The sequence below is a fragment of the Mesoplodon mirus genome, assembly GCF_964341445.2.
Source record: "Mesoplodon mirus genome assembly, chromosome: 2".
NCBI lineage: Eukaryota > Metazoa > Chordata > Mammalia > Artiodactyla > Ziphiidae > Mesoplodon > Mesoplodon mirus.
In genome coordinates, this window is record NC_138977.1 from 40,086,596 (window position 1) to 40,154,732 (window position 68,137).

Genomic DNA, 68,137 nt, shown 5'->3' on the forward strand with positions numbered 1-68,137 from the left:
TGTGTATGTGACACATTTGGGTGGTGTGTGGGTGTTGTGACTGTGGGTTGTGTGTACATGGTGTGATTTACTTGGTTATACAGCAGAAACTGACACAACATTGTAATGCAATTATACTCCAATAAAAATGTTAAAAACAAACAAGGAAGGGAGAATAGACAAATCTCCCAGAAATACAGAATTTTAAATAATGTATGTAGGTACACCTCCCCCAAGAAGATAGAGCATAATTCCCCACCCCTTAATTGTGGGTTTGCATAGCAACTTTCTTTCAAAATGTATAGTATGAAAAGGAGGGAAAAAACTAACTTCACAGTGGAAAAACCTAACAAAACTACCTCAGCCAGTTAATATCAACGTTAACATCATCAGTGGTGTCCTGTTGATAGCATGTACCCCTAAAATGATGTGATGAGATTGGCACCTTACCTCTAGGGTTTTCCTCTCAAAACCCCACAACTCCAGTCCAACCATGAGAAAAACATTAGACAAACAAAACTTGAGACCCATTGTACAAAATACAAAAATTGAGGCAGATTCTCCTCAAAACTGTCAAGATGATCAAAAACAAGGAATGTTTGAGAGACTATTGCAGTTTAGAGGAGCCTAAGGAAACATGACGACTAAAGGTAATACACCATCTAGATGGGTTCCTGGAACAGCAAAGGAACATTAGGTAAAAACTGAGGAACCTAAATAAAGTATAGGCTTTGTGCAGTACGCAGGCCTCTCACTGTCATGGCCTCTCCCGTTGCGGAGCACAGGCTCCGGACGCGCAGGCTCAGCGGCCGTGGCTCATGGGCCCAACCGTTCCGCAACATGTGGGATCTTCCCAGACCGGGGCACGGAACCCGTGTCCCCTGCATCAGCAAGCAGACTCGCAACCACTGCGCCACCAGGGAAGCCCAAAGGATAGGCTTTGATTAATAATCTATCAACGTTGGTTCGTGGTCACAAACCTACCACAGTAAGATGTTAACCAATAAGGGAACTGGTGCAAGGTGTGTGGGAACTCTCTGTACTATCTTTGCAACTTTTCTGTAAATCTAAAATGATTCTAAAATTAGGCCTTTATTAAAATTAAAAAAGTAGATTGAGAAAATTTAACCCTATTTTTTGTCTGTCCCTTATAGGTGAAGAGCTCTTTTTTTTCTTTTTTAGGATGTTTATATTTCTTTTTCTGTACTGCTGGATTTGATTCGCTAATATTTTGTTAAGAATTTTTGCATCTATTTTCATGATAGATATTGGACTGCAGTTTTCCTTTCTTGTAATGTCTTTATCTGCTTTTGCTGGAAGGGTGATGCTTGCCTCATAGAATGGATTAAGAAGTGTTCTCTGCTTCTATTTTCTGAAAGAGATTATAGAGAGTTGGTGTGATTTCTTCCTTATATGTTTCATAGAATTCACCAGTAAACCCATCTGGGCCTGGTGCTTTCTGTCATGGAAGGTTATTAATTATTGATTAAAAAATTTTAATAGATATAGGCCTATTTAGATTATTTCTTCTTGTGAGGCTTTTGGTAATTATGTCTCTCAAAGAAATTGGTCCATTTCATCTAGGTTATCAAATCTGTCAGCACAGAGTTGTTCATATTATTCCTTAATTATCCTTCTATTCTTCATAGGATCTGTAGTGATGGCCCCCTTCATTCCTGATATTAGTAATTGCCTTCTCTTTTTATCTTACTCTGGCTAGAGTTACCAATTCTATTGATCTTGTCAAAGAACCAGACTTTGGTTTCATTGATTTTCTTTATCAACTTCCTGTTTTCAAGTTTCACTGATTTACACTCTACTATAATTTTTATTATTTCTTCCCTTCTGCTTATTTTGGATTTAATTTGCTGTTTTTCTAGTTTCCTAATGTGGAAGCTTAAATTATTGATCTTAGATCTTTATGCTTTCCTAAGATATGCACTGCTTTCATTGCAACCCACAAATTTTGATAAGTTGTATTTTCATTTTCATTTAGTTCAAAATATTTTTAAATTTCTCTTGAGATTTTTTTTTTTTTTTTTTTGCGGTATGCGGGTCTCTCACTGATGTGGCCTCTCCCGTTGCGGAGCACAGGCTCCAGACGCACAGGCTCAGCAGCCATGGCTCACGGGCCCAGCCGCTCCGCGGCATGTGGGATCTTCCCGGACCGGGGCACGAACCCAGGTCCCCTGCATCGGCAGGCGGACTCTCAACCACTGCGCCACCAGGGAAGCCCGAGATTTCTTCTTTAATCCATGTGTTATTTAGAAGTATGTTGTTTATTATTTATTTATTTATTTATTGGCTGCCTCAGGTCTTAGTTGCAGCATGTGGGATCTTCGTTGCAGTATGGAGGATCTTTCGTTGCGGCACGAGGGCTCTTCACTGTGGCTCACAGGCATCTCTCAAGTTGTGGCGCACAGGCTCCAGGGTTTGTGGGCTCTGTAGTTTGTGGCATGCAGACTCTCTAGTTGAGGCACATGGGCTTAGCTGCCCCACAGCATGTGAGATCTTAGTTCCCCGACCAGGGATCAAACCCACGTCCCCTGCATTGGAAGGCAGATTCTTTACCACTGGACCACCAGGGAAGTCCCGAAGTATGTTGTTTAATCTCCAAGTTTTGAGGGAATTTCCAGGTATCTTTCTGTTATTGATTTTCAGTTTCATTTCATTGTGGTCTGAAAGCATACATTTTAGGATATCTATTCTTTTTAACTTGTTAAGGTGTGTTTTATGGCCCAGGATGTGGTCTACCTTGGTGAATGTTCTATGTGAGCTTGAGTGTACTCTGCTGTTGTTGGATGAACTGGTTTAGAAATAACAATTAGATCCAATTGATTGATGGTGCTGTTGAGTTCAACTATGTCCTTACTACTTTTCTGCCTGCAGAATCTGTCCATTGCTGATAGAGGGTATTGAAGTCTCCAAATATAGTAGTGGACTTGTCTACTTCTCCTTGCAGTTCTATCAGTTTTTGCCACATGTATTTTGACACTCTATTGTTGACGCTCTGATTTTAACTGAGCAGTTTATGATTACGTTTTCTCCATCCTCTTAGCTATCAACTATATTTTTTAAAATTTTACAGTTCTGAAACTTCAATCTGTCTGCTTACATTACCCATCTGTCCTTGCACGTTGTCTACTTTTTCCATGAGAGCCCTTAGCAAATTAAACATAGCTGTTTTAAATTTCTGTTCTGTTCGGAGAATTTCAACATCCCTGCCATATCTGAGTCTGGTTCTCATGCTTGATTTGTCTCTTCAAATTGTGCTTTTTCTTGCCATTTATCATCCTTTGTAATGTTTTGGTTGGAGGCCAGACATGATGTATCAGGAAACAGGAACTGAGGCAATTAGGCTTTTAGTATAAGGTTTTATGTGAATCTAGATAGGAGCTAGGCAGTACTTAACGTTTTCTGTAGCTCTAAGTGGCAGAGGCTTGTTTCCTCTATTTTCCTTGTTGTTTTGTCTTCTTCCCTGTTGTGTTTTTTCCCTAAGAATTCTTTGTTGAAGAGTCTGTCTTGGAGCTCTAAGTCATACTCCACAGATACTACACTGGAACTCTGTTATCATGGTGGAAGGGTATTTGGGAAGCATTCAATAATCTTATATCTCTGTCTTTTATTTGGCCTGGGTCCCTGGGCTGTGACCTTCAGAAGTATTTCTTAGACATTTTTTTCTCCTCTCCCATGATATAAGAAAGCTAAAGGGGGCTGAAATTGTCTAACTTGCTTATCCCCAGGTGAGATAAGGCTCTGGTAGAGTAATTTCCTTCAGAGGGCAGGCCTTTGTCATGGAAAATGATATGGGTGTATTTCAAAATAGTTACCTTCTCCTCCCCTGAAACACAAGGGGATCCCTGATCTTAATCATGAGAACTTGGTGGGGTTCCTGGGGATAAATCCTATAAAGTGTGGAGGTTCTCCTAAGAGTGGGGTTTTTGTTTTGTTCTGTTTTGTTTTGTGGTTCGCGGGCCTCTCACCATTGCGGCCTCTCCCGTTCCGGAGCACGGACGTGCAGGCTCAGCGGCCATGGCTCACGGGCCTAGCTGCTCTGCGGCATGTGGGATCCTACCAGACCGGGGCATGAACCCGTGTCCTCTGCATCGGCAGGAGGGCTCTCAGCCACTGCGCCACCAGGAAAGCCCAAGAGTGGGGTTTTTAACTGTCAAGCCCGTTAGCATCCAGTAACTTGTCAAAGTTACCATTTCACTGTTCATATCAGTTACTGGCCCAAGCAGGTCTGCTCCTGGTAAGTTGATCTCTAATGTGATTCTATCTGGCTGTTTCTCCAGTTTGGGAGTGGTGGTTTGCCCTATGACCTCAATTCTCCTTCGGATCTAAGAAAAGGCATTGATTTTTCCGCCTGTTCAGCCTTTTTCTTATGATTCAATTTTCTCCATCCTCTCTTAGCATATCAACTATATTTTTTTAAATTTTATAGTTCTGAAATGTCAATCTGTCTGCTTACATTATCCATCTGTCCTTGCATGTTGTGGCATGTGTCTTGCTGTGAGGATGGAGTGATGACTTCAGCGCCTTATATGCTGGAGCTGAAACTGGTAATTGCCTACAAACACTTTTTTATATTTATTTATTTATTTTTTTGCGGTACATGGGCCACTCACTGTTGTGGCCTCTCCCATTGTGGAGCACAGGCTCCGGACGCACAGGCTCAGCGGCCATGGCTCACGGGCCCAGTGGCTCCGCGGCATGTGGGATCCTCCCAGACCGGGGCATGAACCCACATCCCCTGCTTCGGCAGACAGTCTCTCAACCACTGTGCCACCAAGGAAGCCCCCAAACTCTTTTTTAAAAGTTCTTCCCTGTTTTCACTATAAAGCAAGGCTGAAATAATCCTGAGGAGTCTTCCCTGATCTCTCTCTGCTAAATGAAAAGCTCCTGCCTGTGTACTCTAGTACTTGGTACAACTACAAGTATTTCATATATTGACTCTTAGCTCTGTGACTCTGTGAATGCCTGGAGAACAGGCTTTTTGGCTTATCTTTGCATTTCTTGCATATGGTATAAATAATTGTCTGCTGAATTGAAAGGAAAAAGGAACAAAACACTGGTCACTAATTAAAAACAAAGTACTACTTTTATTTGGCTCACTTCTCCATTTATTAGATAACCACATGTGGAGAGGCACCAAGCACTTAAGTTTTACATAACTACAAAGTTATCACAAATCCCAAACTTTTTAGCCACAGATACTTCACCTACTCTGTTTAAAGAAAAAGCTTTCAAAACATCTGAGTTAGCCTGATACAGAGACCCTGAATAAATGGGAACTACGTATTTTTAAATGCTTGTACTTCCTGTTCTAATAATGTCTTCTTTAAATTGAATCCAGCATAAAAGGGATGGAAATATGTAAGGTCATGATGCAAACGCTTTTGAGAGATAGTGAAATTAATCTGTACAACATGGAAAAAGATGTAATGTGCACAGAAGGTCTGCAAGGATTCACTGAGCCATCTGGGCTTCCATGGCTTGTGCTGTCCATTCTGGTGCTGTCTGACTGATTTTCTCCAAAAGGTTATTCACTTGGAAACAAAGCGATTGGATCTGTTTGTCCCATGTTGGCAGGGCTTCTCGTGCTAAAGAAAAAAGGTATAATGTACAAAGTTTAAATTACTCCTTTGCAACCACAGTGAATGTTGAGTTAGAAGATAAATACAGTAACATTGATTTTTAAAAGTTTACTCCAAAAATCTTAATGAAATTAAGCTAATTAAGAAATAGTTAAGAAAAGTACCCCAATCACTGGCACAAAGTATAAACAAAACAAAAAAACACAAAATAAAACCAAACCACCTCAACTGCAGCAGTCAGACAGACAACTTCACTGAGGCCACCTGTTCCCTCACCAATGTCTACTGCTTCGTAAGACACTGCCACCCACTGGAGAAAGTGAAACTTGAAAACACTACATTCAGTGAAAGAAGCTAAAAGGTCACATATTGTATGGTTTCATTCATATCAAATATCCAGAACAGGTAAATCCATAGAGACAGAATAGAAATTGGTTGCCAGGGGTTGGGGAGAGAGGTATGAAGAGTAATTGCTTAAGGGGCATGGGATTTCCTTTTGGGAAGATGAAAATGTTCTGGAACTAGGTAGAGATGGTGGTTGCATAACACTGTAAACATACTAAATGTTACTGAATTTTTCGCTTTTAAATGATTAATTTCATGTTATGTGAATTTCAACTCAATTAAAAAATAGTAGTGGAGGAATAGGTATTGCTTTACTAACAGTAAAATTTACTATAAATTTATTACCTAATATTGTTACAGATCAATGGAACCAAATAGAGTACAGAAATAGATCCGAACATATATGTGGAACCTAATATATGCCAAAGATCAGAAAGGATGTTTTATTGAATAAATGATATTTGCATAATTGGCAATCCATCTTTAAAAAAAAAACAACTAGACCATGCCTTAAAATTATACACAAAAATGAACTGCAGACAGATTGAATTTCTAAATATAAAACAATAAATAAAATATTAGAAGACATTTTAGGAAAATATTAATTTTATCCCAAAATGAGGGAGACTTTCTTTTTTTGTAACATCTTTATTGGAGTATAATTACTTTACAATGGTGTGTTAGTTTCTGCTTTATAACAAAATGAATCAGCTAAACATATACATATATCCCCATATCCCCTCCCTCTTGTGTCTCCCTCCCACCCCTCTAGGTGGGAGGGAGACTTTCTTAATCAATACAGAAAACACAAAAGCCATAAAATTAAAAATGGATATATTTGGCTGCAAAAGAGCTTTTAAATGTGTTTATGGTATGCATTGTGTTACAGAAACACAACCGACAGAAAGAGAAAAATATCTGTAACACACATAGGAAAGGTGTGGAGGGGGAAGGAAGGAAATAGACAAGAAAAACTAACATGAATTCACAGAAAAGGAAATACTAATGGCCAATACATGGAAAGATATTAAACTTCACTAGTGCCAAGGAAATGCACAATAAAACAATAACATAGTATTTTCCCCCCAACAATTGGCAAAAGATAAAAAGAAGAAGAATATCCAACTCTTAAAGATTCATTCTCTCATATTGGTGGAAGTGTAAATGGCTACACCTTTCTGGAAAACAAACTGGCAGTAGCTATTAAGAATCAAAACATGTATATCCTCTGATGCAAAGTAACCAACTTCTGAGACTCTGTTCTATAGAACTAAGTGTCCCAGTATATAAAGATACGCACAAGGAAACCGCCTGAATGTCCATCAACAGGTGAATAGTTGAACTCCATGAAATATTATGCAGCTATTAAAACAAATAAATTAGATTTATATCTAGTGACTCACAAATATATTCACGGTACATTAACTTAAAAAAAAAACAAAACCACTTTGGGACTTCCCTGGTGGTCCAGTGGCTAAGACTCTGAGCTTCCACTGCAGGGGGCATGGGCTAGATCACTGGTCGGGGAAGTTCCACGTGTCAAGCAGTGTGGCCAAAAAAACCCCCAAACAAACAAACAAACAAAAACAAAAAAAAAACACTTCATAGAACACTATGTACATTAAAGTATAATGCCACTTTAAAAAATCCCTACATGGGCTTCCCTGGTGGCGCAGTGGTTGAGAGTCCGCCTGCCGATGCAGGGGACGCGGGTTCACGTCCCGGTCTGGGAAGATCCCACGTGCCGCGGAGCGGCTGGGCCCGTGAGCCGTGGCCGCTGGGCCTGCGCGTCCGGAGCCTGTGCTCCGCAACGGGAGAGGCCACAGCAGTGAGAGGCCCGCGTACCGCAAAAAAAAAAAAAAAAAAAACAAAACAAAACAAAAAAAAATCCCTACATGTTTTTACTTATCTATATAAACATGTAGAAAGGCACACGAGACTTTAGACTGACATTAGTTATGCCAGGCAGCTGGGATCAGAGGAATGCAGGTGAAAGTGGAAAGACATTACGGACTCTTCCTTTATTCATCCTTGTAATGTTTTACTTCTCATTATGAGCAGATTTACCATTGTAGTTTTTAAATCTAAGAAAATTAGAAAGTAAAATATCCCATATTCTATCAAGTTGGTATATGTTAATTTAAACTGTGTTTACTTGGTGAAGCCTCTGCTATACTCTTCATCATACATTGTGTTTGCTCATTCAATAATTATTTATTTCCCACTTACAACGTGCAGGGCACTGGAAAAGATGTTGGATATACCATGGAGAACAAGAGACACTTAATATCTATCACTAGGAAGCTGAGCTTGGTTAACAGAAACAGACATTTAGACAAATTCAGAAATTCAGGGTAACAAGAATGTATAACTTAAAGCCATACCTAACCTGGGAAGTCAGGAAAATCATTATTGATTAACATTGTTCAAACTAAGACATGGGGACAAATAGAAGATGGCTGGAGAGGCTGCTTGTGGAGAGGGATGACTATTTTGGAATGTTTAAAGTGGGAAAGAATTTACAATGCTGGAAAAAACAAAAAGTCCTGTGAGCTGGATTGGAAAGGGAAAACCATAAAGGATCACGTAGGACCTTTTGGACACTTTGTAGAATCTTACTCTACAAGCAATGGGGAAGCCATTCATCAGCATGTCAAGGAAGAGAGTAACATTTAATAATTTGTTTTTTATTTCTTTTTTCTGTTTGTTTGCATTTTTAAAAGATCACAATCCCTCTGGCTCTACTAGGGCAACTGGACTAGAAAGGAGCTATTGTAGATGTGAGAAGAAAAGCTAAAAGGCTATTTCTTAAGCCCAGAAGGGGTTTTGGGGGTTCAGAACAGGCTGGTGACAGTAAGAAATGAAGAAAAGTACATGGATTCCAGATACACTATGAGGTAAAATTCGAAGGATTCTGGGCAGTGAAGAAGAGAAGGGGTCAAGGATAAGGAATGCTGGAGAAAGTGAACAGTGTAGTTTCTGGCTGGCTGGCTGGCTGTTTTGGGAGGCAGGCAGTGGAGGAGACAGTGAATTCAGTTTTGGGTATATTCATTCTGAGAAGTCCACGAAGCAATCAGGTGGGAAACACCTATTAGTCAATTAGAGCCACTGAACCTGGGACTCAGAAGGGAGATTTACACTAGAAGTCTAAGCGCTGTCTGCATAGAGATGGTAACTGAATCAATGGGAATAGGTGAGATTACCTAGGGTAACAGTAGAGTGAGGAGAAAAAGGCCGAGGAGTATGTCCCAAGCAACCCCAATATTTAAAGTTAAAGCACTATAGAATCTACAAAGACAACTGGAAAGAATACCTGGAGAAATAGGAGGGAAAACAGGAGAATAGGGTGAAGGAGATGACAGAAGTCAAGAAGGGGCGGGGGCACTCAAAACGGAGTGAGTGATCAACCCTATTCAATATTCGGAGAAGTCAGGATGAAGCCTGAAAGATAAAAGGATTTTTGTTAAAACGGAAGAGACCTGACCATGTTTAAATATCAATAAAAAGAAGCCAACAGAGAAAAAAAGGATGAAAATAGACAAAATAATTGCTAAGCTCAGGTTCCTAAAAAAGATTTCTTTTTTGGAGCAGGGAGTGGCAGAGTTCAGAGAAGGGATCCAAAGTGCAAGAGGAAGAACTGCAGAGAGAGATGGAAACCATCTCCCATATAACACGAAAGAAGAAAAAGACAGAATTAGATCTATATTGAACAGAGAGTGAAGGAGGAGAAAAGTCAGAGGTTTAGGAAAATGAAATTTGAAATCGTCATTGCAGAGTACGGAAAAAGTGGACTAGAGAAATGTATCAAGAATCCCGGGCAGCATCGAGAATCCAGGACCTTGAATTTTGCAGTGTTATCAATCTGTCTGGTGCTCTGACTCTTCTCCAGCAACGTTAGTTAGTTACTCAAGTACAGGCATGGGAAAGATGGAGAATGGGTTCATTCAAGGTGAAGTTTTGCTGGACAGCAGGAACAGAAAGTTCGCAGGCAAGTGTTCTGGGGCATCTGTAAAAGAAGTAACTGAATCATGAAAATGATTGAAATCCTGATTTCACGATTCACGATGAATCATGAAATCTAAGCTGGATAGGAAGAAGAGTAAAGGTTTAAAAGGGGCTGAGCTGGGCTTCCCTGGTGGTGCAGTGGTTGAGAGTCTGCCTGACGATGCAGGGGATATGGGTTCGTGCCTCGGTCCGGGAAGATCCCACATGCCGCGGAGCGGCTGGGCCCGTGAGCCATGGCCGCTGAGCCTGCGCATCCGGAGCCTGTGCTCCGCAGCGGGAGAGGCCACAACAGTGAGAGGCCCACGTACCACAAAAAAAAAAAAAAAAAAAAAAAAAAGGGCTGAGCTGACTGAAAGAAAGTGAAAGTCAATAGACCAGAGGCTCCAATGCAGTCAAGGAAGAGGTGAGGTTGAAGTACCTGAGAAAGACCACTAGAAAGGCTGGGAAAAGGTCATGGTCAGAGTGGGATACTTCAAATTAAAACTGTACAAGTGGAATGGTTCTGGGTAAGGTCCAGGGCATAAATGAGGTGGGAAGAGGGCTGAGGAGGTATTAGACAATGAGAAAGACAAGAGATCTACTTACCTGTCTGCCTTCATCAGTTTAGTGAGCTGCTGAACAGGATATGCAACTGTCTTTTCTACATGCCCAATACACGGTATGTGGTCAATAAATGTTTGGTGAGTAATTCATGAGTGAACTAATATAACAATTCCAGTTTCAAATTTTTCCACGGCATAGAAAATGCTGCATTAATCAGATTCATGAATATAAGTTCATAAAAATTATTTTAAATTATTTCTTTGGGAAATAAGCTCATTCCATAGGAAGATTCTGGGTCAAAGGAAATTGCTCAACATGTTTTAATCACAAATGTACAACACTTCACTGCCATTTCATTATGATATAAACAAGCAAAACTTCTTACTTTCAAAATGAACTATTCCATCAATCTGATCAATAAATCCATTCATACGTCCTTCTGTTATCATTTGCGATGCTATCTTTTCTGCCTGTTTGAAAAAAAACAATAAATTCTTAAGACACTTTAATTATCATTTCTAATTATTCACATATTCTCACCAAGAGAACTGAAAGCTCTTGGTTTAGCTACCCATCACTAAGCCTTACGTATGTGTTCATCTGCCATTCATTACAAGAGTAAATCTTGTAAATCTGTCTGTTATATCCTCCCAATTCTTTCTGGGTACAATCCATTATTTTAAGTTAATTGGGACCTGTTTTTCTTGTTGTAAGATTTTAAGCAAGAATCTAGCCTTCTAACCAAATTTTCTCTCTGCTCAAAATCAAACTAACAATTTTTCCTCTCACTGGGATCCACATCTCAAAAAAATCCCTAGCTTTTCTTATTTTATTTCATTTCAGTTTTCACAGTATTTATCACCCCCAAAACTCTCTAAGACAGTAATATTTTTGAAGAAAATATTGGAAGGAGGAATAACGTTCAAATTTAAAAGGGAAACGAAAGGATTTAAAAGACCATTAAAGGGGAGCAAAAGGTTCTCTACCTAATTCCTAAAGAAATACTTCATGTTTACTGTCTGTTTTTAGTAACTCTGACCATCTTCACAATCAACCCTAAATCACTCTTGAACAGACTGTGACTAGCATTTATTGTTAAAAATATATTCACTTCCCTAAGTCTCAGCAAGGGATCATACCTCAAAGCCTAAAAAGGAAGCATCTTTTAATGGTAACTGAAGCCTTGGTTCCGAAATTGTTCCACTTCCTTTACTGTGTGTTGAATGTGTATACATAAAGGAATTGTATTAGAAAATACTAAATTACAATTTCACTAACAGATAAAAGGGGATGTGACCATAACTACATGACTCTAAGCTCTACAAGTTTTGTAGTGAGATGGATGGACCTAGAGTCTGTCATACAGAGTGAAGTAACTCAGAAAAAGAAAAACAAATACGATATGCTAACACATATATATGAAATCTTAAAAAAATATTGTTCTGAAGAACCTAGGGGCAGGACAGGAATAATGACGCAGACGTGGAGAATGGACCTGAGGACACAGGGAGGGGGAAGGGTAAGCTGGGATGAAGTGAGAGAGTGGCATTGACATATACACACTACCAAATGTAAAATAGATAGCTAGTGGGAAGCAGCCACATAGCACAGGGAGATCAGCTTAGGTAGATCAGCTCGGTGCTTCGTGACCACTTAGAGGGTAAAATAGGGAGGGGATATGGAGATATATGTATACATATAGCTGATTCACTTTGTTATACAGCAGAATCTAACACAACAATATAAAGCAATTATACTCCAATAAAGATGTTAAAAAAAAAGTTCTACAAGTTAGGTAAAAGTAAGGTTGATTGCTTGCTTTTACTGTTATTTAAAATTAAGAGAATGTTTTATAGATGTTACCTGAAATACTCTCTAAATACGACCAGTACTTTTTTGGAATCTATACATAGCCAACCAAATGCTATCATGACTAAGAATAAAATTAACTCCCTAATAACTCAGTCAACTTCTTAAGTTAAATCAAGCACAGAAGTTACAATAGAATAGCCTAGAGTATTACCATAGTCATTCTCTCAAAGAGATGAACTTTTTAAACTATGAGTCAATCTAGGGCAGAAAAAAGAATTAAGGCATAGATCAAATGTTAGTTAAAAATCAGAAACCACTATGAAGTGGACTTAGATACTAAACAAAGATATTCTTACAAAATGGGTATCATAACCTGGAACCCCTTTAAGATTTCCATTCTAGGTCACTTTACCATAAAATACAACTTAAAAAAAAATCAAAGACAATTCCATTACAGTACTATTTTGACATTCAAATAATTTATTTCCATTTACCTTAGGCTTTTAATGTATATTTTTGTTGCAACTGCCAATATTTATCAATTACAGTCATCTCTCAGTATCCATGGGGGATTGGTTCAAGTAGCCCCCATGAATACCCAAATCCACGGATGCTCAAGACCCTTATATAAAATGTAGTAGTACAATGAATACAGTTGGCCCTCCAAAATATTCCTCCAAAATATCCACAAGTTTTGTATCCGCAGATATGGAGGTCCAACTGTATATATTTTATTTTCTCTTTATGTCAATAATTTAGTCTCTTAACTTCCTTTTATGTATTGGAAATAAGAAAATACCTTAGCTGCAGGAATCTCTAAAAGGGCTCCAAGTTCCTCAAAGGTAATATTATTATATAATTTGCTTGCAGACAATAAATTGTGTTCAATAACAGCTCTGTCCAAGATGCTAGAACCTTAAATATAAATAAGAATGTTATAATTTTGAAACTAGTTTTACACTCTTAAAAGATGCATCTTGTTAAAAATTTTCTAGGCATGTACTAACTCATAATTATTGCCTTTATTGCTATCAAAATTTTAAAAGTAACCAAAATCCCTTGATACATTTTGAATAACATGCAGTTAAATATAACTAACATTTAGAAAATGATTGGCAAGTATTTATTAACTAGCTGGACAGATTTAATCCTCTGGGTTTGGGGTTTTGCTTCCTTGGACTAGCTATCAACTTCACTAACTTTTCTTACTATAAGCACATACTTTTATTAGCAAGCAGCAGCAAAACAATCATGCAAACAATCCTGCTGTTTGTAAGCTTGATAAGTCAAAAAATACTGCTCAATGGAAAGATCTCTATTCCCCCGGGCACTTCACAAGCACTTCACTCTGAGGCAAACATGAGAAATGTTTGGAAGGCAGGATCCCTTCATGAGATATCAGGCATAGGATCCTCCCTTAAGTAAGATAATACAGGGCCTGACAAAGTTATGGACCTCAGGCCCCATCCTGAAGATGTGGCTCACCCACTTCTTTTTTTTTCCTTTCCAGTTTTATTGAGATATAATTGACATATAACATTGTATTCATTTAAGGTGTACAACATAATGAGTTGATATATGTATATATTGTGAAATGATTACCACTAGAAGTTTAGTTAATTAACATCATCACCTCACACAGTTATAGTTTTTTTTCTTGTGACAACTTTTAAGATCTACTTTTTTAGCAACTTTCCAATATAAAGACCTAAATAAACAGGAAAATATGTAAGACTTAATACTGCTAAGATGGCAGTACTCCCCAAATTGATCTACAAATTCAGTGCAATCCCAGCTGGCTTCTTTGCAGAAATTGACAAGCTGATCTTAAAATCTTTATGGAAATTCAAAGGACCCATAGAAGCCAAAACAACTTTGAAAAAGAACAAAGCTGGAAGACTCAAATTTTCTGATTTCAAAACTTACTACAAGGGACTTCTCTGGTGGCACAGTGGTTAAGAATCTGCCTGGCAATGCAGAGGACGTGGGTTCGATCCCTGGGCCAGGAAGATCCCACATGCCACAGAGCAACTAAGTCCGTGTGCCACAGCTACTGAGCCTGCGCTCTACAGCCTGCAAGCCACAACTACTGAGCCCACATGCCGCAACTACTGAAGCCCGCGTGCTGCAACTACTGAAGCCTGTGCACCTAGAGCCCGTGCTCTGCAACGAGAAGCCACCACAATGAGAAGCCCGCATGCCACAATGAAGAGTAGCCCCCGCTCACGGCAACAAGAGAAAGTCCGCGTGCAGCAACGAAGACCCAACACAGCCAAAACTTAAAACTTAAAAAAAAAAAACTTACTACAAAGATAGAGCAACCAAGACAGTGTGGTACTGGCACGAGGACAGGCATACAGAATAATGGAATAGAATTTAGAGTCCAGAAATAAACTCACATTTACAGTCAACTGATTGTCAACAAAGATGCCAAGGCAATTCAGTGGGGAAATAAGAGTCTTTCCAACAAATGGTGCTGGGACAACTGAATATTCACATGCAAAATAATTAAGTTGGACCCCTACTTTACACCATATACAAAGATTAACTCAAAATGAATCAAAGACCTAAATATAAGAGCTACAATTATAAAACTTACAGAAGAAAATAGAACAACTTTTCATAACCTTGGATTAGGCAATGGTTTCTGAGATACAACACTGTAAGCACAAGCCACAAAAGAAAAAACATAAACTGGACTTCATCAAAATTAATAACTTTTGTGTTTCAAAAGATACCATCAACAAAGTGAAGAAACAACACACAGAATGGGAGAAAATATTTGCCAATCATTTATCTGATAATAAGATCTAGAATATATAAAGAATTCTTACAATTCAATAATAAAAGCACAAATAACCCAATTTAAAAGTGGCCAATAAGCATATGAAAAGGTGCTTAACACCATTAGCCCCCAAGGAAATACAAATCAAAACCACAATAAGATACCACACTTCATACCCACTAGGATGACTAAATCAAAGAGACAGATAATATAACAAGTGTGGGAGAAAATATGGAGAAAATGGAACCCTCACACACAGCTGGCAGGAATGTAAAATGGTGCAGCCACTTTGGAAAACAGTCTGGCAGCTCCTCGAAAGACTAAATATAGAGTTACCACATGACCCGGTACTTCCACTCCTAGATATACATCCAAGACAATTAAAAGCTTATGTCCACACAAAAACTTTTACATGAATGTTCACAGCAGTATTATTAATAGCCAAATAGTGAAAATAACCTAAATGTCCACTAACTGATGAAGAAATAAAATGTGGTTAACAGAATGTTATTTGGCAATAAAAGTGAATGAAGTACTGATGCACACTACAACACGGATGAACCTTGAAAACATCACGTTAAGTGAAAGAAGTCAGTCACAAAAGATCATATACTGCATGATTCCATTTATATGAAATGTCCAGAACAGGCAAATCTATAGAGCAGAAAGTAGACTAGTTGTTACATTGTAAAACTCAGAGTATACTGAAACCACTGAATTGTAATAAAAACAACAAAGCTATGTCTCAAGATTGCTAGCCTAGGGTTGTAATGACAATAAACAAAGATGTCCAAGAAAGATAAATAAGGAAGGCAATAAAGTCTAAAATGAAAGAGGAAGAAGACAAAATGCCTGTTCTATATACTGATACATAGTCTCCTATGAGAAATTTGAAAATCATTTGCATTCTCCGAGATCCTAATGAGTAGCCCTCATTTGAGAAAAGAATTATCTGATGTTATCTTTTTTTTTTTTTCATGGCCAGAAAGCTCAAAGTCAAATGTGAAGCTCAACTACATCAATTCTGGAAACTCTTTCATATTTATCTAGCTTTTGTTTGTCAGACATCTTCTTGCAAAAGAATCTATTTAAAGCTGCTCAGAATACACAGAAGACAAGAAAATTTAAAAGTTAAAAAGAAAAAGAATAACAACAGTCAAAACACACACACTACAGGTGGGCTACAAGTTTAATTTTTTAAACTTTCTATCAGCCCATCAAATTAAAAAAGCTGGGACTTCTCTGGTGGCGCAGTGGCTAAGAATCCGCCCGCCAATTCAGGGGACACGAGTTCGAGCCCTGGTCCGGAAAGATCCCACATGCCACGGAGCAACTAAGCCCGTGTGCCACAACTAGTGAGCCTGTGCTCTAGAGCCTGTGAGCCACACTACTGAGCCTGTGCTCTGGAGCCCACAAGCCACAACTACTGAGCCCACTTGCCACAACTACTGAAGCCCGTGTGCCTAGAGCCCATGCTCCGCAACAAGAGAAGCCACCACAATGAGAAGCCCACACACCCGCACCGCAACGAAGAGTAGCCTCCGCTCACTGCACCTAGAGAAAGCCTGCACACAGCAACAAAGACACAGAGCAGCAGAAAATAAAAATAAATAAATAATTTTTTTAAAAAAATTAAGAAAACCAACCAGTTTATCAACTCACAGTGTTTAAATAAGATAAAAATAAATTGCTCTGGAGAATCACAACTAATCCTAAGGCTGAAAAGGAATTTTTCTGAGGATCTGCATAAAGAATATCCTATAGAATAAATATCTCCTTTAGACAGAAAGATAATAATCAATTGATTTGTTTCTTAAAGTACAATTAAATAAAAGAAATTCTATAGGTCAATATAATTGCTTCAATGATCTGGTTTAACTCAGGGCAGTAAGACTGGTGAGGTATATACCTTTCAGCCAAATCTTACATAAATAATTCTTTACAGTTAGATTCTCTTCAATATGGGATGACAGTGAATCCAAGGCGATGAGTCTGACAGATCTGCATGTTTGTCTTGACCTTTTCCATGTTTCTGGTGGCCTACATCTATATTTTTATTATCATGTGTGTTACTGTTATAAGCTACTTTAAAACCTCTGTAGATAAACATACATAAAATAATTGATGTTATGAACAAGCACCTATTACAAAATTCTTTCCCAACAAAGGCAGTCTGACTTAAGCAAATACTAGGAAACATGACACCAAGTTCTATTCTTATTGGAAACACTTTCCCTTCAGTAACCTTGGGCAAGCTATTGTGCCAAATTTTGCTCTGTCTAAAATAGGACTGGATAATTATGCTCTGTTACAAATTGATGTTTAAGATTAAGGTACTTATCAAATGGTTTGAGTCTTAAAAAAAACACGCGCTATAAGCCTAGCCTATAATTCTTCTGCTCTTACAGTTTCCAAAAAATGCTTTATTCCACCAAATGCTTTCCAATAGAGCTACTCTTATACTTCAGACTCGTATCTGTGTATAATATTCATCTTCAGTCAATACTCCTTCTTTTACCAAGTGTTACATAGAAATATTACAGAAAGATATCAAGATGCTCCAAATTTAACATATGTTCTACTAGTGTGACCTCAATATTTACTACCACATACTTATAAGAAGTAACCATTACCATCAGCTGTAGTTGCTTTCTGGTGAGGCATCAGCATGGCAGCAAATTCTTGAAGTTGATTTCCTCTGATGATCCTATCTAGGTACATTTTCTCGAGGATTCCATAAGCAGCAAGTTGCTGGCACCTTTCATCCTTAAAAAGAGTAGCAAGCATCCGAGAACGCTGCTGTCCTAAGGGGAACAAATGAGCATCACATATTCTCACAATCTGTTTTTTCAATGAAAAGCAATCTTTTTTATGACCCCATTTTTGCCTACTAAAATATGCAGGTTGATTCTCGTTATTTCTGGTAGCTATGTTGTATAAATTTGCTGCCAACAGTGTATTAGTGAATATTCAACTCCTGCTCCTAGGGGATATATGGGGTTAGGTTCCATGAGCCTCTGGTCACAATATTTTTGTCAGCTGGTCAATATGTAACCTTGTTTTGTGTATTTCTGTTTAAAGGCACCACATTCAATACATGTTGTTGATTCAGTAACATTGAATTCATGGCTTACACTATGACTCATGCCTGAATTAAGCTTACCTAAATTAACACACGTAGTTTCTCCAAAAGACACATCACAGACTTCTCACACTTAAGTACACAACATAGTACTTCAGCACTATGCTAGGGGCCATTTTAGACAGCAAAACCACCAACAAAATGCATGAAAATGTGGAGAATGTGGTATTAAATAGACCACAAAAACGACGCTTGTTTATAGTATGAGAGCTGAAACAAGGTAGAGCATTGCCTTGTTCGATCCCAGCTAGAAACATAAACAGGGGGACTCAAATTTTTTGCTGCTCTGCACATGTCTGCAAATGACTTTGAAAGCATCGTACTTGGAGTACTGATTTGGGGGTGACAAATTTTAGGAAGTAGGCAAAGTCACTAATGTGGAATCTGTGAATAATGAGGATCAACTGTATATTCATTTGTGAAGACTATGACATACAATCATTCCCTCAGTATCCAATGGGGATTGGTTCCAAGACCACCCCCCCAATAAATACCAAAATCTGCAGGTGCAAAAGTCACTTATGTAAAGTGATGTTGTATTTGCATTACCTTCATACATCCTCCCCTATACTTTAGATCATCTGTATATTATGTATAATACCTAGAGATGATCTATCCATGTAAATGCTATGTAAATCATTGCTGGCACATGGTAAATTCAAGTTTTCCTTTTGGGACTTCCTAGAATTTTCTTTCCCCAAATATTTTCAATCCACAGTTGGTTGAATCTGTGGATGAGGAACCCCTGGATATGGAGAGCCAACTATAGGCCAAAATGTTACACGTGATTCCAGTTATACTTGTTATTTTCTTCTTCTTGCTTATCTGTACTTCTACAATGAACATGCATTCTTCCCCTAATAAAAAAAATTTATAAAAGATGAACAAACATTTCTCAGATGGGAAACTTGATTTTCATAGTTTCCATTTATACCTTCAAGGACCTTTAAATGGTGAAAAAATACATGACAACTGATGACATTAAAAACTGAACTAGAGGGAGCTGGGGGAAGATGGCGGAAGAGTAAGACGCGGAGATCACCTTCCTCCCCACAGATACATCAGAAATTCGTCTACACGTGGAACAACTCCTACAGAACACCTACTGAACGCTGACAGAAGGCCTCAGACCTCCCAAAAGGCAAGAAACTCCCCACGTACCTGGGTAGGGCAAAAGAAAAAAGAAAAAAACAGAGACAGAAGAATAGGGAAGGGACCTGCACCAGTGGGAGGGAGCCGTGAAGGAGGAAAGGTTTCCACACACTAGAAGCCCCTTCACGGGCGGAGACTGCGGGTGGTGGAGGGGGAAAGCTTCGGAGTCGCGGAGGAGAGCACAGCAACACGGGTGCGGAGGGCAAAGCGGAGAGATTCCCGCACAGAGGATCGGTGTCGACCGGCACTCACCAGCCCGAGAGGCTTGTCTGCTCGGCCGCCGGGGTGGGCGGGGCTGGGAGCTGAGGCTCGGGTTTCGGGTTTCAGTCGGAGCTCGGGGAGATGACTGGGGTTGGCGGCGGGAAGAGAGCCTGAAGGGGTCAGTGCACCACGGCTAGCCAGGAGGGAGTCCGGGAAAAAGTCTGGAGCTGCCAAAGAGGCAACAGACTTTTTCTTCCCTCTTTGTTTCCTGGTGCGCGAGGAGAGGGGATTAAGAGCGCTGCTTAAAGGAGCTCCAGAGACGGGTGCAAGCCGTGGCTAAAAGCGCAGACCCCAGAGACGGGCGTGGGACGCTGGGGCTGCTGCCGCCGCCGCCAAGAGGCCTGTGTGCGAGTACAGGTCACTGTCCACACCCCCTTTCCAGGGAGCCTGTGCAGCCCGCCACTGCCGGGGTCCCGGGGTCCAGGGACGGCTTCCCCGGGAGAACGCTCGGCGCGCCTCGGGCTGGTGCAGCGTCACCCAGGCCTCTACCGCCGCAGGCTCACCCCGCACTCCGTACCCCTCCCTCCCCCCGGCCTGAGTGAGCCAGAGTCCCCGAAGCAGCTGCTCCTTTAACCCCGTCCAGTCTGAGCAAAGAACAGACGCCCTCCGGCGACCTACACGCAGAGGCGGGGCCAAATCCAAAGCTGAGACCCGGGAGCTGTGAGAATAAAGAAGAGAAAGGGAAATCTCTCCCAGCAGCCTCAGAAGCAGCGGATTAAAGCTCCACAGTCAACTTGATGTACCCTGCATCTGTGGAATACATGAATAGACAACGAATCATCCCAAATTGAGGAGGTGGACTTTGAGAACAAGATCTATGATTTTTTCCCCTTTTCCTCTTTCTACAACGAATTATCCCAAATTGAGGAAGTGGACTTTGAGAGCAACATTTACGATTTTTTTTCCCCTTGTTCTCTTTTTTGTGAAAGTGTATGTGTATGCTTCTGTGTGAGAGTTTGTCTATATAGCTTTGCTTCCACCATTTGTCCCAGGGTTCTATCCGTCTGTTTTTTTCGTTTTTCTTTTTATTTGTTTTGTTTTTTTAATTTTTTTAATAATTACTTTTTAATTTTAATAACGCTATTATATTTTATCATACTTTATTCTATTTTACTTTATCTTCTCTTTTTCCTACCTTCCCTCCTTCGTCCCTCCCTCCCCCTCCCTCCTTTCTTTCTTTCTTCCTTTCGTTCTTTCTTTCTTTCCTCCCTCCCTCCTTTCTCTTTCTTTCTTTCTTTCTTTCTTTCTTTCTTTCTTTCTTTCACTAATTCTTTCTTTCTACTTTTTCTCCCCTTTATTCTGAGCCGGGTGGATGAAAGGCTCTTGGTGCTGCAGCCAGGAGTCAGTGATGTGCCTCTGAGGTGGGAGAGCCAACTTCAGGACACTGGTCCACAAGAGACCTCCCAGCTCCACATAATATCTAATGCCAAAAATCTCCCAGAGATCTCCATCTCAACACCAGCACCCAGCTTCACTCAACGACCAGCAAGCTACAGTGCTGGCCACCCTATGCCAAGCAACTAGCAAGACAGGAACACAACCCCACCCATTAGCAGAGAGGCTGCCTAAAAACATAATAAGGCCACAGACACCCCAAAAAACACCACCAGACGTGGACCTGTCCACCAGAAATACAAGATCAAGCCTCATCCACCAGAACACAGGCACTCCACCAGGAAGCCTACACAACCCACTGAACCAACATTAGCCACTGAACAGACACCAAAAACAACGGGCACTGTGAACCTGCAGCCTGCAAAAAGGAGACGCCAAACACAGTAAGATAAGCAAAATGAGAAGACAAAAAAACACACAGCAGGTGAAGAAGCAACATAAAAACCCACCAGACCTAACAAATGAAGAGGTAATAGGCAGTCTACCTGAAAAAGAATTCAGAATAATGATAGTAAAGATGATCCAAAATCTTGGAAATAGAATACACAAAATGCAAGAAACAGTTAACAAGGACCTAGAAAAACTAAAGATGAATCAAGCAACGATTACAAACACAATAAATGAAATTAAAAATACTCTAGATGGGATCAATAGCGGAATAACTGAGGCAGAAGAACAGATAAGTGACATGGAAGATAAAATAGTGGAAATAACTGCTGCAGAGCAGAATAAAGAAAAAAGAATGAAAAGAACAGAGGACAGTCTCAGAGACCTCTGGGACAACATTAAACGCACCCACATTCGAATTATAGGGGTTCCAGAAGAAGAAGAGAAAAAGAAAGGGACTGAGAAAATATTTGAAGAGATTATAGTTGAAAACTTCCCTAATATGGGAAAGGAAATAGTTAATCAAGTCCAGGAGGCACAGAGAGTCCCATACAGAAAAAATCCAAGGAGAAATACGCCAAGACACATATTAATCAAACTGTCAAAAACACAAAGAAAACATATTAAAAGCAGCAAGGGAAAAACAACAAATAACACACAAGGGAATCCCCATCAGGTTAACAGCTGATCTCTCAGCAGAAACTCTACAAGCCAGAAGGGAGAGGCAGGGCATATTTAAAGTGATGAAGGACAGAAACCTGCAACCAAGATTACTCTACCCAGCAAGGATCTCATTCAGATTTGATGGAGAAATTAAAACCTTTACAGACAAGCAAAAGCTGAGAGAGTTCAGCACCACAAAACCAGCTTTACAACAAATACTAAAGGAACTTCTCTAGGCAAGAAACACAACAGAAGGAAAAGACCTACAATAACAAACCCAAAACAATTAAGAAAATGGGAATAGGAACATACATATCGATAATTACCTTAAATGTAAATGGACTAAATGCTCCCACCAAAAGACACAGATTGGCTGAATGGATACAAAAACAAGACCCATATGTATTCTGTCTACAAGAGACCCACTTCAGACCTAGAGACACATACAGATTGAAAGTAAGGGGATGGAAAAAGATATTCCATGCAAATGGAAATCAAAAGAAAGCTGGAGTAGCAATTCTTATATCAGACAAAATAGACTTTAAAATAAAGACTATTAGAAGAGACAAAGAAGGACACTACATAATGATCAAGGGATCGATCCAAGAAGAAGATATAACAACTGTAAATATTTATGCACCCAACATAGGAGCACCTCAATACATAAGGCAAATACAGCCATAAAAGGGGAAATTGACAGTAACACACTCGTAGTAGGGGACTTCAACACCCCACTTTCACCAATGGACAGATCATCCAAAATGATAATAAATAAGGAAACACAAGCTTTAAATGATACATTAAACAAGATGGACTTAATTGATATTTATAGGACATTCCATCCAAAAACAACAGAATACACATTGTTCTCAAGTGCTCATGGAACATTCTCCAGGATAGATCATATCTTGGGTCACAAATCAACCCTTGGTACATTTAAGAAAATTGAAATTGTATCAAGTATCTTTTCCGACCACAATGCTATGAGACTAGATATCAATTACAGGAAAAGAGCTGTAAAAAATACAAACACATGGAGGCTAAACAATACACTACTTAATAACGAAGTGATCACTGAAGAAATCAAAGAGGAAATTAAAAAATACCTAGAAACAAATGACAATGGAGACACGATGACCCAAAACCTATGGGATGCAGCAAAAGCAGTTCTAAGAGGGAAGTTTATAGCAATACAATCCCACCTTAAGAAACAGGAAACATCTCGAATAAACAACCTAACCTTGCACCTAAAGCAATTAGAGAAAGAAGAACAAAAACATCCCAAAGTTAGCAGAAGGAAAGAAATCATAAAAATCAGATCAGAAATAAATGAAAAAGAAATGAAGGAAACGATAGCAAAGATCAATAAAACTAAAAGCTGGTTCTTTGAGAAGATAAACAAAATTGATAAACCATTAGCCAGACTCATCAAGAAAAAAAGGGAGAAGACTCAAATCAATAGAATTAGAAACGAAAAAGGAGAAGTAACAACTGACACTGCAGAAATACAAAAGATCATGAGAGATTACTACAAGCAACTCTATGCCAATAAAATGGACAATCTGGAAGAAATGGACAAATTCATAGAAATGCACAACCTGCCAAGACTGAATCAGGAAGAAATAGAAAATATGAACAGACCAATCACAAGTACTGAAATTGAAACTGTGATTAAAAATCTTCCAACAAACAAAAGCCCAGTACCAGATGGCTTCACAGGCGAATTCTATCAAACATTTAGAGTAGAGCTACCACCTATCCTTCTCAAACTCTTCCAAAATATAGCAGAGGGAGGAACACTCCCAAACTCATTCTACGAGGCCACCATCACCTTGATACCAAAACCAGGCAAGGATGTCACAAAGAAAGAAAACTACAGGCCAATATCACTGATGAACATAGATGCAAAAATCCTCAACAAAATACTAGCAAACAGAATGCAACAGCACATTAAAAGGATCATACACCATGATCAAGTGGGGTTTATTCCAGGAATGCAAGGATTCTTCAATATATGCAAATCAAGCAACGTGATACACCATATTAACAAATTGAAGGAGGAAAACCATATGATCATCTCAATAGATGCAGAGAAAGCTTTTGACAAAATTCAACACCCATTTATGATAAAAACCCTGCAGAAAGTAGGCATAGAGGGAACTTTCCTCAACATAATAAAGGCCATATATGACAAACCCACAGCCAACATCGTCCTCAATGGTGAAAAACTGAAACCATTTCCACTAAGATCAGGAACAAGACAAGGCTGCCCACTCTCACCACTCTTATTCAACATAGTTTTGGAAGTTTTAGCCACAGCAGAGAAGAATAAGAAATAAAAGGAATCCAAATTGGAAAAGAAGAAGTAAAGCTGTCACTGTTTGCAGATGACACGATACTATACATAGAGAATTCTGAAGATGCTACCAGAAAACTACTAGAGCTAATCAATGAATTTGGTAAAGTAGCAGGATACAAAATTAATGCACAGAAATCTCTGGCATTTCTGTACACTAATGATGAAAAATCTGAAAGTGAAATCAAAAAAACACTCCCATTTACCATTGTAACAAAAAGAATAAAATATCTAGGAATAAACCTACCTAAGGAGACAAAAGACCTGTATGCAGAAAATTATAAGACACTGATGAAAGAAATTAAAGATGATACAAATAGATGGAGAGATATACCATGTTCCTGGAGTTGAAGAATCAATATTGTGAAAATGACTCTACTATCCAAAGCACTCTACAGATTCAATGCAATCCCTATCAAACTACCACTGGCATTTTTCCCAGAACTAGAACAAAAAATTTCAAAATTTGTTTGGAAAAACAAAAGACCCCGAATAGCCAAAGCAGTCTTGAGAACGAAAAACGGAGGTGGAGGAATCAGGCTCCCTGACTTCAGACTATACTACAAAGCTACAGTAATCAAGGCAGTGTGGTACTGGCACAAAAACAGAAAGATAGATCAATGGAACAGGATAGAAAGCCCAGAGATAAACCCACGCACATATGGTCAACTTATCTTTGATAAAGGAGGCAGGAATGTACAGTGGAGTAAGGATAGCCTCTTCAGTAAGTGGTGCTGGGAAAACTGGACAGGGACATGTAAAAGTATGAGATTAGATCACTCCCTAACACCATACACAAAAATAAGCTCAAAATGGATTAAAGACCTAAATGTAAGGCCAGAAACTATCAAACTCTTAGAGGAAAACATAGGCAGAACACTCTATGACATAAATCACAGCAAGATCCTTTTGGATCACCTCCTAGGGAAATGGAAAAAAAAAGCAAAACTAAACAAATGGGACCTAATGAAACTTCAAAGCTTTCGCACAGCAAAGGAAACCATAAACAAGACCAAAAGAGAACCCTCAGAATGGGAGAAAATATTTGCAAATGAATCAACTGGCAAAGGATTAACCTCCAAAATTTATAAGCAGCTCATGCAGCTCAACAACAAAAAAACAAACAACCCAATCCAAAAATGGGCAGAAGACCTAAATAGACATTTCTCCAAAGAAGATATACAGACTGCCAACAAACACATGAAAGAATGCTCAACATCATTAATCATTAGAGAAATGCAAATCAAAACTACAATGAGATATCATCTCACACCAGTCAGAATGGCCATCATCAAAAAATCTAGAAACAATAAATGCTGGAGAGGGTGTGGAGAAAAGGGAACACTCTTGCACTGCTCGTGGGAATGTGAATTGGTACAGCCTCTATGGAGAACAGTATGGAGGTTCCTTAAAAAACTAAAATTAGAACTACCATATGACCCAGCAATCCCACTAATAGGCATATACCCTGAGAAAACCATAATTCAGAAAGAGACATGTACCAAAATGTTCATTGCAGCTCTATTCACAATAGCCCGGAGATGGAAACAACCTAAGTGTCCATCATCGGATGAATGGATAAAGAAGATGTGGCACATATATACAATGGAATATTACTCAGCCATAAAAAGAAACGAAATTGAGCTATTTACAATGAGGTGGATAGACCTAGAGTCTGTCATACAGAGTGAAGTTAGTTCAGAAAGACAAATACCGTATGCTAACACATATATATGGAATTTAAGAAAAAAAATGTCATGAAGAACCTAGGGGTAAAACAGGAACAAAGACCTACTTGAGCATGGACTTGTGGATATGGGGAGGGGGAAGGGTAAGCTGTGACAAAGTGAGAGAGAGGCATGGACATATATACAGTACCAAACGTAAGGTAGATAGATAGTGGGAAGCAGCCGCATAGCACAGGGTGATCAGCTCGGTGCTTTGTGACCGCCTGGAGGGGTGGGATAGGGAGGGTGGGAGGGAGGGAGACGCAAGAGGGAAGGGCTATGGGAACAGATGTATATGTATGATTGATTCACTTTGTTATAAAGCAGAAACTAATTTTAAAAAAAATCACTAAAATAAATAAATAAATAAATAAAATCTTGGGTTTAAAAAAAGAACTGAACTAATGGAAATAATATTATGAACAAACCTTTTCTTTTTAAATTTATTTTTAGCTCTATATAGTGAAAGAGCCTAATAACAATGATACCCAGCATCAATGAGCATATCTAGTAACCTGATCTCACTATCTTCATTAAAAGGAACTAGAGATCCTCAAAAAATAGCAGATTTCATGTCTGCAACAGGGAAAATACAAACGGGGCCTGAAGCATCTTTTTACGCTATTGATACATTTCAGGCAAGTACTCAAAGACTAATGGGGCTGTGTCAAAAAGACATAATTTGGTCATATTTGGGACAAGTTGAGCATCAAAAAGAATAACAACTATAATTTATTGTGACACACTGAATAAATAAAAAACAGAGTCAAATATACAAGAACGTTCACAGCAGTACTATTACTAATAGCTAATAAGAAGGCAATAGGATAAACAAATTGTGGTATATTCACATAATGGGATACCACATAACAATGAAAATGAAGAAACTGAATGTAACAATGTGGATAAATTTCATAAAGTTGAGCAAAAGAGGCAAGACAAGAGTATATGATTTCATTTATATAAATATAAGAAGCAGGCAAAGCTAATATATATTAACAATTGCTCTTGGGGGATAGGGGTTGGGGCCAGTGGTTAGGAGAAAGCAGGACAGAATATTTCAGGGTGCTGGTAGTATTTTGTTTCTTGTTCTGGACATTGATTACGTGATGGTGTTCATTTGTGACAATTCATCAAATTGTACACTTCTGATATGTACAGTTTTCTGTGTGTATATTATACATGCAGAGAAATAAGCTAAGAAAAAATCCACAGTGATATTTGGGAAAAAAAAAAAAGGAGAAAAAAGGAAAGCTCCTGAAGAATACTATCTAATAAATACAGAAGAAAAGAATTAGTAAATCAACATTTTTCATTTTCATTTTATATTACGCATATAATGAGTGATCCAGGCAAGGATTATTAATAGATTTTAAATTATGGAAAGGAATATGTGAAAGGAATTTGGAGAACAGGATTTCTGTAGTGTCAAAGCAGCACCCCATGAATTATTTACAAAATACAAAGAGGACAATGTACCTTTACAATGGAATTTCTACCTTCATCAAATGAACAAACTCAGCATCACTAACAGTGGGACCAACCTGACAGTGTGTGCTCTCTGACGTGATTCAACAGCAAGTACATAGCATCATTATAAGGTATTCTTGCTAGAAAAAAAATAACCTGAATCTAATCTCACCTCTGGCTAACTTCCATTCTACAGGAAATATAGGGGATTAAGGAATAAAAAAACAATATATATATCAAAAAATCTAGGATGAAGGACATTTTACCTAACAACTTCAAAGCCAGTATTTTTTCTTTTTTTAAGTGAGGCAACTATACAGTGTTGTATGTCAACTATATCACAATAAAGTTGGCAGGAAAAATAAGGAAACTACTCTAGACTAAAAGAGTCTAAAGACTAAAGAGCCATAATCACCAAATGCCACACATGAAGTTGCTCCTTGTTCAAGGGGAAAAAGGCAGGTATAAAAGATATTCTTGAGCTAACTGGGGCAGTGATAATATGGACCAGCTGCTAAATTCTACAGTGGAATCACTGTTAATTTTTTTAGGGATGATGATGGTATTGCAGTTATGCAGAAAAATGTTCCTGTTCTACGGAGATACATGATGATATATAAAGAAGGAGTGTCATGATGGCCTACAACTTACTTTAAAATGACACATCCAAAAATATGTGTGTGTGTGTAAGAGACAGAGTGAGAGAGAAAGCAAATATGACAAAAAGCCAGGAAAATTTAGAAAAAGAGTAATGAAGGGTAAGTAGATCTGCAAGATAATAAAACACTATAAAGCTATAATAATTTGAAGAGCATAGTATAAGTATATTCATAAATAGACAGGCTAATTAACAGAACAGAATACTATGTCCAGAAATCTACTACAGTGTGCTTCAAATCAATAGGGGAAAAAAAGGATGGATTTTTCAATAAAGAATGCCAGGTCAAATAACTAGCCATTTAGAAAAACAAACAAATAAACGTTAATTTCCTATCTCATTTCTTACACTAAAATAAATCCAACTGGATTAGGATTTATAGGTAAATTTAAGTAGGCGAAACTCATCTATACTAGTGATTACTCTTGGGGGGCAGGGGTTAGAGATCGTGACTAGGAGGAAGCATGAAGGTAAAAAATGAAACCCTAAAGCAGCGATTCTCAAAGGCGGTCCCCATGACCTTTTCAAGGGATCAGCGGTTGACACTCAATTTAGAATAACAAAGACATCCTGTGCCTTGTTCACTGAGTTGACATTTGCACGGCTGGTGCAAAAGCAATGGTGGCAAAGACTACTGGCACCAGAGCACAAATCAAGGCAGTGGCGCTGGCAACAAACTATATCATGCCACACACTCAACAGTCAAAAGAGATAGTTTCACTTAAGAAGGTCCCAGCAGCAGTAAAACATTATTTTCATTAAATCTTGACACTTGAGAACATACCTTTTTAATATTTTGTGTGACGAAATGGGAAATGTACTTACAGCACTTTTGCTATAAACCAAAGTATAAGGGTTGTCCCAAGGAATCAGTGCAAGCTGAACTAGTCTCTTTTTCATGGAACACATTCACTTAAAATAACAACTGACAAATTATGGTTTCCAGACTTAGGTATTTGGCAGACATTTTCTTAAAAATGAGCAAAGTGAGCCTGTTACCACCAATCAACAGCATTTGCTGCCCTTGATAAAATTTGAGTTTTAAAGAAAAAAATTAAAATTTCTGAAAACTTGTATCTGCCACTATGAGGCTGACAACCTCCCAATACTTAAAGGTTTTTCTGATGAGATCAGTGGTAATACATTGGATATTGGATATTGGATAATAAAGTACATCAATATTTGGAAGCTCTGCATAAATCAGCAAACCAACATTTTCCAAACAACCAATACATGATGATACAAAATCTTACATGGGTAAAAGATCCATCAACGTTGAAGACAGACCAAGATTTTAACGTTATAGAGTGCAAAATGTTCACTGATATGGCTTCAGGTGCCACATTCCAATTAACCCATAAGAAACTACACTACTTGTCAAGTTATAGTATCAAAGATGAATACCCACGATTATCTGAAAAAGTCACTAAACATGCCTCCTTTTTCCAACTACGTATCTGTGTGAGGCTGGGTTTTCTTCATATACTCCCACCAAAACATATCAAAACAGGCTAAGCACAGAAGTACATTTAAGAATTCAATTTCTCTTTTTTTTTTTTTTGCGGTATGTGGGCCTCTCACTGTTGTGGCCTCTCCCGATGCGGAGCACAGGCTCCGGACGCGCAGGCTCAGCGGCCATGGCTCACGGGCCCAGTCGCTCCGTGGCATGTGGGATCTTCCCGGACTGGGGCACGAACCCGTGTCCCCTGCATCGGCAGGCGGACTCTCAACCACTGCGCCACCAGGGAAGCCCAAGAATTCAATTTCTGTCTATTAAGCTAGACAATGAAAAGACTTGTAAAGTCAAAAGTTAAACAATTCCAATTCTCTAACTTTGTTTGTTTTAGAAAAAACAGCTATTTTATAAAAATGTCGGGAATTCCCTGGCAGTCCAGTGGTTAGAGCTGTGCGCTCCCACTGCCTAGGGCCTGAGTTCGATCCCCGGTCGGAGAACTAAGATCCTACAAGCCGTGTGGTGCAACCAAAAAACAAATAAAATTAAATTAAAATGTCATTTACGTTTATAGCTAATAGATCTATTATTGTTACTTTTAAATGAATTAATAAATATTTTAAAATTTCTCACTTCAATTTCTAATTCAATAATCAACAGATATACCCTACATAAACAAAAGCTCTCTAGGGTTCTCAATTATTCAGAGTCTAATGGGGTCCTGAGACCAGAGAATTTGAAAACTTAAAGTACTGGAAGAAAACATGAAGGAATTTAAAATATGTAATTTCACAATAGAGAAGACCTTTCTAAGCAAGTCAACAAAACCCAGAAGCCATAAAAAACTAAAATATTTAACTATATAAAAATTTAAAGTTTCTGCATCGCAAAAATTTCATAACCAAAGCCAAAAAGGGGACAATAAATTGGGAGAAAAAAATTGTTAATTTCTTATATAAATGAAGAGCTTTTATTAAAAAAAAAGATAAAAACACAAAAAAATGGCTAATGGACATAAACGGATAATTCACTCAAAAAAATGGGTTTTTCAATTATTTTTCTAAACACATGAAAAGATGTCCAAGAGTATTCATGATAAATGAAATGCAAATTAAAACTAGAATGAAATACTATTTTTCTTCTACCAGGTTCGCAAGGATACAAAAATTTGGTAATGTGTGTGTGAGTAATCAGGTTCACAAAGATATTGTTGTTTAGAAGGTCTAACATTAAAGGGCAACTTATAATTTCAAAATTTTAAATGTATGCACCCTTAGATTCAAGAATTACCCTATACATATATTCATATATGTGTATAATCACTACAGCATTGTTTATAATTGACTAATTATGATAAAGCCAAACAATAGAAAATCAAAAAGAATGAGCTTTATGTAATGACATATAAAGACCACTGTGATGAATATCCACATTAAAAAAAGAAAGTTGCAAAAGTGTATTTATCATGCTATCATTTGTGTATAAAAAAGAGGATACACACTTTTATACTGAAGGAAATAAAAGAATCAGTAATAGTTCTTCAGAGTACAAAGCAGTCCATTTTATGTACTGCCTTTTCAGTAACAAAAATAAAATAAATAAGATGACTGCTTCAAAGAGAATGAAATGTGTAGTCTGAACATGTCATTAGGCTCTCAACTAAACAGTTCAAAAATAGACATTCTAGGGCTTCCCTGGTGGCACAGTGGTTGGGAGTCCGCCTGCTGATTCAGGGGACACGGGTTCGTGCCCCGGTCCGGGAGGATCCCACATGCCACGGAGCAGCTGGGCCCGTATGGCCGCTGGGCCTGCGCGTCCGGAGCCTGTGCTCCACAACGGGATAGGCCACAACAGTGAGAGGCCCACACGTCGCAAAAAAAAAAAAAGACATTCTAAAATGATTTAGAAAAGCCATGGCTTAGAATTATCAGCATTTCCTCTCAATGCCCTTTCCTGCTTTATAAGTTGAATGATTTACATGCTACAGTTTAGTAAAAAAGAATACAGAATAGTTTATTATTTATATTTATGGAAGAAAATGATAAGCACCAGGTCTAAAACTGAGGCTTGAAGATAAAAAAACAAACAAACCCCAAAGAAGTACATTATCACAGCACTCATTTCTAGATTTTAATTTTCATTTCCCTTTGTCTAATTCTCACTTAATTTAATATCCATTTTTTCAGTGATATTTTAGGAGAACTAAACTTCAGATTACCTCTTAACTATTCCTAATACCTGTGGGTGATAGGCTGATAAATGCATATTTTAAAATGTCTTAAGTTAGTAATGCGGTGTTTTTAACTGTTTAAATTTATCATAATTTTATTAATAAGATATCCTCTTAAAGAATAGCTCCTTGCTAAATCCTCAAATAGTAATGAACCCGAAATTATTAAGCAAAGATAACTTACTGTTCGTTAAAGTGTAAATGACGTATTTACCTGCTGATGCTAAGATGGTACAGTGCAGAGCATGTTTTAAGGCCTCTAGTCTTTCACTTTCGTGCACTATTGTCTTGTAAGAGAGCTCATTGTACCTTTGTGCAGCTTCAATGAATTTTCTTCTATAATCAAGAACACGTGCATAGCATACCTATAAGAGGGAAAATGTTTCAATTAGGGAGAAAAATTAAAAATAAAAAGCAAAAGAAAATTTCTATTATATAACAGCATTTATCAGATATTCTGGAGCACCTTATTACTGAAGGATTCTCCAATACAAAATTAATTTTCCAAATTAGCTCATCTGTTACCTTATAATGTATCTGTAACTGTTCATTGGTTGATTCATTCTGAAGCAATGATGCCCGATTTATGTAAGCCTCTGCCTGGACTGGATCATCATCCTCCAGATATAGCCTAGCAATCTTCAGGTATGTCTCCAATTTATAATCTACATTGTACTGTCTAGGGTATAACAGAAAGACACAGAATGACTAAATGTTTCATCAAGAAAATTTGGGGAGTGGTAGGAAATACATTAATTTTTCCTTATATATATTCTGTTAATATAAGGGAATCATACTTTTTATTGCAGTATATTATATAGATAAGCTAAAACATATTTCCAGAATAAGATTTATTGAGTTTTTATTATTTTTAGCATTGTTCATGTTTTATTTTAGCTTCTTCTAATCCTCAGATAATCTCACAAATCAAAGATCTTAAAAAAAAAAAAAAAAAGCTCAGTTCAGGGATATATCATATACTACCAGGGGAACTATGAACATGTACAACCATCCTGGAAAACAATTTGGTAGTATGCTCTCCAGCCATCCTTTGAATTCTTTAAAAATGCATATCTTCTTTACCTACTGTATTTTACCTCTAAAAAATAAATCCTTAAAAAAAAATCATGGTTGTACATACATATATATGTACAGAATATTCATTTGTAAAGTTATTCATAAATATCCATAATAAAAAAAATGGAAATCACCCATAATCGTATTTGTGGTTATCAATTAAGTTGTGGTACATAAAGATGGTAGATGCTATACAGTTATTATAATAATTACTTCTGATAATAGTCATAAGTTTTTGCTAAGTGAAAAAATTGGATAAAACAGTACATAAAACTCCATCCAGGGCTTCCCTGGTGGCACAGTGGTTGAGAGTCTGCCTGCCGATGAAGGGGACACGGGTTCGTGCCCCGGTCCGGGAAGATCCCACATGCCACGGAGCGGCTGGGCCCATGAGCCATGGCTGCTGAGCCTGCGCGTCCGGAGCCTGTACTCGCAACAGGAGAAGCCACAACAGTGAGAGGCCAGCGTATTGCAAAAAAAAAAAAAAAAAAGAAAGAAAAAAACCATCCAAATGTATTTCTATACATGTATATCAAGATAGTAATAGCAATTATCTCTGAGAATACAGGTGGTTTTCATTTTTCTTCTTTATCCCAATAGTCACATTTTATGTAAGAAATGCATAACTGAAGACCCAACATAATTCAAAACTCACATAATTCAAGATTAATCCTCACAGAAAAATTAATTCTATTTACCAGCAAAAGTGGAGCCACCATTTGGCAAGAACAGTGTTTACAACTGACTTGGCCCAGCTTTGAAATTAATTCTTCAAAATTTTTATATCAATTCAAAATTTTCCATAAGCCATATATTATTTTTTATTATATTATTTCCATTAACAACTCATATTTATATAAACTGCTACGAACAGCACCATATGTTTTGCATTTTCATATTTTATGCCAAGATATCTATTATGTCCATTACTTTCATCATCAGAATGAATCATTTTTTAAAGAAGCAGCCTCTCAATAATTTACCAAAATCACTTTTTAACTTGTTTAGAAAAACCACTGAATTTTCAGCTCTTGGTATCCTCACCACTGCAAAGAACAATATCCATTTTATATTTACATCAACTACCAATGAAAATAAATCATTTGCTCTGTGCTAGGGAGAAACTGTTCCAGACAGAATAAGACCAAAGCAATTAAGAAAACCTCCAGCCTTTTCAAACTATCCAAGAAAAAACCCAAATTAACAAGAAGCCTTAGAAAACAAAATTCAACATCTGTGTATGAATGAAGGCCTTTTCATATACTGGTTGCTTTTTCAAGGGGCATCACTGTCTAACAATTTCATACATACACAAAAGGCAAGATGCCTGAAGTAGTGTTTGACTTATGATCACAAATATTCATGAAGACAAAAAAAGAATCCCTTATTCACCTGGTAAAAGAGTAGAGAAGTAACTGAAAATATTTTTTGTCATTCAGTTGGTACTTTTATACTTGCCAACTGAAAGAGGAAGGGTGTCTAATAATACAACCAAGAGTTTCACACCTTTCATCCTTCTATACAATATACTTTGGAGGAATGTTTCATAAAGGACTATAAATATTTTTAAAAATACATAGCAAAGGTAAGACTGGCTGGATAAGAGTTACAAACTATCATCTTAATTTTTTCTAATTGTTTTTCCATCTCATTTTCTCTAGTATCTCAAACCTAACAATCCATTGAACCCACTGTGACTCCAAACCACTGATCCTACTACATTGTTATTGTATTTTTCCTCTTAAAGGCCTCACTTCCTCCTTACCTGGCTTAATTCCTATGGTCAATCATTTCCATCACTGAATTGCACATGCGCTCATCTCCCTTGCCCCTCTCATGCTGTCATACTTGTTGGGTGAAATCATAATGCTGGTTAAACCTAATAGTTCACCTACTCCTTTCCTCAAACCATGTAGCCAAACTCTGATGAAGAAAAACACCCAACCAATCTGACTGATCTCATTTTAGTGACTATGACCTTTGAATGAGCCTTACTGCTGTACACCATCCCACTCTCCCAGAGAATTTTTTTTGATATTCTTATATCTCCTCAACCTCACAACTCTCACCCCCATCCACACTTCAGATGATGACTCTGATTCCAACTTCACTAAGAGTATTGAAACAATCAAAGAAAAAAGTACTTGCACAAACTCCATCACCACATTACTAATATCTGCACCCATATACTCTGTGTTCCTGGCTGTTACCACAGATCACTGGGACTATTCTGCCCACCAGGGAACAATCTGCAATGTCTACAGACATTTTTTTTTTTTTTCGGTACGCGGGCCTCTCACTGTTGCGGCCTCTCCTGTTGCGGAGCACAGGCTCCGGACGCGCAGGCTCAGCGGCCATGGCTCACGGGCCCAGCCGCTCTGCGGCATGTGGGATCTTCCCAGACCGGGGAACGAACCCGTGTCCCCTGCATTGGCAGACGGACTCTCAACCACTGCGCCACCAGGGAAGCCCTACAGACATTTTTGATTGTCACAACTAGGCATAGTGGTGTCACTGGCATCTAGTGAGTAGAGGCCGCTGATGCTGCTCAACAGCTGCAATACACAGGACAGCCTCCAGGACAAAGAATTATCCGCTCTAAAATGCCAAGAGTGCCCAGGCTGAGAAACTCTCTCACAAGTGAACTGTCCATGCTCCTATCTGAAGCCTATCTCTCCACTGGATTCCTTCCCCTCTAGTCTACTCCTGCAAGAATCCTTTCCACTACTCCCCTAGGTCAAATTTTTGCTTTCCACTGAATCATAAAAGAAAAAATAATCTCAGCCTAACCTCTGCTGTCATCTTCTACCCTACTTCTCTGCTCCCTTTTATGAAAACTTCCCCAAAGAGCTGCCCATGCTCACCATCTCCAATTCTTCTCTTCCCATTCTCTCTTAAACAGCTCCAATCAGGCTTTCACTCTCACCATTTCAGCAAAACAGCTTTTGCCAAGGTCACCAATGACCTCCACGTTACTACCTTTTACGGTTCACCTTCGACTCCTCATCTTACTTGACCATCAACACCATGTTGATCACTTGCTCCTTCTTGATACATTTTCCTCATCTGGCTTCTGAGATATCACACTCCACATTCTTCTGGTTTTCCTCTTACCTCAATGGACAATCCTCACTTGCTGTATCTTCCTCCTGCCCCTGACCTCTTAATGTCAAAGTGCTCAGTACTCAGTGCTCTTCTCTGCCTATATGCCCTCCCTTGGAGATCTCGTCCAATCTAAAGGCTTTAAATTCCATTTATATATCAATGACTCCCAAATGTACATCTCTAGTCCAGACCTCTCTCCTAAACTCCAGACTAATATATTCAACTCCCTACTAGATATTTCCACTTGGTTATCACCTGTCCAAAACAGAACTCTTGATCTTCCCTCAAAACCTATTCTTTACCACTCAGTAGATGGCAACTTTATTTTTCCAGTTATTCAGACCAAAACTCAGGACTTATCTTGGCTCTTTTTCTTGTACTCCATGTGCAAGTTGTCAAGAAACCCTTAGCTTTACCTTAAAAACACATCCAGGATCCAACATTTCTCACAATCTCCATCTCACCTGCACTAGCTCATAAGCCTCTTAACTAATGTCCCTACTTCTATCATTGCATGCCTACAGTTTATTCTCAACCCAGTGTTAGAATGATCTAACATGATCAGATCATGTCAGTCCTCTGTACAAAAGCCTCCAATGGCTCCCCATTGTTTTACTTAGAAAAAAAGCCAAAGGCCTTACAATGGCTTACAAGACCCCCTGTAATCTGGTACCCAATACTCTCTGATCTCACCCTCTATCACACTCCCCTTTGCTCACTCCACCCACAGTGGTCTCCCTGCTCTTCTTAAAACACTCTAAGCATGTTCCAGTCTTAGAGCCTTTGCGCTAGCCATCCTCTCTAAGAGGATCTACTGATACTCTTCCCTCAAGCAGCTCATAGCTACTCTGTTACCTCCTTCAAGTGTTTGAGAAGGTGATATCAGGACCACCCTACCACTCTAATCACCCTATTTAATAATACATCCTGTCCCCCACTTTGCCCCTTTGCCCCTTCTAAAAATAGTACAAATTTTACTTATTTATTTATTAAATTGTTCATTATCCGTTTCCTGTACCAGAATGTAAAAAAAAAAAGTAAGTGAACAATTATACATGTTTTATATCCACTGTTTACTATACTTTTGTCCTGTTTCCAAAGGAATTCCCACCAACACTTGGGCTGCATTTCTCCAATCTTCTTCTTTTTCATATATGGATGCAAGATGCTGTCTTATGGAAGCAACCTGGAATAGGAGGTATACATGTTAAATTATTTCCACTGATATTAGTAAACTAGTTAAAATAAATAGATGATAATCTATTGTGACAATGTTCTCATTCAACATATTATGCAGGCAAGTAAATGTAAAAGTTTACCTAGACTACCCAAATTTTTAATGAATTTTGCATTTACAGAATATCAAAAGAGTGAACTAACACATTCTACAATGTGGATTATGGCAGTAATTTAGTTTAAATATTAAGTTTTGCTTTTGTGTCACTGCACATATAATGCTGGAGTTCTCCTATGTTCTCAGCCTAATCAACAATTTTACTGATTTTTAAAAATTATCTAGGGACTTCCCTGGTGGCACAGTGGTTAAGAATCTGCCTGCCAATGCAGGGGACACGGGTTTGAGCCCTGGTCCAGGAAGATCCCACATGCCGCAGAGCAACTAAGCCCGTGCGCCACAACTACTGAGCCTGCGATCTAGAGCCCGCACGCCACAACTACTGAAGCCCGCGCGCCCAGAGCCCGTGTTCCGCAACAAAAGAAGCCACCGCAATGAGAAGCCGGTGCACTGCAATGAAGAGTAGGCCCCGCTTGCTGCAACTAGAGAAAGCCCGTGCGCAGCAACGAAGACCCAATGCAGCCAAAAATAAAATAAATAAATACATAAAATTTTTAAAAAATTATCTAAAGCGTAATATTTGGTTCATAAAACCAAATTATAGTATGTGAGCAAATGTCAGCTGGACTTAAAACATCATGATATTTATTTGATCTTACATTGTAAAATGCTGTTTGGCACACTGTTTTGTAAAAATGAAGTTGAATGATTACCTCCTTTAAAAATTTAATAGTATGTCTCAAAATAATTGCTGCTATCTCAAGTTTAAAAATCGCCACTCTAGGGCTTCCCTGGTGGTGCAGTGGTTGAGAGTCCGCCTGCTGATGCAGGGGACACGGGTTCGTGCCCCGGTCCAGGAAGATCCCACATGCCACGGAGTGGCTGGGCCTGTGAGCCATGGCTGCTGAGCCTGCGCGTCTGGAGCCTGTGCTCCGCAACGGGAGAGGCCACAACAGTGAGAGGCCCGCGTACCGCAAAAAAAAAAAAAAATTGCCACTCTAATAGCCAATATTTTATAATAACTATAAATGGAATATAACCTTTAAAAATCGTGGATCACTATGTTGTACACCTGCAACTTATAATAATATTGTACATCAATTATATCTCAATTTAAAAAAAAAAGAAACACATAATAAACAGAGTCCTAAAAACAAAACAAAAACCACTGCTCTAGGTTTTTACCTGCTCCTCAAATGAAATGACTCTAGGCTGGATCTTTTCCAAGGTGAAATGATAGATTTCTTTGGCTGTGCTATCAGGTAGGTTAGGGAGATGTGTGCAGAAATCAGTCAGCAACTGGCGAGAGATCACGAGGCTGACATTCTCATTTACCACTTGTTAAAAAAAGTAAGGGATAAGAAAACATGAGTAATTTATGTTTTTATTAAGCAATCAATTTTCACCTAAAATTAACACTAAAAATAATATATACCAGTGTACTCTTCAAAGCATTATTTAGGGATCTCCACACCCCTGTGACCTTATATTATAGAACCAGTTTTCCTTATGCTGAATTATCTGATTACATAACAACTACATCAAAACAGTAAAAATACCACAACTTTTCTAAGAAACAGAAATGGCTGGGAAAAAGTTTTAACAGTTGAGAATTTTACGTCATTCTTTTCTCTTCTTTATTTTTCTACAAAGTGAAGGCACAGAAGCACTTAATATTTTTATTTATGTTCTTATATTCCACCTAGCTACAAAAAAAGAGTTAAAGAAGAAACAGTGAAATAATTTTCATGAAGTTTAAATAAAGCAAGTAGTGACAGTTACTGCCACTGTACTTTCCTGATAAAAACAACAAATAAGAACTTAGGTCAGCACTAGATGCATAGACATATTTTATGACACTGTTTATAAACATTTATGAGGTATTATTATATATGATTAAGGATGAAAACTGTGGAGCCACACTGCTTCCAAATCCTCCTGATTACATGCCCTCAGGCAAGAGACTTAACTTCTCTGTGCTTCCCTTTCCTCTTCTGTAAAATGTGGATAAGGTTGCTGTGAAGCTTAAATGCAATATACATAAAGTGCTTTAAACAATACCTGGCACATAGCACTCAGCAAATGTTAGTTATTATTGTAACTATTATTACATTTTTAAAAGATGCATCATGCTTGTGAACCACTCCTTAGATAAATTAAGTTTAAATCAGTAGTTACTGGGGAAATAAATGACAGTTCAAAACTATTCAGTTGATGCAAATGATTTTAACAGTAGACTGCTTTTTTTTTTTTTTTTTTTTTTGCGGTACGCGGGCCTGTCATTGTTGTGGCCTCTCCTGTTGCGGAGCACAGCCTCCGGACCCGCAGGCTCAGCGGCCATGGCTCACGGGCCCAGCCGCTCCGCAGCATGTGGGATCTTCCTGGACCAGGGCACGAACCCATGTCCCCTGCATCGGCAGGCTGACTCTCAACCACTGAGCCACCAGGGAAACCCGACTGCTCTTTTTTTGGTGGTTCATTGGATTGAAAGTTTATATAAAGATCAAAGTTTATAAAAAGCACTACTCTTTTGCTACTAAGTTCAACGGTCTTAAAAAAATAAGCCACTCAGAGAGTTTTTCTGAAACCATTGGCAGTTTGTCTCACATTGCAGGCCCCAATTTTTTGAGGCAGTAACTGACAGGCCTTGTAACTAATCAGTTTATAGTATATTAATTGGAATTGGATGATATTGGATGTGACTGAGAACAGTTTCATTACAAGTGCCATTAGGTACCTATAACCGTTAGAAATTACTATACAAACTAGCACTTCTCAGGGAAATATAAATAAATAAGAACTATAAGTAAGAAAACCTAGTTCCTAGTCTGGGCTGTGCCACTGACTAACTGAATGTCCTTTGGGGAAAAAGTCACTTAATCCTGAGACTCATTTTATAATATATTATATAGGGCTATCTATACCTGCATTGTTAGTCACAAGGTTATGAAAAGGAGCCTGTGTGATGGATAATGTGTATGAAAGCACACTGTAAACTGTAAAGCACTATCAAGTATCATTAATATTGTGAACTCAGGATAAATTCCAGCCTGAATTTTGAGTAATTTTCCAGATAACTGGATATGTTTGAAGTCAGGGAGAGGGGAAGAGTGTCTTAAAGAATGGAAATTTCTAGTTCCCATTCAAAAGCAATGTTCTTAACATTAACAACAGCTAACACTTATCTAGTACTTATCATGTGCCACGTACTATTCTAAGCACTCCATTATGGATATTAACTCACTTAATCTCCCAACAATTCTACAGAGTAGGTATCATATTCCCATTTTACAGACAAGGAAAAGGAGGCACAAGGAGGTTATATAACCTACCCAAGATCACATAACTAATAAAATCACAGACCAGGATTTGAATCCAGACTATTCTTTTTTATCATTTGCTATATTGTCTCTCCATCAGTTGCTTTATCAATAACTATACAAAACCTTAATTGTAAATGTAACAATGGCTTCACATTGAAAAACAACTGAAAAACAATCAAATATCAAGTTGTAAGTAGTTTAAATTCTAAAACCAATCAAGCTCAATGCATATTTAATTTAATCTCAATGTAAATTATATTGACAATTTGTTATAAAACAAGGCTTGAGCAAGCTTTTAAGTCCTAACTCAGTAATACAAGGCAAACACGGAATTTTCATTCCACTTACTTGCTTCCACAAAAGCTTTCAAAGCTTCTAGTTGTTCTGCCCCAGATAACTGAATGGCTTTTTCCAGGATCTGACGATACCTAAAACAATACCAAAAAGAAAAAGTGTTTAGAAGGCACTATATAGTCTAATGCTAACTTTGATGTTTGTTCATTTCTATTTACCCTGGTTTCTTTCATAGTGCTCTAGTTTGTGGTTTTCTTTATAGTACACTACAGATTTTTTTTTTTTAAGTTTCCAGTCCATCACAAGAAACACTAAATCTGTAATTCAAAGTGCTACTTCTTCTAGTTTTCTTTACAGTACATCACCATTTTTAAAGTTTTCATGTCTATCACAAAAAGAGTAAATCTAAGTTAATGGATCTAAGGTGCCACTTTTTCTTTCAAGTTTTAGGTTTTTTGTCTGTTTGTTTGTTTGTTTTGCGGTACACGGGTCTCCCACTGTCGTGGCCTCTCCCGCTGCAAAGCACAGGCTCCAGATGCGCAGGCCCAGCGGCCATGGCTCATGAGCCCATCCGCTGCACGGCATGTGGGATCCTCCCGGACCAGGGCACAAACCCGCGACCCCTGCATCAGCAGGCGGACTCCCAACCACTGCACCACCAGGGAAGCCCCAAGTTTTAGTTTTGAATTTAAAACGTAAATTTCCTTTCAAGTGCCTCAAAAGATAAGCTATATTTCCTTCACTAAAGTACACACAAGAACATTACTTGAGGTGGCCCAGAACCTTTTCCTTATGGACCTAATGAATCTAGGGTTACCAACAATAGGATAATGTTGACTATGCAATGAAGCCAAATATTAGAGATTAAATGTCTTAGTGTGTACAAAATACATTCCACCAAGCCAAATGTCCTGACAGAACATCCTTCAGTGCCTATTAGTTCTTTATTTGCATTCAGTTCCAATAACTATTCTGCCTAATATTCATGGTCACACAAAATTCAAATCAGCATTCTACAAATGATGGGGAAATGTTGAAAACAAGAACACTAACAATTATTAGGCAATGGTAAGTTCCTTCCTAAACTGTAAACTCCATGAGGACAGAGATTTTTGTTTTGTTTACTGCTATATATACAATGCCTAGAAGAGTACTTGGAACATCATAAGGACTCAAAGATACAGCAGTATTAGTAACATTTTATTTCTTAAATTGAGTGGTTGGTACATTGGTATTATACTATTCTTTATCCCTTTTGTTTGTCTCAATCAAAATATTTATTAAAAGCATTAGTTAATGCATTTTACAAACCTAATTGCAATTATTCAGAACATTATCCAGAATATAGTCAAGAAATAAAAATATACAAATAGGGCCCAAACTCATTCAAACTTATGACTTGTATTTGTAGGGCACACCCTCAAGCTACAATTCAGCACTTACTGATTCTCAACTCATACAATATTCTCACAGCCTTGGTTATACGATTTCTCAAAACAGCAGTGAATCAAACTGGCTTTGTAAGAAAGCAAGTATACTGACAGAAAAGATAGCTAACTCCAAAAGAAGAGACAAACAATTCCAAGAAAGCAAGGAAATATTATCAAGCTTTAAAATAAAAAATTGTCATTTAAAAAATTGTTACATTTGAGGGATGAAATACAGTTATCTAAAAATTTATTTACATTGAATATCTCATTCTCAGGAGTTTCCCGGTGGCCTAGTGGTTAGGATTCGCCGCTTTCACTGCCGTGGCCGGGGTTCAATCCCTGGTCGGGGAACTGAGATCCCACAAACTGTGCAGCACGGCCAAAAAAAAAAACCAAAAAAAAACAAAACTCATTCTCTCTCTCTACAGATATACATATATACACACACATGTACACATATATTTTCCATATCTATATTTATACATTTACTTTATTGCCCTGGGCATGGTTCTAGTTAATGCATTCAATGGTTTATTATTTCTTTTTTAGATTGGCTTGTTTTTCACAATCAATTAAATGAAGACTATGGCTAAACCCTCTTATTCTTAAATCCCAGTTATTTTATACTAATAATATTGTATTCAAAGATGACAATGTCTCACTTATAAAAATTTGCTAATAATTTGTTTTAATATATAGTTTCATAACTTATCAATCAACTAAGCTGTATTGAGAACACCAAAAAAAAAAAATCTAAATCAATGGAAAAGATGGAAAAGTGACTGATGTGGAGAACATGACAAGTACCAAATATTTTTTCATTAAAAAATATTACAGAGGAAAAGAAACTTAATTAAGGCACCTTGCATCTGTCCTATCCATTCATCATCATCAACAAATGTTTATCAAGCATCTATTATGTATGTGAACTAAAGTTCAGTATGTCAATTTCTGATTTCTTGGCAATTGAAAGGAATATGGAGGTAAATAAAACATATACACATGAAACTGTACCACAGTCACTATCTATGCTCAAAATGAGTATAACAGGTATGTATTCACAGATCTTTCATTTACAGTAATGGTGAAATAGATATTGGACCAATCCTGCCTCCAAAACAACATAAAAAGTTGAAAGAAATGAAAAAAAAAATTTTAATAGCATAAAATCCTAACAAGAAAGAGTAAAGAGAAGAGACTAAGAGCGCAAAGACGTGAACCATAGCTTCTGCCTGAAAGCATATGCTGACTGTGGAAAGATAGCTGAGAGGCAGAAAGGCACTTCTGCTGGGGAGAAGTGGGCTCGGCTCTGGGGTGTTCTGCCATCTGCTGGAAACGCTGAAAGGCAAGTTGCAATTTCTGGCTGACTGATAAAACTAGAACAGGGATCTAAGGTTTTTTACCTTCCAAAGGAGGAAACACCAGCACTTTGGAAGTACGGTTACAAATTCTATTCCAAGGATCATCTAGTAAGAAGACCAATAAATTTGGAAGCCTTGGTCCTAGGCTCCTAACCCTGTCAGGTGTCCAGCAGAAGGAAATGAAAATCCTCCCTGAAAGGTAACATCATAGACCTCCAGTTGTTTCTAAAAATACATTTAAAAATAATTTGCCCAACAACGAACGTTACAATGCATACGACAATATTAGCTGGAATCAACAAAAACAACAGACAGTAGCAACAAACAGGGACTCCAGATACTGGAGTTACCAGGAAGACTGAAATACACTTATGTTTATCAAGTTTATAGAGACAAAGACAAGCTTTTAAAAAGTTTCAGCAAGAAACTAGGAACTATAAAAAGTGTCATTTGAAAAAAGAATCACCAAAAGCTATAGAACTAAAAAATAATACTACCAAAACTTGAAATTCGGTGTAGTTCTTAACAGCAGACTAGACACATTTGACGAACTGACAAACTAGTAAGTAGGAGAACTTATCCAGAATAAAGCCTTGAAATGGAAAGTACAGAGTAAGGGGCACAGAGGTCACAGTAACAAGGCCTAACAAGGGTTTCACCCGGGGTCTAGAGGAGAAAATAGAATGGGACAGAGGCAACATTGAGAGAGAGAGAGACAGAGAGAGAGAGAGAGAGAGGGGGGGGGGAGGGAGAGAGGGGGAGGGGGAGAGGGGGAGAGGGAGAGAGGGAGAGAGGGAGAGAGGGGGAGAGAGGGGGAGAGAGAGAGAGAGAGAGAGAGAGAGAGAGAGAGAGAGAGAGAGAGAGAAGAGAAGAGAGAGAGAGAGAGACAGCGCGAGCGCTTCCCTGGTGGCGCAGTGGTTGAGAGTCCGCCTGCCGATGCAGGGGACGCGGGTTCGTGCCCCGGTCCGGGAGGATCCCACATGCCATGGAGCGGCTAGGCCCGTGAGCCATGGACGCTGAGCCTGCGAGTCCGGAGCCTGTGCTCCGCGACGCGAGAGGCCACAGCAGTGAGAAGCCCACGTACCGCAAAAAATAATAATAATAATAAAGATAGAGAGAGCTGAAAAACCTCTCAAGACAATGAATGATCCAATCCATTGATTCAAGAAACACAATGAAGCTTAACCAGGATAATGCGGTAGAGCAGTGGTCCCCAACCTTTTCGGCACCAGGGATGGGTTTCGTGGAAGACAATTTTTCCATGGAAGGGGTGTGCTGGGGAGTGGCGGTGGTTTAGGCGGTAACGCGAGCAACGGGGCGCGATGGGGGGCGGCAGATGAAGCTTCGCCCGCAGCTCACCTCCTGCTCTCCTCTGCGGTCCGGTTCCTAACAGGCCTGGACCATTAGCGGTCCACCGCCCGGGGGCTGGGGACCCCTGCGGTAGAGCATTTACAAAAATTGCCCACATTTCTTTTACTCTCTGTATCTATGCCCCTTTGCAATGTGACTTCATAACTCTTCACGTCAAGAGGTAGAGTTCATCTCCCTACCCTTTCATCTGGGCTTGTTTTGACCAACAGAAGGCAACAGAAATAGAAGTAAAGTGCCCGTTCCAAGCCTGGACTTTAAAAGAACTTGTCTTTATCCGCTGGAACGCGGCTTTGCCACATGAATGAGTCCAGGCCGACCTATTGGATGATGAGATATGTAGCCCAGTCACCTGCCACCACCCCAGCCAACAGAGAAGCAGAGCTGCCTACCTGACCTGACTGCCTACATGTAGCTGACTACAGGTGCACCTGGAGCCCCTGTGGAACCAAGACCACGTGGAATAGGGAAGAATCAACCAGCTGCGCCCAGCCCAAAGTACCAAACAACAGAAGTATGAGCTAAATAAATGATTGTTGTTTTAAGCCGTGGAGGTCTGGGGTGGTTTATTTCACAGCAAAAGCTAATTGACATAGATAAGTAAAATCAAATCCATAGACACATCATAATGAAGTTGCAGAATATTAAAGACAAAATCTTACAGCTAAGTGCTAATATAATTTTTTAGAAGACAGAAATAATTTCCTAATGAGGTTGATCTTTTTTTTAACATTTTTATTGGAGTATAATTGCTTTACAATGTTGTGTTAGTTTCTGCTGTATAACAAAGTGCATCAGCTATACGCATACATATATCCCCATATCCCTCCCTCTTGCATCTCACTTCCCACTCCCTATCCCACGCCTCTAGGTGGTCACAAAGCACCGAGCTGATCTCCCTGTGCTATGCAGCTGCTTCCCACTAGCTATCTATTTTACATTTGGTAGTGCATATATGTCAATGTTACTCTCTCACTTCATCCCAGCTTACCCTTCCACCTCCCCGTGTCCTCAAGTCCATTCTCTACGCCTGTGTCTTTATTTCTGTCCTGTCACTAGGTTCATGAGAACCTTTTTTTTTTTTTTTAGATTCCATATATATGCATTAGCATATGGTATTTGTTTTTCTCTTTCTGACTTGCTTCATTCTGTATGACAGACTCCAGGTTCATCCACCAATGAGGTTGATCTTTAAGCAGTCTAAATATTTGGACTTAGTTAGTGTTAAATGGGAAAGAGTAGGAGAAGACAGAAATTCTAGGCAAAAAAAATTTGTCTGAAATGCAGTCCAGTTTGCTGAAAGTAATATAAAACCAAAAGGTCGGTGTTTCGAGTTAAGGGCTCTGAGCCAAGCAGACAGACTGTATTCTGGCTTTGTCACTAGCTATGTGACCCCAGAGCAAAGGGTTCCACCTCTGTTTTCTCACACGTAATGTAAATACTATCACCTACTGTTTAAGAGTTAAAAATGTAAGTAAAGTTGTGCTTGGCATATGGTAAACACTAGATTTTAGGGAACTCCACTCTTCAGATGGGAACCACTGAAACTTTTGTGTGGGAATAACAGAGAACCAGAGAATCTGCGTTAGAAGGGGTCTTTGAGGTCTGACCTCTGTTTTGTGTGTGTGTGTGTGTGTGTGTGTGTGTGTGTGTGTGTGTCCTCTATTTTTTGACAATTCTATTCCACCGTATTACTAGAAAGCTGTGATCCAAAGTCTACCTCTATGAGGTAGAAAAGTCTATTTTCTTTTCTGCAAAACAGCTTTTTTAATAGTCAAGAGCAGCTAAAAGGTCTCCCTTTTCTTTCTCCAGATTGACAGCTTTTTGTAAAACGAAGCATTTCGATTTCAAAGGCCTGATATTTTCCTCTGAATACCCTCCATACCACAGAACTGGGAAGGAAAAAAAAATAAAAGGTCATATTTATATAGGATTGACTCAACAAAGACCTATAATCCATGACCTCAAACCTGCCCTCAAAGATATAACATTCTAGTTGGAAAAGCAAGAAGTAAAAAGACAAAACAATTAAGTGCTATCATAGAGGTAAGCATAGGATGCCACTGGGCATGGGAAGAGAAACTAACCAGGTCCTCCATGTGTTGATGGTTGTTCAGAGAAGGTTTTTTGGAAGAAATAACATCTGAACTGAATTTTGAAGAATCACACAGGTTTTAGCCAAGTGAATAAGATAAGCTCTCACAACAAATGCTCCCTCTCTCAAGGCTTTTTGCTTCTTCTAAAACTTTATATGAGATAACGAACACAATGCATAATGTGTACAAAAGCAGTCTATATAATTTGCAAAAATGCTTCTCATGTGACAATTTCTTACATCAATTTCAGACTGTTGTGTTATTTCATAGTTATGGGAAAGCATTTCTAATTGAAGTTTTGACAAGAAAATCAGTGTAGTCTGGTGGGTTAAAAATGAGCTTTTTAGAGTAGACAAATATATACTGGTTTCAAATATATGCTCTGCACCTTTCCAGCTATTCATTGAGTCAACCAATATTTATTAAATAACTACTGTTATAGATATTCTGCAAATTGCTGGTAACACACAGTATCAGTATTTTAAAAAGGAATTTACTCCATTACTTCTTCATATGGAATCCTTTGTTACTCAGCTCCTAACATAAAGCTTAAAACCACTGATATATTTCAAGAGTATTTCTCTCATAAAGCATGTAGCTGGCAGAACTGTTTTCTTATGAAAATAAATATGACACGTTCTTGCCCAGATAGGACCAGATATGTACCCACAGGCAAGGCCAAGACTTTCCTTAGGAAGCACTGGCTATCAGTTATCAAGCACATTATTTTATTTAATCTTCATAATAATCCTGTGTACTAGATTGTTACAGTAATGGCATCCAGTGTAACTTGGCCACTCTTCCCATAAAGAGGTAGACTCCATTTCCCCTCCCCTTGAATCTGGCCTGGTCATGTGACTTACTTTGACCAGTATTTGAGAACTGATGTTGTGAGACTTCCAAGGGTAGCTTTAAGAGACCTTGCAGCTTCCACTCTCACCCTCTTGGAACACTCCCAAGGCCCTGTAAGGAATCCTCAGCTAAACTACTGAATGAGAGGCAGTGTGGAGAGACACCCAGCCAACAGCTAGATGTGTATGTGAGTCCATTTTAGCCCCACCAACCCCAGCTGAGCTGCCAGTTGACTGCACTTGTATGAGTGGGCCCAGACAAGATCAGCAAAATAGCTCAGTAGACCCAAAGCATCTTGAGATGTTTTGTTTTACACCACTAAGTTTCTGATTTGTTTACAAGCAGTAAATAACTAAAGCACCCAATAAGGTGGACACTATTGTTTATCTGCAATTCAGAGCAGAGGAAGTAAATGTTTAGCTTAAGTTTCAGAATCCTGCAAATACATGAAAACTTTATCTCTTCTGATAACTAATGCACTTATTTTTTTCAACAAAACAAAAAGGAGAGCAGCCATGGAAAAAAAAAAGCTAGTTTTACTTTCATCCAAATCTATTAAAATTACATGCAAAATGGATTGAGTAATGAGACATATTCAACTTATTTCCAACCCAGGGATTATTACGTCGATACATATTTACTAACTGCTTAATAATAATAATAGTAACAACGACAATCCTATGGCTATTTCTAAGTGTCAGGTACTGTTCTAAGTGATGTAAGTGTGATATAAGTGCATATACACACACATGCTCATTTTGTCCTCAGACAGGATATATATAATGATCCCATTTTCCTGAGAGGGAAATTGCCCCACAAAGTAGTTAAGCCCAAGATACACAGCTAAATTTCCCACTGATAAAGTAGATTACATTTACCACCAGACAAAAAGCATTACAGCCTACATAAAACAAAGTCAAGGTTTCAGCGGCCAGGTTAGAGCAGTCGTATCCTATTGAGTGGATCAAAGTGATCTCAGCCGTCGGGATGTAAATTGGATCAACTTGAGAAGCACACTTTAAACAGAATGCATGTTCATTACAAAAAAAACCAGTGCTGTGAAATGTACAAAGAGAAAACTGACATCTGTCTGTCTGTCTGTAACAAAGACGGCTTGCAGGGCAGGCACATATCACAAATTTTAAGTTGGAGTGCACCTAAGCCTTCCACATAAATTCCGACCAAATTCCTAAACAATCCAGATCCCTGCAAACATCACTACTCTAGACATCCCGACCCATGTTATGGTGACATGCCGCCTACGTGCCCTTCTTCAGAGTTGGTGGCGGAGAGAGAGTACCCAAAACACAACCTACAGAAGATGGTTCAAGTGACTCTGAACGACATGATAGCGGCCATACCGCCTCAGCCCCCCTCAGCCTCAAGAAGCCATCTCCCCGGAAAACTCTACACCAAGGTCCCAGAATATAAATTTCCTTTCAATCAAAAAGAAAAAAAGGGGGAGCAGGGGCAAAGAGAGGCCAGGATTCAGTGTGAGAGGCCGGCCGGCGATGGGAAGGGGCACCAGGGAAGGCTTAGAAGGCCATGGAAGCAGTCGTCCCACAGACCGCGCTTCTAGAATCTTAAGATACCGGAAAGGATGCCATCAGGGACTGCAAACGTTGACAGTCACCCCAGATCTACGGTCCTGAGGGCTCCTTACACAAGGTCCCTTCCAGTTTTCTGCTGCTCCCAACATTTGCCTACACAACCGACCTCAGGCCCGCCCCCTTGGTCATCAGGCCCGCTCCTAGCCTCACATCCGAAAGCCGCCATCAATCCAAGGAGAACAAGTCTCTGGCTTTACTCTCCACCTCCCAGGCCCCTGGGAAATACTCACTTGCCCGCCAGATCTTTATGAGAGCCGCTCGAATTCATGAGCTGGGCCAAATCCTGTCGCACGGCTGCCGCCATCTTTCTCCAGCTCAGCGAAGGCTGCGGGGCTTCTCACGGCCAATAGAAAACGAGTGTAGTCCTCCAGAGTGCGGCTAGAGGGAACCTGAGATGCCACAGAGTAGCGCCTGTGTGGGCCAGACCGCCGAGAGTGGAAGCCTACGTTAGGCCCGCCCCCAGGGTTGAGTGACGCGAAGCTCCACCCCTCAAGTCCGAAGCCGGCCCGGGCTTCTCTCACAGGCTCAGGCTCGCACGCTCCCACTTCGGATTGGCGGATGAACTCCAAGAGGCTGTGTCGCTTGTGCAACCCCAATAAGTGCCCGATACGCAAAACTACCGGATTTTCATCAAGTTCCGTGTCTCAGGTCTGTCGTTTACCGTTCCTTGTTCTTTAAGGCATCCCTTAACTACCTGTGGTAAAGAACGAGTTGTTTTTGGTTACAATTCACCACATACCGGTACTTTTTGTAAAGTACAATAAAAAAGGTCCCCATTCCCCTTCCCACTCTGCGCCCTTTATATAGGTTGATCATACCTCCCAGTTTGTCCAGGACAGTGCCATTTTCCATCTGTTGTCCTGGAGTAATTATTAATAACATGTCCTTTCACTCTACCAACTGTTCCATTTGGATGACAAATTATATGATCACATTACCTTGATATGTAATTATATTCATTACTTATGTATCCTTATAGAATTTTTCTGCAATTTTTTTCTGTCCTTTCTAGCTTTCGCAAAAGATAGCACATTCTGCTCTTGATTTTTTTCTCTTCTTGAAGATTTTACCATGTAAGGCCAGAGAGCTTCCTCATTTTTTTTTAATTTATGTTTTTATTTTTTGCTTTATAACAAATTTAATCAGTTATACATATACATATGTTCCCATATCCCCTCCCTTTTGCGTCTCCCTCCCAACCTCCCTATCCCACCCCTCCAGGCGGTCACAAAGCACCGAGCTGATCTCCCTGTGCTATGAGGCTGCTTCCCACTAGCTATCTACCTTACGTTTGGTAGCGTATATATGTCCATGCCACTCTTTCACTTTGTCACAGCTTACCCTCCCCCCTCCCCAGATCCTCAAGTCCATTCTCTAGTAGGTCTGTGTCTTTATTCCTGTCTTACCCCTATGTTCTTCATGACATTTTTTTTTCTTAAATTCCATATATATGTGTCAGCATACAGTATTTGTCTTTCTCTTTCTGACTTACTTCACTCTGTATGACAGACTCTAGGTCCATCCACCTCACTACAAATAACTCAGTTTCATTTCTTTTTATGGCTGAGTAATATTCCATTGTATATATATATTTTTCTCTTCTTGAAGATTTTACCATGTAAGGCCAGAGAGCTTCCTCATTTTTTAGAGCTGGAGAGTATTACATATAATGAAGGGATGCCATGGTTCATTTAATCCGTATAGCTAGACTCTTAAGTTGTTTTTAATCAATCAACCCATGCTGCAATGAATAACCTTGTATGTACATCATTTTATATGTGTACAGGTAGAATACATTCAAGAAAAGAGTCAAAGGGTAGATGTACTTACAATTTTGAAAGATATTACCAGATTTCACTTTATAGGAATGGGACCATTACAAGCAGCAATACATAGGAGTGCACATTTCTATAGCCTTGCCTACAAAGGATGTTAAACTTTTGAATTTTTGCCACTTAATATGTGAAAAGAAGCATGTTCCCTCTTTTGGGAAGGGGAAAGAAAAGAAGACCAGAACAAGGAAATCCTTTGAGAAAGTAATGTGGTGATTACCCACATCAATTCAGATCTCACTCCATTGTTAAGAACTTAGTCAAATCACCATGCCTGGCAACAATGAGACTGGAAACTTAGTTTCCTTTTTCCCGGGAAAAAAGAAAGGATGGTTTTGGAGGGACAGTCGGCAGTCTTTACTGCCATCTCTCCCTCTGACCATAATATCTGTGTGTATCCTTCTTGTAATAGAACACTCATCTTAAAGAAGAGTGTTCAATTTCCCAATTCAGTTTCTCTAGCAGCTTAAAATCCAGGATGTCTGATGATGCACAACCCTCTCCATCAGGTTGGGATGAAACTTTTCATGGCACCAACACATATACACTATAAAAGAAATTATCTGCCTCATGCACAAACATGTAATACAAAACAATAGTGGAGCAAGAACAGGAGGAACAGGATAACCACAGTTACAACCCAGAAAAAGTAAGAGTGGGAAACACAGCAATTACTTGTCCACAGCAATGGTAGAATCCTGGGCAGGAATTATAAACACCCACTACCCTGGTTAGACCCTAGTAGTGCATTTCGAGAGGATCATTACATTGTTCACTGTATTCTGTGAGCCTGAGCTTTGCCCTCTGAATACAAGTTAACTGGATGTTGGAGAGTAGTCCCTCTTTAGGGAAATGTTTTAGAGCTTGAACAATTGAGGGCATTTGTAGGCCAGGTTTATCAGTGTTGGGGTTTTTTTTTAACATAATTTCACTGAATAGTCAGTAAACTCTGTTCGCCTACAGACAGTTTCAGGGGCCAATAACCACACTCAAAGTTTTTCTAGAAGTAGTCGTTAAATATGCCCTATTTCCTGACTTCCACATGCAGCCCATTCTTAACATATTAATCATGTCATCCTTGAAATCACCTGAAACAATAAGCTTAGGTGAAAAGAGGACTCTATTAGTTTGATTTTTGCTTCAGCTTATCTTTCTTTTCTGATTTTTTTTATTTATTTGCATTTGCCAAAAAGTCATAATGGGCTGTGAGAAATCTCTAAGCCAAGTCTTCTCTTCTGTTATTTAAATTTATTTATTTATTTATTTATTTATTTATTTATTTATTTATTTATTTATTTATTTATTTTTGGCTGCGTTGGGTCTTTGTTGCTGTGCGCGGGCTTTCTCTAGTTGCAGCGAGCCGGGGGCTACCCTTCGTTGTGGTGCGCGGGCTTCTCATTGCGTTGGCTTCTCTTGTTGCGGAGCACGGGCTCTAGGCGCGTGGGCTTCAGTAGTTGTGGTGCGTGAGCTCAGTAGTTGTGGCACACGGGCTTAGTTGATCTGCGGCATGTGGGATCTTCCCAGATCAGGGCTTGAACCTGTGTCCTCTGCATTGGCAGGTGAATTCTTAACCACTGCGCCACCAGGGAAATCCCTCTTCTGTTATTTAGGTTTACACAAGCAGCTGGCTTTTTCAACTTAGTGAAGCTCCAGAATTTCTGGACATTCTGTTCCCTTTTTACCCTGACTTCAAAATTTACTTGCAATACCTTGCTAAAAGACAAAAAGAAGCAGCCACACACACAAATTGGCTCTTTCCAGATATCTCAACTAGAGCTACAAGCTAGGGAGGGAGGCTGTCTGCCTTTCTAGTTATTGTAGACAGCAATTTTACTAAATTTTTCTGACATGACAAGGTCTCCCCCTTCCAAACTCTTTATTACCCCTGCCCAACTTCTGAGAGAATACTACATATTTTTAGGTTTTGCTCATAGCATTGAGAAAAACAAACCTGGATGGCACTGAAAGCTTATTCTCTCCCTCTCTTCAGTTTCTTAGCAGGAAACTAGCTAGTCACATCCGAGTTAAGGGAAGTGCACGGATGCTGGTTCTTTTTTACTAGGTAAAAACTTGGGTCCTAGCCCCAACATACTGAGTCAAGATTGTCATGTTAACAAAATACCTCTAGTAATTCTTGCACATTAAAGTTTGAGTAGCAATGCTCTAGCAGATGTCACCACTGGTATATGAGCCCTTATCATTAAACGCTTATTTAATAAGGCCATTTCTCTGGCCAGGGATCTCCCATTTTCACATAATCAACTAGGTGATCTCTACCCCCTCACAATTTCCCTACAAATATGCAAAGGGAGCCATCCTAGTGTCTTTTTCCTAGCACATCTTCCACTCTGCATCCCATGTGCCCAGCTCAAATATGCCTTGCTATAGAAGTAATAGGACAAAAAAGTATAGATGCGTGTATGTAGTGCTGTTTTCTGAGCACTAATCACTTCTCTGAATTTGTTCCATATGTTGTTAGTGCTGTTATCAAAATTGTTCTATAGTAATCTTGTGTGTTTCCCAGCTTAGTCCCTGAATCAGCCATTTCTCCAAGAAGCCCTTGTTCCTTTAGTTCCTTTTAGGAATAATAGTTACGGATAACAATCTGTGTGCTAGGGATGCTTACTGCTACTGCATTGGTCATTGGGAAACTTTTCATAGGATGGATCTAGGATATATATATATATATATATATATATATATATATATATATCCTACATATATACACACACACACACATAATTAAAGATAAAATAACTCATGAGTTCATAGTGATACTTCCAATTCCAATTTAGGTGATTTTACTTAACCTCTTCTGTATTACATCTGTTTCTCCTTAATTCTGCATCCAAAGTCCTGGTTCACAAGTACATAGAGGATTACAGGATCAGAAAATTCCATAATTATTCATTTAATTCATCCCACATTATACACACAACAGTCTCAGAAAAACAATACTAAAACTAACACCCTCAATATGATTGCTGAGAAGAGTTCAATCTTCTCCTGCTAATCCTCTCCCATTTCCTTTCATTTTTCATAATTGTACTGTATCTATATTATGAGCAAATATAACCAGTACAAATGGTACTTTCTTCCTTTTAATCCTTATTTAGTCTTAGTTCTATAAATAATACATATTTATTGCTCACTGTCAGCTCTTATATTGATATCTCTCTAGTCCTTTCGGTTGTCTGAAGGTAGTTCTTTAACAGGTTTCTCAGGAAGGGCTCATAGAACGCATATTCTCAGTAACATCTGCCTTTTATGTTTGAAAGTCAGTTTTGTTAGATATACTCAACCTTGGCTCACTTTCACTCAAGATTCTCAGTTGAGAATCTTGAATGTGGTACTCTATTTTCTTGGGGCATAAAGCATTGCTGAAAAATATCTCATGAGAGTCTAATTTTCTTTTCTTATAAATGATCTAGTTTTTTTGCCTAGATGCCCCAAATTTATTTTCCTCTAACACTGAGTAATTTTACTAGACTATGTGTTGGTATTGGTCATTCTGGGTCAATATTCTCAGGTACACAGTGTGCTCTTTTAATATGTAGTTTTAATTTTTTTCAACAACATTTTCTTTCATTATAAGCTCTTGTACCTGTTCTATTCCTTTGGTTTCTTTCTTCAGAAACTACTATTATCTATATGTTAAAACAGAGGATCTACCTATCTTTAGTATTAGTCACCCTTCCTCAGAATCTTTTTATTCCTTTTTTCACATCATTTTTATTTTTAAAAATTTCCTCTTTTTCATTCTCTATTTCTCTTAAGGCATTATTTTTCCTTTTTATTTACTCCTGGTTTCCTTCTAGTCTAGTTTTCATTTTGAAAGTGATATTTTTACTTCTAATTCTTTCCTGAGTTCCACCGCTCATTCTGGGTATTTCTGATTTTATTATGGTATCCTGTCATGTCCTATATCATCTTCTTTTCTATTTAGTGATTACCTTCCCTTTTCTGACATTCACTGTCAAACACTTTTTCTTTAATAATATATGAGAACAAGTTTTCAGCCATTTCCTTCCTTCTAGACACTTTAGTTCCCCATTACATCTTTTTTTTTTTTTTTTTTGCGGTACGCGGGCCTCTCACTGCTGTGGCCTCTCCCGTTGCGGAGCACAGGCTCTGGACGCACAGGCTCAGTGGCCATGGCTCAGGGGCCCAGCCACTCCACAGCATGTGGGATCCTCCCGGACCGGGGCACGAACCCGTGTCCCCTGCATCGGCAGGCGGACTCCCAACCACTGCGCCACCAGGGAAGCCCCCCATTACCTCTTTATTATACCTCAATAAATGAGACTTTTAGAATATTTTCTCTTCTCCACCCTTCACTCCTAGTGGAGACTTTCAGAACCTATAGTATTTACTTCTGCCCCTTCTACCTCCACTTAATTCCTTCCTAGGTTTCACTGAGAAAAGTTGGTACTTTCATTCCATTTCACCAAGTTTCTTGTTTTCCTTTGCAGTATGTCTCTTCTATTTTAGGAATCCTTAATGTACCACTTGTGTTATAATTCCCACATTATCATTATTCACTTACATTACTATATAATAAATTCAAGGTGAATTACTCACCACAAATTTCCTTTCTCTTCATCTTCCCTGTCTTGATATGAGGTCTCTGTTCTGATTGTTTTATTGTTTGGTAGTATTTACTCTTTTTTCTTTTCTTTTCTTTCTTTCTTTTTTTTTTTTTTTGGCTGCACCTGCGCCGCTTGTGGGATCTTAGTTCCCTGACTAGGGATTGAACCCGCGCACTCTACTTGGCAGCGAAAGCACGGAGTCCTAACCATTGGAGAGCCAGGGAATTTCCTGTTCGTATTTACTCTTAAGTGGTCACTCAGATGCTGTGCATGGGTAACAAACCTGTGAATCTGTGCACATTCACAAATATCTTTCTGTCATCCTGACAGTTAAATGGGATTTTGCCTGAGCTGCTGTCCTTTTCCCTCAGTAAACTGCAAATGTTATTCCACAGTTTTCTAGCTTCCAGGATTTCAGATAAGTTCAGTGCCAGTGATTTCTCTCTCTCCCTCTCTCTTCCCCTTCCTCTTTTTTCCTTCCTTTCTCCCTCCCTCCTTCCCTCCCTCCCTTCTCCATTCTCTCTCTCCGTTTTTCCCTTTCTCTCTCTTTCTTTCTTCCCTTTGAGAGACTAAATATGCAAACAGGCAATGGCAAGACCATATATGAAAATAAAACTCTGACCCACAATCTGTAGCAACTGGTCCAAAAAATCAACTCACTATCTGCAGCAACCCTTCTAGGATCCAAACAACAACTCCTGTAGCCATCAGCCCAAAACAGCCACTACCTGATCAATAACTACCAGATTCCCGAGTAGTTTAATTTCTAATTTAATTTCTAATTTAATTTCTAATTAACTTCTAATTTATGACTAACCAGAGAAGGACAAATATGCCCCCTTAGCCAATCACATGGGATACCCCACTTCAAGTTAGGCTGCTGACAACCCCCTTAGGTCCACAGCCTCCAATCAGGGAACATTTAAATTCCTTTTTTTCCACTATAAAGCTTTCTCTGCCTGCCTCTGACTCGCTGTCAAACACAAGTGATGGTGACCAACTCCCTTGCTATAGAAAGTTCTGAATAAATAGCTTTTACCTGTGGTCATCTGGTTGGTCTTCCTGTCTATTTCCAACTATCTTCCTCCTTTTTCTCCCCTGCCCCTCCTCTCCCTCTTCTTCCCCTCCCCCACCTCCCTGTCCTCCTCATTGTTCTTCTTGTTTTTCCTATTCTTTTCGTAGGAAATTTGTTCTTTCCACCTGGAAGTTTTTAAGATCTTTTCTTTACAGGAATTTCCCTCAAATGTGCCTAGGTGTGTCTTTTTTCATTGATCTTACCTGAAATTCAGTGACCCCTTTTATCTGCAAATGCAAGTCTATCTTCAGGTCAGGGAAATTTTCTAGTATTATTTGTTTAATATTATCTTCCTTTTATCGTTTCCTTTGTTTCCTTCTGGAACTCCAACTAGTCATGTATCAGGTCTCTTGGGTTTACCTTCAAAGTGACTTGCCTTTTTCATCATAATTTCTCTCTTTATATTTTCGCTCTGTTTTGAGATATCTCTTCCACTTTTCAGGCCACTTAGCAAGATTCAGTTCTTCTTCAATATATCTTCAATGTTGTATTTAAAAATCATGATTTTCATATGTCTACTTGTGTAAAAATGTCATAGCTGCTTTATTTATAATAGCCCCAAGTGAAAACAAAAAAAGTTGTCAGGAAAGTGGGTAAACAAAGTGTGATATATTCATTCAATAGAACACTACTCAGCATCAAAAAGAAAAGCTACAGATATGTGCAACAACATGAATGACTCTCAAAAACAATATGTTGAGTGAAAGAAACCAGACGTTAAAAAAATACATGTAATAAGTTTCCATCTCATGAAGTTATGAATTAGAAAAAACTGATCCATGATGATAGAAAATCAGAAAGTGCTTGAGGAGGAGGAAATGGAGAAAGGTAGGAATTTACTGGGAAGTAGCAGGAAGTGGAGGTGACGGAAATGTGCCATATGTTGGTAGGCGTGTGGGTTACATGGGGTGTATGGATTTATCAAAGTTTATCAAAGTATACATTTAAGATCTGTGCATTTCACTGAGTGTAAAACCTTAATTTAAAAAGGGAACAAAATCATGCTTTTTGTTCCATAGTCTTGTGTGTATGTTTTGAATTTAGTCTTCTTGAATGCTTTTATTTATGTATTTTTTATATTTATTTACAGTTAAGGTGTCTTCTGTCTTCTCTACTAGTTTCAAAGGCCAGTGCTCTTCCAGCCTCAGAGGAAGAGATGCTCGAACACAACTGTTATGCTTCCCCAAAGCTCCTCTGGTATCAAGATGACCAACAGATCCTCTTAATAATAGTGCCCGGGCAGGACTTATCCTTCCACTTGGAGGTCCATGCATCTTCACAGGCTACACTCTCTTCACTATCTAGTTTGTTCTGATCCTCTTACCTTGCTATCTCTAGACTCCCTGTAACCTGAGGCTTCATTTGTGCCATCTAGTGCCCACCATGTCCTTCTGCTTGTTCCCTTGTGTTCATGTTTCAAGTGGGGTTATATAGTTGAAAGTGAGTGAAAGAGATGTGCTAGCTTGATTGATTTCTATAAACCACCCAGTACCCAGAACTATGTCCTTTGTATTAAGTAATCACTCAAAAAATACTTGTTAAATTGAGTAAAGAACATAGTTGGATAAATAGGAGACCTAGAAAATCCCAGCATCATTGAATGTGCTGGTGTTTCCATCTAAATCTCCCTTCTCTGGGGGTGGCACTAAAATCAAGGAGTATATAAATCCAAAGGCTGAGTAGGAACTAATGTGGTTAAGGTGGAGAAGATGATCCAAATCTGCCACCAACTGTGGCAACAACCAGAAGCAGATATTAAACTCGAGTCATAAAGCAAGAGTTCTGAGAGCTAGTAAGACAAATAGGAAGGGATGGGTTAAGAGAGTAAGTAGAAGGACTATCCTGGGTAAAACCTGTGATAAGCACTGTGGTCCAACAATAGAGACCCTCTGACTCTCTTAATAAAATAACACCTGGAGGACTTCCAGCTTCTGCCTAGCTGGAGGGAGCTGCAAAAAAGCATTGCCCCCTCCACACAACAATAATCTAGGCAATCTATAAAATCATAATTTTTTATTAAGCTAATCAAAGATCTGAGGTCATAGGGCAACCCACTAACTTGAAATCTAAGGAAAGACAGGTGCTTCTAAACACAGATGAGATGCAGGCACTGTGTCATCTATGGCAGAGCATGGGAAAGAAGATGGGGCAGCCATACAAACAAGAAGGAAGAATTCTGCTAAATTTTTTTTTTTTTGGTACGTGGGCCTCTCACTGTTGTGGCCTCTCCCGCTGCGGAGCACAGGCTCCGGATGCGCAGGCTCAGCGGCCATGGCTCACAGGCCCAGCCGCTCCGCGGCATGTGGGATCTTCCCGGACCAGGGCACAAACCCGTATCCCCTGCATCGGCAGGCAGACTCTCAAACCCTGCATCGGCAGGCAGACTCTCAACCACTGCACCACCAGGGAAGCCCCTGCTAAATTTTTAAATAAATTGCTAAAGACTGAGTGTGGGCTGGCATGCTTGTAGAACACCATGGAAGCCACAGTCATAAAAGGAGTTCACATCTATTCACAGGCTCTTCTCCAGAGACCACCACTGGGAAGCCAGGACAAAGACTGGGGGCAGGGTGGTAGGTAAGGAAAAGACTCCTGGGTCCTTCAAGCCTAGAGGAGAGGAGTGGCTGCCATTGCAGGAAAGGCAGGAAGAAACCCAGACACTTCTCCCTCAAGGAACAAAAGACTTAAATTGATGGGAGAAGGCAGCAAGCCCTGTTGTTCCGCAAGGGACCGGTAAAGACCCATTGAAGCAGGAAGAATAGGAAAAATGAAAAGAAAAGAAAAGAAAAGAAAAAAAAACCCAAACCTCTAATCCCGGGGAAGAGACTGGAAACTGTCTACTCTTAGAGGTCATAATGCTCTGGGAGGGTCTGGGTAAACCAGGGACACAGAGCCTGCCTAAGAATGAAGTTGGAACAGGACCACAGAGACACTGTCTTCCTTCCCCATCACTACAACCATTCTAGTAAGCACCAAGTAACAAGCAGGTTACTGCTGGGAGAAAGGCATGAGCTTAGAGTGACTCCCTCTGAGTGGCAAGAAAGTGGCATAGAAAGCCTAAAGCTGAAAGTGGAACAGCAGCACGGAGAAAAAACTTTAGCAAACCAGCCCCAACTCTAAGCACAAAATAACTTTAGAGGAATTTGCAAATGATGATGCACTGAAGGTAACCATAGCAACAATAAAACCCAAGCCCAGCTCAGCTCCTGACTAGAATAACTAAACCTCTTACACTAAGAGCCTAGCAGAAAAAGATGTATGCCCATTTTCAAGCATAAATAATATTTATCTCCATCTCTCCTGTCTGCACACAAGGTCCAGCATCCAATCAGTAATTATGAGAAACACACATACACACACACACACACACTCACACAAACACACACCACTTTCAAGAGACAAAGCAATCTAGAGATGTTGAAACTATCTGACAGGGAGTTTAAAATAATTATGATCAATATGTTAAAGTCTCTAATATAAAATATAGGTAACATGAATGAACAGATGAAGAGTTAAAACAGAGAGGTGGAAAGTAAAAGAAAATATAAAAAGGAAATGCTAGAAATAAAAAGACATGTCGACAAAGGTGAAGAATGCCTTTAATGAGCTCATGAATAGACACAACACAGCCCAAGGAAAGAATCAGGGAACTTGAAGACAGGTCAATAGAAAGAACCCAAATTAAGAATCAAAGAGTAAAAAGAATGTGTAGGTGGAAGAGTGTGGGGTGGGTAGAGCATCCAAGGGCTGTGGAACAAAGCGATCCCACATATGTATAACTGGAATCCAAGAAGCAGAAGAGAGAAAGGATAAGGCAGAAGAAAAATTTGAAGAGATAACAGCTGAGAATTTTCCCAAAACTATGAAAGATATCAAACATATCAAACCGTACATCCAGAGAATCTCAGCGAGCTCCCCAAAGGATGAAACACTTATACACACACACACACACACACTCCTAGACACACAATATTCAAACTGCTGAAAGCCAAAAATAAAGAGGAAAATCTTAAAGGTTTCTGGGTGGGGGGCATAATACATGCAGAGGAATTAAAACAGACTTATAGTCAGAAATTATGTGATTCAGAAGACAATGGAGTGATGTGCTGGCAACGTACGGTGTCTGGACTTTACATTTTAATGGTTTTCCCTTGAGGTGTACCTTCCCTTTGGGGATAATTCACTAAACACTATCATTCCCATAAAAGAGAAATGAAAAGCCACTGCTCCCCCATAACATTCTGACACCCATGTGGACACTGACTTTGCCTTTAATTTACCTCAGGAGTGGTGAATAATGGAACTATTCAGTAATGGTTAATAAGATCTTACTCAAGGCTTGGGGAGAGCAGAAGGAAATTACACATATGTGATATGGTGGACCTAACACTGGTATGGTGCTCAGGGAAGGTAGGCCTTTCTTCATCCCCCAAGGTATATCATGGTTGATCTAGGCAGGAGTCTGCAAACATTTTCTGTTAAAAGCCAAATAGTATTTTAGATATTGTGGGCCACATATGGTCTCTTTGCTTCTTCTTCTCCTTCTCCTTCTCCTTCTTTTTGCATTTAAAAATGTAAAAGACACAAAAACATTCTTAGCTTGTAGGCCTAACAAAAACAGGCCATGGGCTGCATTCAGCCTGTGAGTCTTAATTTGCTGACCCCTACTCTAGGCCATTTATGGTAATTATATTTCCTTTTGCTAGTGAATGGTTTAAGAAGACATATATGGTCCAGGTCTGACCAGTGCATCATGATGGGAAGTCTTCTGGGGGACTTACCTTGCAGATAAAAAGTGGTGCATGGGAAGAAATACCCTTCCTCTGTGGTTGATATTTGTGTGTGGTGTGTATTATGTCTATGTATGGTACTAAGTGAGAGCCACTAGAAGGGAAGCCTACGAACTAAGACAACACCCTGAGACTGGTGCTGTGGAAAGGAGGAATGAGCCAGGATCTTTGATAATATCTTTTCTCTGCTGAATTATCCTGGGAAAGCCTATTTCTATACTATTTATTTTATGATCTGTGCAGACAGTTATGAAATACATAAGCTACTTTTACTTGCAGCTGAAAGCAGCCTAGTTAACTGTAGCTAGTTAGTTACAACTATGTAGCAGATAGCTTTGTGGGTAGCTTTGTGAGTTCACAGGTTCCAGGCCAGGGCCAGCTCTAGAATTTTTACATTGGAAGAAAAAAGAATAGCAGTTTAACTGGAATAAGGAGGTTAATGCTATATAGGCATAGCAATTTACAAAAGACTGAAGAGTCATTTGTATTTGTTTTTAAAAGGGGTGTTTTCATGGAGATTGTAAAGTATTAAAGCGTTCTGATCTCCTCCCATGCTACACCTGTTTAGGCTAATGTGCAAGGTGTCTTCACATTTACCTCTTGTGCTGGTTTGGATCAATACTCCCAATTCTTTATTCCCTCTTGGTACTAGAATTTGTAATACATCTACACCCTGTGCCATGTACCTTTGCAGTACCTCTCACTAGAGTACAAAGGAATACATATCCTCCGTCTCATTGATGTTGGGCTTGGCAGTAAGACTTGTTTTGGCCAATGAAACATAAGCAGAAGTGACAGTGTGCCAGTTGGTTGAGGGGGAGGGGTAGCCTTAAGAAGGATATCATGTTTCCAATCATTTTTTGTTGTGTTCCTGTGATCCACTAGAAGATCATGCCCTAGGTAGCTAGTGCCCCTATCAGCTTGGGCCCAGAATTAAGATATATGGAACAGATGGGAACCCAACCAAAAGCCTGGGTTCCAACCTGGCCTACCTGAGCCCAGCCTAGATCAATTCATACAATTCATGAGAAAAATAAATGCTTGTGGTTATAAGCCATGAAGAATTTTAAGATGTTTTATAATTAAAACAAAAAACAGAACATCAACGAAAAAACTCTACCTAGTTTTTAGTCCCTCTGGAGGCAGACTTTTCTTTCCCCGACTAGGTGGAAAGGTGGGCACATTCCTTCAAACACATTAAACTCTTCATGTCCAAGTCCAAATAAGCAAGTCTGAGAGAAAGGAAGCACCTCCCTCTCTCCGTGTGAGCCCTTCTTGCAAGTTCCCATATCCTGTCTCAAGATGTGCCTCCTAGGGTGACTGATACTGGCAATATCTACTTCCTCCAAGGGAAAACCCTGCTCCTAACCACAGGGATGGTTATACCCCTAGCAGGACAAGTACATCAGAACGTTACAGAGGAGCCCCTATTTCTATCCTTTTAATTAGAAAGACAAAAACGACTATTAAGGAGGCCAAGAAATCATAAAGCCAGAGGAAAAGTAAATGAATGCTGCCTGACACCAACAGATGATTTTAGTGGTTGATTTTATTTTTTTAGGTGGTTTGACATTATTAATCACATCCTGCACCATAAGTGAAAAAACTTGGAGTGTGTTCAAAGTGATACTGATCTACATTTCCTTATTCCAAACCCTTGGGTACCAATGTGTTTTGGAATTGAGGATATTTTGGATTTTAGATGGCACATGCACAAATTTTAAGAATTGTCATTTTTTTTCTTTTAAAACCAACTTTAGGGACCTCCCTGTTGGCTCAGTGGTTAGGAATCTGCCTGCCAATGCAGGGGACACGGGTTCGATCCCTGATCCAGGAAGATCCTGCATGCTGCAGAGCAACTAAGCCCCTGTGCCACAACTACAGAGCCTGCGCTCTAGAGCCCACGAGCCACAACTACTGAAGCCCACGTGCCTAGAGCCCATGCTCTGCAATAAGAGAAGCCACCACAATGAGAAGGCCGTGCACCACAAAGAAGAGTAGCTCCCGCTCGCCGCAACTAGAGAAAACCTGTGTGCAGCAACAAAGACCCAATGCAGCCAAAAAAACAAAAACAAAAACAAAAACTTTAATGGCATATAATTTACATACAATAAAATACATCCGTTTTAAGTGTACCCAATGAGTTTAGGCCATTGTATATACCCTTATTTTTTTTTCAGGGTGGAATAGTGTTTTTTAATTAATTTTTTTAATGTATATAGCCTTATGTAACCAATACCACAAACAAGGTCAAAAACAGTCCCATCACGAAAGACAGGATCAAAAGAATGTGTGTAACTAATGTTAAATTAAAGATATACACATTCTGGGAAGGGTACCTGCTGGGGAGCAAGCCTGAGTGGGAGATTACTTTGGCTATGTACGATACTTTTTTGGTCTGTTTGTTTTGCCATATTGATGTGTAACCTTTATCAAAATTAAAATGTTTAACTTGTAAAAAAAAAAATTCCTATCACCTTGGAAAGCTCCTTCCAACCCCTTTAGCTGTTATCAAGCTCCATAGTGAAACACACTCATGTTTCTGCACTGACATATATAGATATTCACACTAAATGTTCTAGAGACTATTAATACCTTATGTCATATTGGTTTTCCTACTGAATGAGTTTGTCATAAGCTTCCAGAAACTTTTCAGTTTTCAAAACATTTTGTATTTTAAAATTGTTGATAAGGGGCTATGGATCTGTTACAAAGAGTTATGTGATGATGAAAAAGAAATAAAGGTGATAATTACACTTGTATAGATTTATACATGATAGTTGCTTTACAGAGACATCCTGGATTTATGACAAATGGACTAAAGAGCAAAGGAATGTCTAAATAATCTTTTGGAAGCTAATATATTTTAAGAAAATTTTATTAACTAGTGTGTACTTTGTATCTAGCAGTATATCTGGCACATAATAGGTGCCCCATAGTACATTTTGTTTTTTCTTCTATGCAACTCAGACCTCTATACAATCTTTTTATTTTTTTATTTTTTTTTATTTTATTTTTTTTTTGCAGTACGCAGGCCTCTCACTGCTGTGGCCTCTCCCATTGCAGAGCACAGGCTCCGGATGCGCAGGCTCAGGGGCCATGGCTCACGGGCCCAGCCGCTGCGCGGCATGTGGGATCTTCCCAGACTGGGGCACGAACCCGTGTCCCCTGCATCGGCAGGCGGACTCTCAACCACTGTGCCACCAGGGAAGCCCAATCTTTTTATTTTTTGTATTGATATCTTCTTCAGAAACTCCCTTTATTTAAAATCTCTAACTTTTCCCTACTAGTTTTTGACTGTCACTTCCTACAGAACTGTGCCGTCCAATGCTGTAGTCATTAGCGACATGTGGCTATTTATTTATTTTTAATTTATTTTATTTTATTTTATTTATTTTTGGCTGCATTGGGTCTTTGTTGCTGTGCGGGCTTCCTCTAGTTGAGGCGAGCATGGGTTATTCTTTGTTGCGGTGCGCGGGCTTCTCATTGCGTTGGCTTCTCTTGTTGCGGAGCACGGGCTCTAGGTGCGCGGGCTTCAGTAGTTGTGGCACATGGGCTCAGTAGTTGTGGCTTGTGGGCTCCAGAGCACAGGCTTCAGTAGTTGTGGCTTGTGGGCTCTAGAGCGCAGGCTCAGTAGTTGTGGCGCATGGGCTTTGTTGCTCTGCGGCATGTGGGACCTTCCCGTACCAGGGTTCCAACCTGCGTCCCCTGCATTGGCAGGCGGATTCTTAACCACTGTGCTGTGCCACCAGGGAAGCCCCGACATGTGGCTATTTAAATTTAAATTAATGACGATTAAATGAAATGAAAATTTCGTTCCTTACCCACACTAGCCACAATTCAGTTGCTTGACAGGCACAGGTGACTAGCGGCTACTGTATCAGACAGTGTGGATATAGAACAGTTCTACCAAGGCGGAACATTCCATTGGATAGAGCTGCTCTGTCTTGTTTACCACTTTATTCCCAGTGTCTTGTCAGTGCTTAGGATTTGGTAGATGATCAACAAATACTTGCTGAATAAATGCTTTTAGTTCATCTAGGAAAGCTGTCATGCAAATATAAACAGAGATTCTGTTTTGTTTGAACAGCAGTGGTTCTTAGGGGCTAAAAATGCTCTCCTTGAAAAAGTAAAAAATTACATTATATTTTAGACTGTATTGTAGCTTAGATTATTATTAGTTTTCAGTCATGAGCTCTTACCATATACCAGGCACTATTCAAAGTGCTTTACACATAGTACCTCATTAACCTTCACAACAACCTTATGATGATACTTTATTCCCAATTTACACATGAGGAAACAGAGGTGCAAGAGGAAAGTAACTTGCTTAGGTTCATACAGCTATTAAGTGGCAGGGCCAGAATTTGGACACAGGCAGTCTGGCTCCAGAGGCCAAGCAATTAACCACAACACTGAGCTCTTTGTGATTATTTTTAATAAGGACAATTTTGTCTCTTCTTTGCACTATTTCAACCTTTTTTTTAAATGTTCTTATTTAATTGCATTTAGCTAGGATGCCCTGAAAAATGTTAAATAGCTACTATAGCCCTGCATCCTTGTGGGTCCCTAATTTTTTAAAAAAGAATATTCATTTATTTATTTATTTGGCTGCACCGGGTCTTATGCGGCACTCAGGGGCATGCGGGATCTAGTTCCCTGACCAGTGATCGAACCCGGGCCCCCTGCATTGGGAGGGCAGAGTCTCTACTGCGGAACCACCAGGTTAGTCCCTGGATCTGTGATTTTAACGTGAGTACTTCTGCCATTTTACTCTAATGTATGACATTACTGTCATTTTTTGATGATTATCTTGATCCAGTTAAGGAATTGTTCTTTTATTTCTAGTTTACTAAGAAATTTTTAAAATTCAGAAATGGCTGTTGAATGTTACATGGTACATCTCTAGAGAATATCATTTGGCTTTTCTCCTTTAATTTAATAAATGTCATGAGTAGATTTCTTAATGTTAAACCACAATTCTTTGTTATGGTGTGAATTCTTTTTACTACCATGTTACTGGATTTTATGTCTTAACAAAGTCATAGTGAGAATAGAAGAATTTTCCTTTTTTTTTTTTTTTTTTTTGGTGCTCTTTGCCTTGGGTTTTGGTAACCGGTTTATGCTAGCCTTGTGGAATAAGTTGAGAAATTTTCTCCTTCTGAGGGTGATTCTTTGTTTCCCTAGATTCCAGCCGGATTTGGGTACCCCATCTCACTCTCTTCTTCCTTCCAGAGGTGCCCCACAAGTATCACCCATCATTTAACCACTAGGATTTTTTTTTTTTTAACTGCCAAGGCCCTTTTCTTTTCTTTCTTTCTTCCTTTAATTTTTGGCCGGGTGGCTTGTGGGATCCTAGTTCCCTGAGTAGGAGTAGGAATGGAAGCCAGGCCCCCTGGGGTGCAAGCGCAGAGGCCTAACCACTGGACCACCAGGGAATTCCCACCACCAGGATTTTTTCTTACACCAGCTCTCAAAGCTCCTCATAAACTGGACTCACCTACTGATCTTCAGTAAAGCCTGTGTATCATTCAGGTTTCTCACATTCCTTGCACAGGCTCCAGACCTTCCCGATACCAAGCCTTTGCTAATTTCATGCCACTTGCCTTGCTAAATCCTAACCACAGAGTTTGAGGTGGAAGGTATGGGGTGCTGTTGATTATGGTAAAATAGAACTAACATTTGAGGCAGAGACTGTGTGTAGCTGCTTGACACCTCTCACTTTATATGATCCTCAGGATCTTGGGAAGCTATGTTATTTTTCTTTTGTAGATGGGAAAAGAAACTTGATAAATATTATACACTAATTAGTGGAGGTGCCAGAATTTAAAACTAGGACTGCTTAACTCCAAAATGATTGTTGCTGCCACTACAGCATGTCTCACCTCCTCCTTTGTGTTCCCAGGTTACAGTCTCTCACGTTGATCTGCATGTCCTCCGTGCTCCACTAGCAATTACAAACTGTACCACACCACTTTATACTACGTATATACTCTTTTGTATTTTCTATTGTTTCCTCTGTAGTCTTCTCACACAGGGCAGTTATTCACTGAATCTCTGCCTGCTTATCCGACTCCAATT

At 39.2% G+C, this 68,137-nt stretch overlaps 1 protein-coding gene across 2 annotated transcripts; it reads right to left on the minus strand.

Annotated features, from left to right (window-relative positions):
* Positions 1-5,053: 5,053 nt before the first annotated feature.
* LOC309811436 (COP9 signalosome complex subunit 4) lies at positions 5,054-50,137 on the minus strand. Of its 2 annotated transcripts, XM_082634165.1 has the most exons (10): positions 50,001-50,134; positions 41,108-41,187; positions 38,622-38,773; positions 37,225-37,328; positions 32,486-32,639; positions 32,175-32,325; positions 17,700-17,870; positions 13,081-13,196; positions 10,855-10,939; positions 5,054-5,582 (listed from the first exon to the last, which is right to left on the minus strand). In XM_082634165.1, exons 1-10 carry the CDS (start codon positions 50,072-50,074, stop codon positions 5,449-5,451), a joined length of 1,221 nt encoding a protein of 406 aa, XP_082490291.1. In that variant the 5' UTR covers positions 50,075-50,134; the 3' UTR covers positions 5,054-5,448. The 2 variants fall into 2 exon arrangements, with proteins under 2 accessions (XP_082490291.1, XP_082490292.1); XM_082634166.1 differs by lacking the exon at positions 10,855-10,939 and having other exon boundaries at positions 50,001-50,137.
* Between the last annotated feature and the right edge of the window lie 18,000 nt (positions 50,138-68,137).

Excerpts from the sequence above, each read along its gene's own strand:
- LOC309811436 (XM_082634165.1), bottom strand. The coding sequence starts at position 50,074 with ATGGCGGCAGCCGTGCGACAGGATTTGGCCCAGCTCATGAATTCGAGC. Across the intron at positions 37,329-38,621 it reads TCATTTCATTTGAGGAGCAG|GTTGCTTCCATAAGACAGCA; the intron begins GTAAAAACCTAG and ends CTCCTATTCCAG. Across the intron at positions 32,640-37,224 it reads CCTTTGGAAACAGGACAAAA|ACAGTACAATGTAGATTATA; the intron begins GTATAGTAAACA and ends GTTATACCCTAG.